The sequence below is a fragment of the Mercurialis annua genome, linkage group LG2 (genome assembly GCF_937616625.2).
Source record: "Mercurialis annua linkage group LG2, ddMerAnnu1.2, whole genome shotgun sequence".
Taxonomy (NCBI): domain Eukaryota; kingdom Viridiplantae; phylum Streptophyta; class Magnoliopsida; order Malpighiales; family Euphorbiaceae; genus Mercurialis; species Mercurialis annua.
Window position 1 is genome coordinate 35,126,797 of NC_065571.1, and position 72,089 is coordinate 35,198,885.

A 72,089-nucleotide genomic window follows, 5' to 3' on the forward strand; every position below is an offset into this window, starting at 1 on the left:
ACTAACAAGATCAGTTCATAAACATAAAATCCATCAAAAATATCATACATATTAGTAACCTTAGCATAGAATCTCAATTTCATAGATTCAAACCACCAAATCGATTAGAATACAACAATTTCTAGAAAAATTCTAACATTGATGAATCATGCCAAATGCTTTCCAAAACATGTAACATCAATTTATATATGTACAAACCATCATTTTATCCATATTAACTCAGTAGCATAAGCATGGCATATTAATAGCAACAATTCACTTTATTAAAATTCTATATTATGCATTTATAGGCAAAATCACACAACAATGAATTCATGAATCAAAAGGATACGAAAACAATACCTAAGGATGATGAACAATAATGTAAATGATGTATTAACCCAAGGTTCAAGGGGCTGGACCGAATTCAATTTAATCCACAAGCTTCCAACGAAGAACGCAACGTAGAAATATCGTAGATCTTGCGAGTAGGATGTAAAATCATATTCTAAGCGGAATGAATCGCATTCAGACTTTTTAGAAAGACGAAATAAAGTTCTTTGGGTGAAGAAATTCGTTTTTAGGGTTTGGAGTTGAATGGGGGCTAGGGTTTGCAACTTAAGGAGTCTATTTATAGACTCCTGCGGGCTTTACTTGGGCTGCAATTAAAGCCCACAGTTTAATAGGTATTTTTAGAGTTAGAAACCTCCAAATAATAATCCAAGCGACCAGATTCTAGCAAACCCTCTTAGGAACAACATATCCAAAGATGAGCCCGATCCGACCGTTCAATTGTGAGATATCAACGCTTTATTAACACATGGCAGTTTTTGAAAACATGGGAAAACAACTTCAATATATACCCGAAAATGAATCGAATCAATATCTACTAACCACACGATACATATGACACATACAAGATACAAAAAAAGACTCAATCAAGGTGTCACAATGCTCAAACCATTCTGAAACCATGTCGAAAACATAACAAAAAAATAAGGGGTATTACACACCTTTTTAGCAGTTTAAGCCAAACGTTTACAAAAGTTACGAAACAAATCCAAACGTTTCACCTTTTTATCGATTTAAGCCAAACATTTGCAAAGGTTATGAAACAAATCCAAATGTTTTACATTTTTAGCAATTTAAGCCAAACCTCAACAAAAGTTCCAAATCAAATCCAAACGTTTCACCTTTTTAGAAATTTAAGCCAAACGTTTACAAACGTTACGAAACAAATCCAAATGTTTCACTTTTTTAACAATTTATGCCAAACGTTTACAAACGTTACGAAACGAATCCATACGTTTCACCCTTTTAGCGATTTATGCCAAACGTTTAAAAACGTTACAAATCAAATCCAAACGTTTCACCTTTTTAGCGATTTATGCCAAACGTTTACAAACATTACGAAATAAATCCAAACGTTTCACCTTTTTATCTATTTGAGCCAAACTTTTACAAAAGTTACGAAACAAAACTAAGCGTTTCACCTTTTTAGCAGTTTAAGCCAAACGTTTACAAACGTTACGAAACAAATCCAAACGTTTCACCTTTTTAGCTATTTAATCCAAATGTTTACAAACATTACGAAATAAATCCAAACGTTTCACCTTTTTAGCTATTTAAGCCAAACTTTTACAAAGGTTAGGAAACAAAACCAAGCGTTTCACCTTTTTTACAGTTTAAACCAAACGTTTACAAAAGTCACGAAACAAATCCAAACGTTTCACCCTTTTATTGATTTAAGCCAAACATTTACAAAGGTTATGAAACAAATTCAAATGTTTTACCTTTTTAGCAATTTAAGCCAAACCTTAACAAACGTTCCAAATCAAATCCAAACGTTTCCCCTTTTTAGCAATTTAAGCCAAACGTTTACAAACGTTACGAAACAAATCCAAATGTTTCACCTTTTTAGCAATTTATGCCAAACGTTTACAAACGTTACGAAACGAATCCATACGTTTCACTTTTTTAGCGATTTATGTCAAACGTTAACAAACGTTACGAATCAAATCCAAACGTTTCACCTTTTTAGCGATTTAAGCCAAACGTTTACAAACACTACAAAATAAATCCAAACGTTTCACCTCTTTAGCTATTTGAGCCAAACTTTTACAAACGTTACGAAACAAAAACAAGCGTTTCACCTTTTTATAAGTTTAAGCCAAACGTTATGAAACAAATCCAAACGTTTCACCTTTTTATCGATTTAAGCCAAACATTTACAAAGGTTATGAAACAAATCCAAATGTTTTACGTTTTAAGCAATTTAAGCCAAACGTTAATAAACGTTCCAAATCAAATCCAAACGTTTCACCTTTTTAGCAATTTAAGCCAAAGGTTTACAAACGTTATGAAACAAATCCAAATGTTTCACCTTTTTAGCAATTTATGCCAAACGTATACAAACGTTACGAAACGAATCCATGTGTTTCACCCTTTTAGCGATTTATGCCAAACATTTACAAACGTTACGAAACAAATCCAAACGTTTCCCCTTTTTAGCGATTTAAGCCAAACGTTTACAAACATTACGAAATAAATCCAAACGTTTCACCTTTTTAGCTATTTGAGCCAAACCTTTGCTAACGTTACGAAACAAAACCAAGCGTTTCACCTTTTTAGCAGTTTAAGACAAACGTTTACAAACTTTACGAAACAAATCCAAACGTTTCACCTTTTTAGCTATTTAATCCAAATATATACAAACATTACGAAATAAATCCAAACGTTTCACCTTTTTAGCTATTTGAGCCAAACTTTTACAAACGTTATGAAACAAAACCAAGCGTTTCACCTTTTTAGCAGTATAAGCCAAACGTTTACAAACGTTACGAAATAAATCAAAACGTTTCACCTTTTTAGCTATTTGAGCGAAAGGTTAACAAACATTACGAAACAAATCCAATCGTTACAGCTTTTTAGCAATTTAAGCCAAACGTTTAAAAACGTAACGAAACAAGTCCAAGCGTTTCACCTTTTTAGCAGTTTAAGCCGAACGTTTACAAACATTACGAAACAAATCTAAGCTACCTTTTTAGCAATTTAGGCCAAACGTTTACAAACGTTACACCTTTTTAGCGATATAAGCCCAACGTTTTCAAACGTTACGAAACAAAACCCAATGTTTCACCTTTTTAGCGATTTTCACCGAACTTTTACAAACGTTACGAAACAAATTCAAACGTTTCCCCATTTTAGCGATTTAAGCCAAACGTTTAAAATGGTACGAAACAAATTAAAACATTTTACCTTTTTAGCGATTTAAGCCAAATGTATACAAACGTTACGAACCAAATCCAAACGTTTCACCCTTTTAGCGATTGAAGCCAAACGTTTACAAACATTGCAAAACAAATCCAAATGTTTCACCTTTTTAGCTATTTGAGCCAAACTTTTACAAACGTTACGAAAGAAAACCAAGCGTTTCACCTTTTTAGCAGTCTAAGCCAAACGTGTACAAACGTTACGAAACAAATCCAAACGTTTAACCTTTTTATCGATTTAAGCCAAACATTTACAAAGGCTATGAAACAAATCCAAATGTTTTACCGTTTTAGCAATTTAACCCAAATGTTAACAAACGTTCCAAATAAAATCCAAACGTTTCACCTTTGTAGCAATTTATGCCAAACGTTTACAAATGTTACGAAACAAATCCAAGTGTTTCACCTTTTTAGCAATTTATACCTAACGTTTACAAACGCTACGAAACGAATTCATACGTTTCACAATTTTAGCACTTTATGCGAAACATTTACAAACATTACGAAATAAATCCAAACGTTTCACCTTTTTAGCTATTTGAGCCAAACTTTTACAAAAGTTACGAAACAAAACCAAGTGTTTCAACTTTTTGGCAGTTTAAGCCAAAGGTTTACAAACGTTACGAAACAAATTCAAACGTTTCACATTTTTAGCGATTCAAGCCAAACGTTTACTAACGTTACTAAACAAATCCAAAAGTTTCACCTTTTTAGCTATTTAAGCCAAACGTTTACAAACGTTACGAAAGAAATCCAAACGTTTCACCTTTTTAGCAATTTAAGCCAAGTGTTTACAAAGGTTATGAAACAAATCCAAATATTTCAACTTTTTAGCAATTTAAGCCAAACGTCTACAAACGTTATAAAACAAATCCAAGTGTTTCACCTTTTTAGAAATTTAAGCCAAACGTTTACAAACGTTATAAAAAAAATCCAAACGTTTCCCCCTTTTAGCAATTTATGCCAAACGTTTACAATCGTTACGAAATAAATCCAAAAATTTCACCTTTTTAGCGATTTAAGCCAAACGTTAACAATATTGCAAAGCAAATCCAAACGTTTCCCCTCTTTAGCGATTTAAGCCAAACGTTTATAAATTTAACGAAACAAATCCAAACGCTTCACCTTTTTAGCGATATAAGCCAAACTGTTACAAAAATTACGAAACAAATCCAAACGTTTCGCCTTTTTTACGATTTTAGCGATTTAATGCAAACGTTTACAAACGTTACAAAACAAATCCAAACATTTTACCTTTTTAGTGATTTAAGCCAAACGTTTACATACGGTACGAAATAAGACCAATCGTTTAAAACGTTACGAAACAAATCCAAACGTTTCACATTTTTAGCGATTTAAGCCAAACCTTTACAAATGTTACGAAACAAAACCAAGTGTTCACCTTTTTAGCAATTTAAGCCGCACGTTTACAACCGTTACGAAATAAATCCAAGCGTTTCACCTTTTTAGCAATTTAAGCGAAACGTTTACAAACCTTACGAAACAAATCCAAGCGTTTCAGTTTTTAATAATTTAAGCCAAACATTTACAAACCTTACGAAACAAATCCAAGCGTTTCAACTTTTTAGCAATTTAACCCAAACGTTACGAAACAAATCCAAACGTTTCACCTTTTTAGCAATATAAGTCGATCGTTTACAAACGTTACGAAACAAAACCACTACAAAAAAATCTTCTTATTATGAGGGTATTTTCCATCATTATAAGTTAGTATTCTGTCATTAATATGATTTAATGACAACAATTTGCCGTCATGGTCCCCTCATTATTGCCTCCGTGGATAAAAGTAACTATGACGGGAAATGATTTCCCCTCATTAATACTATAATGACGATATATTTATTCTCACTATTTGTAAATTTCGGCCACACCATTTCCATCACTATATCCTTATTATCCCGTCATTAATATCAATTTTAGTTATAATATTTTTCCTCATTAAAACAATTTGTGCCCTCATTAATATTCATTAAAAAATTAACTTAATGATTAATTTCTCCTCATTAAATCATTATCATCCCTTCATTATTTCTATTTTAACAATATATATTTGTTTTCATTCACCAAAATAATTTTATTATTTGATAAATAGTTATAGTTATTATATTATACTATATTTAAGTACAGCAATACTAATTAAGATGAAATTTTCATTATAATAAGAGAATTCAGTAACCATAACTATATTTTCATGTAGAAGAACAAACAGCTACGTATATGATCTGTTATCATCCAAAATATATGATCTGTTATCATCCAAAATATGTTTCTAAAATATGAAAATTCAATTATCTATACATTAATCAGAGTTTATATGCTTAAACGCGTGATCCCCGGCAAAATAATGTGATATTGATTCTTCGATCTTCATAAAACCTTCGTATAAAAAGAATCCTACAAAAAACAAACAGAAGACATAAAAACCAAAAATTTAACTTCAAATCTTATAGTAAATATTATATACATAATAAAATTACTTACATAGTATGAAAAATGCTCAATATTTGCTATACTCTGCATTAAAACTCGACTTGGTATATGAAAACGAAATGTTAGCTAGCCTATAGAAATGAGGGGAAATCATACAAGCAGTAAGTATTCCATAAATCTATAAATCTATACTCAAATTGAATTGTTTTAGTGCTGAGCGAACCCGTTAAAACTTAAATCATATAAGCAGTAAGTATAAGGACAAATAATACTAGTATCAAAACTCAAATTAATAAGTCACAAAGCAACATGCAAAATTATGAGAACAAACTAACGTGGGAGTACAAATTCAATGGCCACCAATTTAAACGTAACCGCAAAAGTAGTACGAGAGAAACCCCACAATGCTAGAGGTTATAGTGTTAATTGACCTTTTGACTATAATTTAATTAAACAAGTTAAAATTATGTAATCTCCCTCTTCAATTATAATAAAAAGAAATCAACTTTTCAAAAGCGTAAACAAATCAGGTAAAGGATATGCAAACTAGATCTATATCAAAAAATTACCCTATTCTTACAGGCACATATGAGCTATACAACGATTGAAATTGTATTACGAAATTATTAAAAGAAAAAGTAAGAACAACTAACCTGATTGTTTGGTGTTGATGTAGATTGGTGTATATGGTTATTTTCCATCTTATCTAATCTACTTTCAAAACTTTCCATGCGCCTTTTAAGAATGCAATTTTCTTCTTCCTTATCACGAAGTCTAGCCTCAAGCTCTTCAACATACGCTGACTTTGATGATCCATGAAATTTTTTTCGCTTCATCCCCCCACCATAAGCAAAAACATGACTGTGACGTTGTCGTCCAAAGCATTTTTCAAGCAGTTCAATTTCTTTTATAGATGGCTCAGATAGCATAATTTTGATAATTTCATCCTATAAATGAACATGACAAGTATACACAAATATTAAAACAAAAAAATTGACAATCATCTTTCTGAATTAGAAAGTTGAACATACATACATATTTGTTTGCTACTTCTGGTTCAACTAATTTTCCACCTCTATTTCGAGTTTCAAAGTACAAAGTTGCCAAGTCCGGGGGTTTACCATCTTTACCTCCCTATAAAACGACACAAACATGCTAAAAATTATCAAATTAAAGCAATAAATAACATTAGAAGATGATAGTGTTTGAAAATTCATTACCATCTCATATATAATTTCTCTATGTGGTTTACTTCCACAACGGTGAGCGTGAGGGATGATTGCTTTACTTCTATTGATAGTGTTTCGAGAACTAATATCCTGTATAAGACATAAAATTAAAATTATCATAAAGCTGAATAATACATAAGTATAACTATTCGTATGTTATAGTAATGTTTTGTGCATAATTATACCTGAAATTCATCACTTAAAAATTTATTATCTACAAGCCACTCCCAATCAGCAGATTCCATCCCTTCAGGCACATTCTTTACAGCCTCAACTTTAGTTTTGCATGGTTTCACATATTTTACATTCAAACTTGATCTCCAACTTGTCCACAAAGAACACATATGCTCCAATGTTTGTTCATAATACGCCTCAATGTCAGGATTATAAAAACATTCCTATAATATTTTGGCAACAAAAAAGCTTTAGTCTAGATTTAATATTATGCACACCTGAAATAGAAAACAAATATCATATACCTTGACGGAAGTCCACATGTGCTTCTTGTCATTTTCTTTAATTTCCTTCCATGTTTGCACTCGTACAGGAGTGATGTTGGGGTCGCGTATAATTTTTCCCAAATGTCTTGACCAAAATGCTTGATTCATTCCCATACCACGATTATTATAAAACAATATTTCAAGTTTCTCTCCTGATTTAAGACCTGCTACTTTCTTATTCTTGTTTCTTCCTCGAACTTTCTTTTTCTCTTGAGGTATTGAACCTAAGTAAAATAAATAATTAATAATTAATTTAAAATAATCATACTGCAGTTTAAAAGAAAAAAAAGATTAAAATTTAAACTCTAACTTAATGGAAGTTACTTACTCTTAACAAATGTTTCCGATATAGCGTACACGGGTTCACCTGATTTTCCATTTTCAGTCATGGGTGTGTATTTTGCAACTAAGAAATGACCGACTGCTTCTAAAGGTACAGTAAACTCCTAAAAGGTAAAAAATTTCATTAGTGAATATTGATTATAGAAAATCAATCAAACTTTAATTATAAATGCATGCGATAAAGTACTTACTTTGTCAACTAGAGGGCTGCTTATTGGTGCAAGTCCATTATCAACATCATAATTCTTAGAAATTGTTGTAAACAATTGAACTATACTAACTCTTTCCGTCTCTTCAATAACATCACCATGTATTCTCACAATCTCGTTTGTCTTGAGCTCACCAAATATTTTGACATTTATCACTTTCGGAATGGGTTGCGTATTATTGGTCTGGTTATTCAAATAATGTAATTGGCTGCCTGACAAATATACATATATAAGACAAGATTCAATCAAATTGTAGGCAAAAATGATACATAAGATATTTATAGATAATAATTAAATATATAAGAAGCCTACCTTGATTGGAGTTATCTTCTGGAATTCTATATGAAAAAGGCTTGACTGCATTATCTTTGTCCAAATAAACATGTATAACTTGCACATCCTTATGTTCTTCAATCATAGCGAAGACATCTGCATCAGACCTTAATTCCTTCCTATGTCTATCAGTGAGAGTTATACCAGTAGAATTGACATCGACAAACTGTTTACATATAGCTAGAAGATCCAATAAAGAAAATTCATCTCCGAAATTCTTATCTACGTATTTTTCCTCACCATAGTGCATGACAAGACCGTGACAAGCAAAATTACCTTCAACCAATAATATAAACAAAGTTTATTAGAATTCAATTACATATAACTGAATAATGCATATCATTTATTTAAATCAGAATGAAAATGCAATTCATTGTTTATAATCCCATGGGAGAATTGATGATGTGTGGGGTTGCAACACCTATACTCTCTAAATTTAAATCATAATTTTCAGAATTATAAAAGAGATAGCAACTGAACACTAATGAAAATTGATATTTAAATCTCAAACTAAAGTATTATTATTAGGATAAAGAAAAATTCAACACAATACAAATATGATTGCCTAAAGAAAATTTATCAAACACTTTATTTACATATAGCTAGAAGATCCAATAAAGAAAATTTATCAAACACTTTAAGTAATATAAATTATTTACAAATATGATTGCCTAAACAAAGAATCCCATAAAATATGATTGCCTAAAGAAAATTAATCAAACACTGAGGGATACATTACAGTAGCTATGAAATTAACAAAGATCTTAAAGTAACATAACTACTTTCTTAGTGGCTGTGTTCAGCAGCTTTTAATTTTTTCTAATTAGCAAGGCATTTGTATTTTGTTTCGCACTTTATTGAGGACATATATGTTTGATTCTGTTCTTTGATTTTTTGTTCTGCATTTTCCTTTATTTACTTTTAATTTCCATCGTCACTTTTACTTATGGTCAGCATAAAGACATTCTAGTTGAGGCTTTCTTACCTAATTTGAAAACTCACCATAAAAACACCCAATCAAAGCGAGTCATACACACACCACAAAAAATCAAAATGAAAAAACATTTCAGGGGTAAGAAGGTAAAATTTAAACATATCAAACAAGACAAAAAGATCATATATATGAAAAAGTACTTTTTTCTTTCTCATTTTTGAAGCTTTCTCTGAACAAAATTGAGGACTAGTACTTTAATATTAAAAAAGCCTAAATAATAAGAATCCATAAGCAAACCAACCAACCTAAAAGTGCCAACTAGATGGTTTTTTCTACGGTTATATTATTTTTAATCTACACCCAAGTGGATGGTGAGTAACCAAGCCTGAAACACACACTAATTTTCGAGGAAAAGAAAATGACAATTATCCAAAATTCTAACAAAAATTCAGTACTGCATTTATGAAAACTAAAATTGGAAAAAGCTTAAACCTTTCATAAGTAAGCATATGAAAGACACACCTAAGTATAAAATTCCATACAATTTATACTCACTGCTCTACTTGTCAACATATAAATTATTTTTTCTATTTGTAACAAAAGGCAACAACTTAGGTTAGAACTTTAGACATACCATTGCTACCGTCTTTGGATGTCTTTTTAGAAATTTTTTCTTTAGATATTTGTTGATATGATTTCAGCACACGCTTTCTTTGTTTATCCAACAAACCAGGAGCTATGACTTTCCTTATATTATTAGGGCCATTCTTTTGTAATACCCCGTAATTTTAAGTAATTAGAATATGCCACGAAGTCAAATTGAAGTAATCAAAATATTAAAAATAATATTTTGCCGGTTCGAATATTAAGAAAAATATTCGGAAAGACTAAATTTAATAGTTAAAGGATAATAGTTAGGTTTGACTATTTAAGATTATTAAATCACGGGAAGTGATTTAATAAATTCAAAATACGTATTTAAATTTAAACGTAAATTTAATTTATACGAATTCGGAAAAAAGAGTATCGTAATAATATGAGTTTAAAATTTAAATCGGAAATTTAAATTTTAATAAACGAGTGTGAACGGGAGTAATAAATTTGAGAATACTCTTTAGCGTCGTATGAATTGATATATTGATAATTAATATATTAAAGTACCACTCTAAATGGAGAGTTTAAGATTTCGGACAAAACCCCGAAATTAAAATGTCGAAACTCGTAAAGCTCGACGAATTATGGACGAATATAAGTTAAGATATATATATATAAATATATATATTAAATAAAAGAAAAAAGAAAAAGAAAAAAAAAGAGAGGCGGTGCTGTTTAGGCGGCAATTATGGAAAATTGTCCATTTTAGTCCCTGAACTTTTACTTCAATTAGTTTTTAATTATTAACTAATTAAATATTATTTGTTAGTCTAAATTAAAATAAAATAATTTATAAGTCCCGAGCGAATAATCTTGACGTTAATATTCGCGAAATAATTTGACGAAGCTACCGTCAAATTTTTATGGAATTTGGACATAGTAATTTTAATTAAGCGGGACTGATTTGGACCTAATAAATCTTTGGAGATTTATTAAAAATAAAATATAAGTCGGATGCGAATAAAATTATATTTTTATTCGTTTTATATTTTATTGGATTTTTGGGTAAAGTTTCGTAAAATTTGGAATTAGTCTCCGTTTGGACTACGGACGACTAATTAAAATCAGAGTTAAAGTGCATGATTGAGCTAGTATCAAATGGTACTTAAGCCAATCCAATTTCTCTATAAATAGGAGCAGAGGGTCACCTCATTTCTGCTGCGTCAAATGGATTTGACGTGCTTGCTAGTTATAGCAAGCCGAGACCGGCGCGGCGCGATCCATTTCGCGATTCCGACTTCGATTCTTCAACGAATCAAGTAGTAATCGAGGTATTAATCTCGTATACGATATTTATTTCGATATATATTAATTATATATCCGATATTAAACGGTAAACGTATCGAATCGATCGCGTACGTATCGATTCGACGTTTTAATTATAGAACTATATTGTTTAGGTTGTGATTAAATGTTCGGAGCGGGAAAAATCAATCAAGCACGTCGGAAAGTGGCTCGGGAATGAAATCCCGGTGCCTGCACGTGTGCACGACCGTGCACAGGCAGTGCACGAACGTGCACAGGCCGTGCACGAACGTGCACTGGCCAAGGCTGTGCAAGACAGTGCACGAACGTGCACAGGCCCTGCACGGACGTGTAGTCCGACTCCGACGGGATCTTTTCAGGCGGCGAATCCGAGGGGACTTCGCCTAGTAGGACGGTGTGTTTACCGTCAGTTAGTAAATGTTTAAAGGTGAACGTTTTAAAATGATATAAGTCTATACGTTAAAGCGATACGACGTTTTAACTAGGCTCTACATTAATCAATGTGATTAATGTTAAAAGGACTATAAGTCTATACCAAGAGTGGTATTATATATTGAACGAGAAGTTCAATATTGAGATTAGTTCATGTGTTTGTTTATAGAGTCGTCTATAAACAATAGTTATTTGAGTCTATCGTTTATACGATAGGACTAGAGTTAAAATTCAATGTCTAATGTGTTTTGACATTTGAATTTTATTAGATCCGACGAGTGGTCGATCTAGCGAGCCAAACACCAACGTGTTTGACTGACAAGCTTGTTTGGAGGTTACGTTTTTGAAAATGGGGACGACAGTACTGTGAGTTTTACTTTGTGATTTTTACTTTTGAATATTTATATTTAAACTGTTTTTAAATCACAAATCGCACTAGTATAACTTAACCATGAAAGATCCATTGGAACAAGCTTCCTATTGGTTGTCAATAGGACTGTGTGATCACCAGTAGTGTTTCTCGATACGAGCCTGTGTCTGACATAGAGGTCAGTTAATGTCATTGGGCGTTGGAAGTGGTAGCGACCCTGACTTAACAGTCTGAGACGGCAGTAACGGTTACGGTCACAGGCAGTACTATGATGGCAGTTTCACGGTTACGGTCCAGACACTCGGCTTAGACGGCAGTGATTCAGTTCACGGTCTAAGGCCTATATTGTGTAGGTTGAGACCCATACAATAGTCTGTCTTGTAGGGTTTCATCTGGATCGACTAATTGGTAATATTTTTGATATGTACAAATGTTTTACATATATGCGATTTAAATATTCAATTGTAAATATGTGAACTCACTCAGAAATATTTATATTTCTGACCCTCCCCAATGTTTACCTTTCAGGTAATCAAGTACGAGGTCTGACTTCCACAATAATTCCGGAAGTCAATGTCAGCCATACCTCTAGAGCTGCAAGTAGTTGGGTATGGGAAGTCTGTCTTTCTGTTTACAGTAGTTCAAACTATTTTGATAAACTCTGATTGAACTACTGTATATAATATATGTTTGAAAAGCTGCGTATTTTCTAAAATGCTATGACCATTTGTTTGAGAGATACACTGGTTTTATGTATTTAGCATTTTAGTATTGTATTGGAAACAGAGCAGGTGTGTCAACTGAGATTGATGTTTGCGCTCTAGTTTCTTTAAATACAATCAGGGTCTTAAGACCCGGTTTTCAGAAATGTGTTTACGTTAAACGAGAGAAAGGTTTTAACGATATTTTCTGAAAACAGATCATATGTGATATATGATCTTGAATTGCGATCGCGTTTTTAATAAAGGTGTTAAAGTGTTTCCGCAACGAGGTTGCAAACCTTTTTATGTTTTAAAACACGAAAAATTTATAAAGGTTTTTAGGCTTGCTACGGGTTTCGGAGCAACCACTCCCATTCCCTAGCGCCGGTCGCGATCCATGAATTTGGGTCGTGACAAAGTTGGTATCAGAGCAATAGTTCTCGGACTCGATAATTTAAAAACATTGCTGATACATGGAAAATAAAGTATGGGGTAGATGTCATAGGTACTCATAGGAACTACTGCAGCACATAGGATTCGAGTCATGTCTCCTACATATATTCTTATGTTTCATAGGTTCTCAGCCTTCCCTTTTGGGATATAAGACTGCGATATACGCGTGCGAGTCGTCTAGACAATTCGATAACGATGCTTGAATATCAAGCATGGAAATAACGTGAAGACACTGTCGAAGTCATTCGATAGTGGTACAAGGAGATGATTGACACAAGAAGTACGAATTCAGAGAAGTGGAGTAGTTGTGGAGAAATCTTACTAGTTACAGAGTTTAGGGTCAGGAGGAAACTTACAAAAACCAAATGATATAACCTACTATGGTTATTCATTTAAATGATTTTAAAAGCATAATTATGCCTAAAGATGAGACGTCATCACCTTAGTGCACAATTATGCAGATGTTTTAAAAGTGAATTTTAAACAAATTGTTTTGAAAAAGGGTACCCAAGATGATTGAACCATTTTAAACCAATTTGTTTTTATTGTAAGTATACCTAGACCAGAACTCTGTAACAAAAGTAAATACTCGAGATCAGGTAGTAAGCGATTCTCGAGGGGGTAACAGAAGCATATAAGAGTGGAAGTTGGAGAATACATTTGTGACTAGGAAAGCACAAAACTAGTTGTAGTTAAACGAATTACAACTTGTATCGGATAGATATATATATCCGAGTTACTACAAGTTAAGGATAAGAATATCCTTAAACAAGGTGCTAAGGGCATTGTACCCTGAGACACTAGGAGTAAGAAATGAGAGAGAGAACCTACTAATCGAGCAGTGATTAAGACGTTAGAGATACATGATTTCTAACTAGCGATTAGTATAACTTGAGTTTGGGAAGACTCAAGGTAAGTGGAAGAACACGATTCAAAGTGTAGTTAATAGAGAAAGTGTATTGATGAAGCGAGTTTCAGATGATGTCTGAAAATCGACAGGGTGTAGTAAAACCCTGATAACTTTTAATTGAACCGTTGGATTGGTTTAATTTTGGAACATGATATTCCTAAGACGGTTACCTAGAGATTAACTGTTGCGATCGTCGAACGGAGAGGTAGACGATAGTTGTTTTTGAAAGTAACGATAGGAAACTTGCGTGAATTCTGGCAGTGAGCCAAAAGTGCAAGTGATGAGATTATGAATTATAAAGTTTAATTAACTTAGGATTATCAATGTAAGCTCCATAGATATGTAAATAAATTTGAAAACTGTTGTCAAACAGTGGTTTCAAATTGTGAAAATTCCGATAACCGGGCCTAGTGATTGTGAAGTCTTGGCTGGCTGGTGCGGAATATACATGTAGAGTACATGTAATTTGAATGTCGGACCAGAAATGTGTAAAGTATGGCCGACCAAAAGTGGAAAATGTGATATAGATGTTTTATTTTTAATGTTTTAAAAACGGAGCGAGAAGTTGATAATCAGTTAATTAAATGTAGTAGGGGCTATAGAGCATTGAGAATGACTCTTAGCTGCGAGTAAGACAGCTATATATGTATAAAGTTAAGAGGTGAAAAATAGCGATAGTCAGATCAGTGATGTAAGATCTGAGAATTTTATGCATCAGAATGAATGAAAGATTCTGAGTAAGCTATAGTTTGAGGTAAATAACATGTTAAGAGTAGAAATATCCGGATATTAAGATAGGAGTTCCGCGATAATAAAAGGAAAAAGACTGTTGACCCGTGAAGGGACACAGTATATAGTAAAGATATATGAGGAGATAAGAAAGTGATATAGAAAGTAACGTCGTATTGAAACGAGTTACGATGAAATAGGCGTACGAGTGAAAGATAAATCGCTTATTACATTAAGAGAGAAAGTATATGGGAAAGAAGTACAAAGTCTAAGAGCTTATATTAAAGAATTAGATAAGCTATAAATGCATAATAAGAAGAGAGAACATAAGTTGTGACTGATATGTATCGATATTGTGAGTAACATGGAAATATTTTATCGATATGTATGATTGTTAATTTGACTTTACCTAGCTATAATGTAAGTAAAGTCACAAATTTAAACTCAATTGAAATTGAGATAAGGTACACTGACAGTGAAAGTGTTAGTAGTAGACACAACTATAAGTGTGCAAACGAGTATTGCACGAAGGGGGATAGAGAAGTATAATAGGAATATGTCTCACACGTCTATAGAATGTAGACGAGAAAGAAGTTAAGATACAACCTATCGTGAGGATAGCATAAATCAGATCCGATAAATGGATTTGCAGAACATAGTATGAGTAATACTAGTTCTGATGTATGAATATGGAATGAGTGAATATTTCTACTGTCATTATGAGATATATAAGAACAATGAGTCAAACTATTTCTGGATTATTTCTAGCAGTGGTATTAATGGACAATTGGTCCATGTGAATAATAAAGGAAGGAGAAGCACAATGTGTGCGGCCATTGTTATAAATTTTGTGAGAATGTCAGAATCAAGTTAAAATTTCCAAATGTAAGTGACAATTTGGAAACACTAGAAATCTTAGATGATATCTAGTTGATCTGAGAAAGATCAATGAGATTAATGAGTGGAAGTAACCAGCATGGTTAAAGAAATTAGTAATTTCTTGAATTTCGCAAAGGACTGCGAACACTGCTTGCAAGATTTTTCAAAATCTTTACATTAGTTATGGAATTCAAACAAGAAAGTGCGAAAGTTGAATAGGCAAATCAACGTGAGATAGGATGTGGAGATTGATAAAGAAATGACTAGCAATAGTGCAAGTGTTAGCACTATTCATAAGATACATAAGACGTATTAAAGAATCAAGAAAAGATATGTTATGATATATAACATAATCGAGTTATAGAAAATGTTTCTCGATGGTTGAAAAAGCGCGAGGAAAATTGTCAATTTATGAGTTGGAACTGACAAAGTGATAGTCGTACTAAAGGTCGAAAGACTATAGTTATGTGATACGAAGTACGAACTATTTATGAGAATAAGAGTTATTGTAATAGGAGTCAAGAGGCACTGCTTGTATTATACAAGAAGTAAGTTGCCTACGAATCAAAAGTCAATGGATGTATATTTTTAGACAGGAAAATATGCTTGGTAAATAAAAACCAAAAGATTATGATATAAGAAGAATGTTATATAGAGATCCTACAACCTAACTGGAAAGAGAACAGTTAGTGGATTGTGAATCAGAGTAGCGCAGTGAAAGTGTGGAGGTTTGCAAAAATAAATGCATACTACACTACTGTGCTAGTGATTATTAAACAAGACATTCATACCTTGAATTGTCAAGTATGATCAGGTATTAGACGTAAGGTCTTAAACTTTGGAATTCTATTGGCTCAACGAAGTATGAGACCAATATGAAGTGATTACTTTAGTGAGAGTATAAATTAGAAATACACAATTAGAGTATGTGATAAGTATTGATACGCAAAGAAAAGTTTGCGAATTCAGTATTGTTGATGAAATACTGAAACGGGACAATAAATTGTGTGAACCAGACATGTATAGTCTGAGTGTCACTATAAAGTGTTTTGTGTTAGTACCACAAAGAGGTACTATGATATAATAGAAATGTATCGAGGGAACGATACATAGAAAGAGGTGACAAGAATAATAGTAAAGTGTCCAAAGGACCAGTAAGTCAATTTGGAATGCCAATCACTATATTGATTTTGGCAAATATTTCCAAACTAGAATGGAAATGAGAAGAGATGACAAAGGATTTGTAGTCAAAATACCTAAGTATTAGGAAAGTTTTGACTCAATGTAAATGGTGGTGGACAGTATGATGAAGATCATACGTTTCATACTCTCAAAACTTTGCAAATAGCAGCAAGTTGATGAGAGTTAAAACGATAAAGGTGAAGTCTACGGGCGACTAAAACTTGTGAAAAGTTTTAGATCAGTAAATAGACAGTAGTGTTTTTTGTTGCCCATAAGTAACAAACTACTTAAAGAGGTAAACCCAGTAGTAAGAATATACACATCCCAAGTGTATAAAAGAATATGGAGTTAGGTTAACCTAACCGATAATGAGAAGATCATAGAATAATGCTAAGAGGCAGCATTATGAGATCAAAGTAATTGATCTCCTTTGTATTAAGAGAAGTAAAAGAAAGAGAGGCTATAGAGTACACAAGTTGTGTAAATATACACGATGGAATAGTGTGAGAAAACACACTTTACCGATGGATGAAATGTATAAATCCAAATAGAAAGAAAAGTGAAAAAGGATAAAGATCGTGTAAGTATATATAATTGAACAGTGTAAAGATTTACGCTTCGTTGACAGACGAAGAACATTCAGTGAAAGACACTGATCCAAAGAGTAAGAGTAATTAAGAAGTTGAGAGGAATACGATAAAGAATATAACCTAAGTAATAATGAAGTGTGGAGTGTTAACTCCAAGTCGCGATAAATCGTGACATATAAAGAAATTGCATAAAAATGCAACCGACGAGCTAGCGTCGTGATAAGTATTTCGTGTATCGTACACGAAGAGTGTAAGGATGGATTTTAGAATCTACCTCTAGTAGAAGTAAGTTTATGCTACATAAGGCATAAGGATCGAGGTAGAAAGATGTTAAGGTTTAATAGAGTTGTTTAATAAGTGGCATTAGATTTTAAATTCGAGGACGAATTTTTATAAGGAGGGGAGAATGTAATACCCCGTAATTTTAAGTAATTAGAATATGCCACGAAGTCAAATTGAAGTAATCAAAATATTAAAAATAATATTTTGCCGGTTCGAATATTAAGAAAAATATTCGGAAAGACTAAATTTAATAGTTAAAGGATAATAGTTAGGTTTGACTATTTAAGATTATTAAATCACGGGAAGTGATTTAATAAATTCAAAATACGTATTTAAATTTAAACGTAAATTTAATTTATACGAATTCGGAAAAAAGAGTATCGTAATAATATGAGTTTAAAATTTAAATCGGAAATTTAAATTTTAATAAACGAGTGTGAACGGGAGTAATAAATTTGAGAATACTCTTTAGCGTCGTATGAATTGATATATTGATAATTAATATATCAAAGTACCACTCTAAATGGAGAGTTTAAGATTTCGGACAAAACCCCGAAATTAAAATGTCGAAACTCGTAAAGCTCGACGAATTATGGACGAATATAAGTTAAGATATATATATAAATATATATATTAAATAAAAGAAAAAAGAAAAAGAAAAAAAAAGAGAGGCGGTGCTGTTTAGGCGGCAATTATGGAAAATTGTCCATTTTAGTCCCTGAACTTTTACTTCAATTAGTTTTTAATTATTAACTAATTAAATATTATTTGTTAGTCTAAATTAAAATAAAATAATTTATAAGTCCCGAGCGAATAATCTTGATGTTAATATTCGCGAAATAATTTGACGAAGCTACCGTCAAATTTTTATGGAATTTGGACATAGTAATTTTAATTAAGCGGGACTGATTTGGACCTAATAAATCTTTGGAGATTTATTAAAAATAAAATATAAGTCGGATGCGAATAAAAATTATATTTTTATTCGTTTTATATTTTATTGGATTTTTGGGTAAAGTTTCGTAAAATTTGGAATTAGTCTCCGTTTGGACTACGGACGACTAATTAAAATCAGAGTTAAAGTGCATGATTGAGCTAGTATCAAATGGTACTTAAGCCAATCCAATTTCTCTATAAATAGGAGCAGAGGGTCACCTCATTTCTGCTGCGTCAAATGGATTTGACGTGCTTGCTAGTTATAGCAAGCCGAGACCGGCGCGGCGCGATCCATTTCGCGATTCCGACTTCGATTCTTCAACGAATCAAGTAGTAATCGAGGTATTAATCTCGTATACGATATTTATTTCGATATATATTAATTATATATCCGATATTAAACGGTAAACGTATCGAATCGATCGCGTACGTATCGATTCGACGTTTTAATTATAGAACTATATTGTTTAGGTTGTGATTAAATGTTCGGAGCGGGAAAAATCAATCAAGCACGTCGGAAAGTGGCTCGGGAATGAAATCTCGGTGCCTGCACGTGTGCACGACCGTGCACAGGCAGTGCACGAACGTGCACAGGCCGTGCACGAACGTGCACTGGCCAAGGCTGTGCAAGACAGTGCACGAACGTGCACAGGCCCTGCACGGACGTGTAGTCCGACTCCGACGGGATCTTTTCAGGCGGCGAATCTGAGGGGACTTCGCCTAGTAGGACGGTGTGTTTACCGTCAGTTAGTAAATGTTTAAAGGTGAACGTTTTAAAATGATATAAGTCTATACGTTAAAACGATACGACGTTTTAACTAGGCTCTACATTAATCAATGTGATTAATGTTAAAAGGACTATAAGTCTATACCAAGAGTGGTATTATATATTGAACGAGAAGTTCAATATTGAGATTAGTTCATGTGTTTGTTTATAGAGTCGTCTATAAACAATAGTTATTTGAGTCTATCGTTTATACGATAGGACTAGAGTTAAAATTCAATGTCTAATGTGTTTTGACATTTGAATTTTAATTAGATCCGACGAGTGGTCGATCTAGCGAGCCAAACACCAACGTGTTTGACTGACAAGCTTGTTTGGAGGTTACGTTTTTGAAAATGGGGACGACAGTACTGTGAGTTTTACTTTGTGATTTTTACTTTTGAATATTTATATTTAAACTGTTTTTAAATCATAAATCGCACTAGTATAACTTAACCATGAAAGATCCATTGGAACAAGCTTCCTATTGGTTGTCAATAGGACTGTGTGATCACCAGTAGTGTTTCTCGATACGAGCCTGTGTCTGACATAGAGGTCAGTTAATGTCATTGGGCGTTGGAAGTGGTAGCGACCCTGACTTAACAGTCTGAGACGGCAGTAACGGTTACGGTCACAGGCAGTACTGTGATGGCAGTTTCACGGTTACGGTCCAGACATCCGGCTTAGACGGCAATGATTCAGTTCACGGTGTAAGGCCTATATTGTGTAGGTTGAGACCCATACAATAGTCTGTCTTGTAGGGTTTCATCTGGATCGACTAATTGGTAATATTTTTGATATGTACAAATGTTTTACATATATGCGATTTAAATATTCAATTGTAAATATGTGAACTCACTCAGAAATATTTATATTTCTGACCCTCCCCAATGTTTACCTTTCAGGTAATCAAGTACGAGGTCTGACTTCCACAATAATTCCGGAAGTCAATGTCAGCCATACCTCTAGAGCTGCAAGTAGTTGGGTATGGGAAGTCTGTCTTTCTGTTTACAGTAGTTCAAACTATTTTGATAAACTCTGATTGAACTACTGTATATAATATATGTTTGAAAAGCTGCGTATTTTCTAAAATGCTATGACCATTTGTTTGAGAGATACACTGGTTTTATGTATTTAGCATTTTAGTATTGTATTGGAAACAGAGCAGGTGTGTCAACTGAGATTGATGTTTGCGCTCTAGTTTCTTTAAATACAATCAGGGTCTTAAGACCCGGTTTTCAGAAATGTGTTTACGTTAAACGAGAGAAAGGTTTTAACGATATTTTCTGAAAACAGATCATATGTGATATATGATCTTGAATTGCGATCGCGTTTTTAATAAAGGTGTTAAAGTGTTTCCGCAACGAGGTTGCAAACCTTTTTATGTTTTAAAACACGAAAAATTTATAAAGGTTTTTAGGCTTGCTACGGGTTTCGGAGCAACCACTCCCATTCCCTAGCGCCGGTCGCGATCCATGAATTTGGGTCGTGACATCTTTGTAGTCTTTGTCTTGTTCAATAACATTCTTTAAAGTGGTTGTAAAAACAGAAGGCATATGAATTAGATCATAAAAAAATATTATAAACAAAAAAACACATCAGTTTAAAATAGAAAAAACATAAAAAGAGCTGAGCTAATAAGTCTTACATAATGCTATACAATCTTCTGTTTCCTAGTTACTTTAGTAAGAGGGACTTCAACAACCGTTGGCTCTAAATCAGCACGTGCCCAATTATTTTCAGTAACATCTAAAGAAGCAGGAACAACAGACTCAAAATTGAATGATTCAATATTTTAATATGCTTCGGCTAAATCATCCACTTTGTTGCCCTCAACATCTTCATCAATTTGAGTCTCAAATAAATCACGAGGTCGTGTTTTGATAACAACATTCCAACCCTTATTAATGTTATCAATTGCATAAAACACTTGCGATGCTTGATTAGCTAAAACAAAGGGTTCATTTGTTTTTAAAAGACGACGAGGATTAACACTTATACACCCATATTCATCTATTTTAGCTCCTTTTTCATTATCATGCATATCAAACCATTTGCACCGAAACAACACAACACGTTTCCCACCTAGATACTTCAGTTCAAGAATTTCATTCAATACTCCGTAATAATCAACATATTCTGTTTCATTACCAATATCACTAGTTACACAAACCCCACAATTTTGTGTCTTATGCCTCTTATCACTCTTCTCTACTCGAAACCTATACCTATTTACAACATAACCATTAAAGTGTGTTACATATTTGGAAGGTCCACGAGATAATGACAAGAGTTCATTCATTTTTGTGTCATTTTGTTGGACTTGCAACTCGGCAACCTACAAACAAACTCTAATGTCAATGCTTAAATTTTAATATTCAATCTTGGTATATGCACTAGAGAAAAGGCTAACTCACCTTATTTTTGAACCAACTAATAAATTTGTTATTAGTCACATCATTTGACATTTGATGCATATTTATTGCATGATTTTGAGAATATTCTCTGCATGAGAACATTAAAATGTTAAACAAGATTTTATAAAATATATAAAAAAAAATTATTACGTACTCGAGGAAAGGTTGAACTTCATCACAATTCTTTAAGACATAGATATGAGCTTGACTCCACACATTATTAGAGATGTTGCGAGAAACACAAGCTCCAAGGGCTCGTCCGGAATGTGAAAATATGGATATTTCACTATTAAATTGAGAGAAACCGTCATAATTTCTTGTCTGCCTATTAAATTTTGTTTCAATTCCACTTAGGTACCTTGAACAAAGAGTCATGCACTCTCTTGCAATATAGCCTTCGGCAATAGAACCTTCAGGATGGGCCATATTGCGAACCAGTTTCTTCAATCCATATAATGATTGTTCAATAGGGTACATCCATCTAAATTGGACAGGACCACCAATCCTAGCCTCATATGCCAAATGAACGGGCAAAGGTACCATTACATCAAAAAATGAAGGCAGAAAAACTTGTTCTAACTTACACAAAGTTATTGGAATTTGAGATTCAATTTGCTCCAACTCATCCACTCTCAATTGTTTAGCACCCAAACTTGAAAAGAATAAAGATAGCTCAATAAGAGGTTCAACTACCTTTTTGGGAGAAGACCCATTTGAACCCTAATTTTGAGTTTGACAATCAATTTAAAGAGCCTAATCATGTTTATTAGTGTGTAGGAACATATAGAAACCATCCCGGGTCGAATCGGAGCTTTCTAGCGAGAATCGAAAATTCCATATTTCGACTAGTTCCAGTAGCATATCGCGCCCGAGATCCCTTTTCCATCACGGGCGTGATACATGAATCTCGGGCGTGATACATCACATCACGGGCGCGATACACCACTCATCAAAAGCTTTGGTTTTTCAAATGTATCGCGGGCGCTACACCTTCATCGCGGGCGCGATGAATATGAACGTTGAAGGTCCAACGGCTATATCAGAGCCCTCCATCAGTTGCTTGACAAGTGGCCGTCAACCATTGGTTGAATTCCTAACATTTAAATATCGCGGGCGCGACGTAGGGCATCACGGGCGCGACGGGCTGCTTTTCAGCACAAACTTGAGTTTTCTTCTAGAAGATTCAAGGGTTTGTTGTTGGGGTTATAAATACCCCTTGTCTACCTCATTTATGAGGTTAGACACTCCAGCAACAAAACATATACTCAAGCATTCAATTTATTCTCTCTACATTTATTGTGCATCAATTAATTGATTGCTTATCTCTTTTGTTGATTGATTAATCATTGTGATTCAATTATTAGTGTTGTAGGTTTTTGTTTATCCTTAGAAAAACATTTTGTGAGTTTGAGATTATCTCTTGGAAATCTCTTTTGTAAAGTTTGTGTTTAGCTTTAAAGCACAATCCATTAGTGAATTCTAAAATCTCAATCCTTGATTGAGTAGTGGAGTAGGATTGGTTTGTAATCCGAACCACTCTAAATTGCTTGTGTCAATTTCTCTTCTCTTAAACTCCTACTAAATTTTAATTACTCACTAAACCTTATTCACCCCCTCTAAGGTAGCTATTTAGGGATTTCAATTGGTATCAAAGCTAAGTTACTCATCTCATTGCTTAATTGCGAGTTCTTCGATTCAAATGGCTACCGAAAACTTTACTCACACTCTTCGTCCCTTCTTTGATGGAACGGATTATCCAAATTGGAAATTTCGTATGGAAAACTATCTCGATATGGATGGTGTGAACTTATGGCATATGGTTCTTGATGGTTATGTGGCTCCTACTCAAGAGTTGAATGGTGCTATTATACCTTGGCCAAGAAAAGATTGGACCAAGGATCAAGTTCTAGCTAATGCTCTCAACCGGAAGGCTATTTGTGTGATCATTTCATCTTTGTGTAGAGAAAAGCAAGGAAGGGTTCAACATTGCACAACGGCTCATGATATGTGGAAGATTCTTGAGAACTACCATGAAGGAACGGTTCAAGTAAAGAACAAGAAGGTTGAGCTTCTCATTGGAGAATATGAAGGGTTCAAGAACAAGCCAAATGAGACCGTCACCGAGACTACCAATAGACTTTTTGGCATTACCACCAATCTCAAGAAGCTTGGTAAGCACTATACTCTTGGTGAAATCAATGGCAAAATTCTTCGTTCATTGCCTCTCCTTGATTGGCAACCGAAGATAACCGCTATTGAGGAATCACATGACATAAGGAATTTGAGAACCGATGAGCTTATCGGAAACCTACTTCTTCATGAGATGACCTACACGAAGGAAATTCAAGAGTTGAAGAAGTCTCAAGAAGAGAAAACTAAGGGAATTGCTTTGAAGGCTAAAGCAATTGAAAGTAAGGTTGAAGAGGAGCTTAATGCAAGTGATGAAGAAGATGATGAAGAGATGGTGCTATTGTCTAAGAAAGTAAGGGAATGGAGAACAAGGAAGAAGTCTCAAGTTCAAAAATATGAGCAAAAGGGTGAGTCCTCAAACTTCAAGAGATCATCCAACTCCAAACAAGAGACTCCTACTCCTAGAAGAGATGTCACTTGTCATGGGTGTGGCAAACCGGGTCATATTAGACCGGAATGTCGACAAGGGCAAAGGAAACCCTTTCAAAAGGATAAGAAAGGGTTCATCACCACTTGGGATGATGAAAGTGACTATCAATCCGATGAAGATTGCCAAGAAGAGGCAAGAGCAAATCTTTGCTTCATGGCTCTAGTTGATGAGTCCCCATCCGAGGTAAGTACTCTACCTTTTATTTCTTGGGATGGTGTAGGGATAGAACCTCATGATAGCTCTAGTGATATTGTTGTTGTGAAAAATAACCCTAGTGCCTCTTGTGTTGTAAATGTTGAGAATGTGTTGGTTGATGATTCTTTGGTGTATGAGATTGATGATGAATGTCATGACATGATAAATGAACTAACTAACAAATGTAGTGACTATCATGCCAAAATAAAACTTTTCAAAAGGGAAGCCTCTATGGCTAAACTTGAGATGCTCAATTTGAAGAAAGAAATTCAAGACTTAAAGTATTCTTTAGAATCTATCCCTAAGCAAGATGTAAATATTTTGCTAAAGGAAAATGAAACACTAAAGAGTGAAATTCTTTCTCTAAATAGCTCTATCTCAAGATTTCACAAAGGGAAGGAATCTTTGGACAATCTTATTGATTCCCAAAGAAACCCAACCATAAAATTTGGACTTGGCTATAGTCACAACTCCTCTTCCTCAAGTGTGACTACTTTTGTGAAGGCCTCTTCACCTCAAACTTCTTCTATAGAAGTTCCTCCTTCTTTGGTCAAACCAAAAGAGGTGAATAAGAGGTATGCTCAAGCTCCCAAGACTAAGTCATTTGTGGCTTCTAAGTCTAAGAGCAAAGTGGGTACAAGACCCCCTAGACATACCCATGCCTCTCAATATAGTCACAAATGGGAGAAGAGAAGTATGAAAAAGAATCATGTTCATTCATATCCCTATGCTCATTCTCACAACAATGCTCATGCATATACTTATGATCACTCTTGTGCACATTGCTATGCTCACTCATGTGAGGCTCCTAGAGCCAAGACCTATCCATCTTATGCTCACATATCCCCTAGACTTCAATGTGTTTATTGCATGAGATATGGTCATAAGAATGTTGATTGTTATGTTAGAAAGGTCCAATTGAGGTTAATTCCCTTGGACTATTCTAGTGCTAACTTCCAAGGACCCAATGTGATTTGGGTACCTAAAGGTTGAGCTTGTTTATTCTAGGTGCCAAAAGAAACCGTGTTGAATAAAACCAAATGGTACGTCGATAGCGGCTCTTCTAGGCACATGACGGGCCACATCTCCAACTTCACCCAATTGGAACATAAAAAGTTGGGAAATGTCACCTTCGGTGATGATGCCAAAGGTCAAGTTGTGGGGATAGGCAAGATAGGTAACTCTTCTTCTCCTTCTATAGAAAATGTGTGGCTTGTTAATGGTCTAAAACATAATCTTTTAAGTGTAAGTCAATTGTGTGATAAGGGCTATAATGTCAACTTCGATTCCAAGGCTTGCTATGTTATCCAACCAATGGACAACACGGTTATCTTCAAAGGAAATCGAAGACAAAACACTTACATAATTGACTTGGATACGCTTGAAAACCGAGATGGCAAGTGCTTACTATCACTTAGCGACGAATCTTGGTTGTGGCACCGTAGACTTGGTCATGCTAGCTTAGACCTCTTAAATGAGGTTAGCAAGGATGAAATTGTTAAAGGTTTGCCTAAGCTAAATTTTTCAAAAGACAAAGTGTGTGGACCTTGTCAAATGGGAAAACAACACAAGTCTTCTTTTAAAGCTAAAAATGTTGTTTCTACCTCTAGACCATTACAATTGATTCACATGGACTTGTGTGGACCTATGAGAGTTGCTAGTTTGCGTGGCATGCATTATGCATTTGTGTTAGTTGATGACTATTCTAGATTCACTTGGGTTATATTCTTGGCTCATAAGAATGAAGCTTTTAGCGGTTTTAAAAGTTTTGCAAAGCGAGTTCAAAAAGAAAAAGATTTATCTATTTCAAGTATTCGAAGTGATCATGGAACCGAATTTCAAAATGAATCTTCCAAATCCTTTTGTGAAGAAAATGGCATTTTTCATAATTTTTCTTCTCCTAGAACGCCTCAACAAAATGGGGTTGTTGAAAGGAAAAACCGAACCTTGGTTGAAATGGCTCGATCTATGCTCAATGAGTATGACTTACCTCATTACTTGTGGGCCGAAGCTATGAACACCGCTTGCTATGTTTCAAATCGCATTTTTAAAAGACCAATTTTAAACAAAACTTCTTATGAGCTTTGGGTAGGAAGAAAACCCAAGATATCCTACTTTAGAGTATTTGGATGCAAATGCTTCATATTAAATACCAAGGATAACCTTGGAAAATTTGATTCCAAAACGGATGAAGGTGTCTTTTTGGGTTATGCCTCTAATAGCAAGTCTTTTAGAGTCTTCAACAAGCGCACCTTAGTTGTTGAGGAATCTATGCATGTGGTATTTGATGAGTCCTCCAAGGATTTTCCGGAAAAGGACTCGTTTGTTCATGACTTTTTAGGTACTTTTGAGGATCTCTCTTTGGTTGAAAATCAAGGAGCTACTACAAGTCAAGTGGAGGAAACTCAAACACCTCTAGAGGAGTCCAAGGTGGAATCCGAATCTCCTCCTTCGGCTCAACTCATTCATGATCTACCTAAAGATTGGGCTTTTAACAAAAGTCATCCTCAAGAGTTGATTATCGGTGAAACTTCAAGGGGAGTAAGCACTCGCTCTCAATTTCGTTCTTTTGCAAATGTTGCATTCCTATCTCAATTCGAGCCCACTAAAGTTAGTGAAGCCCTAGTTGATGAACATTGGGTGATTGCTATGCAAGATGAACTCAATGAATTCACAAGGAATAAAGTTTGGGAGTTAGTCCCTCCTCCTAATGGTCATACCATTATTGGAACAAAATGGGTCTATCAGAATAAGTTGGATGAAAGCGGAGCAATAACTCGAAACAAGGCCCGATTGGTTGCCCAAGGCTATAACCAAGAGGAAGGCATTGATTATGAGGAGACATTTGCTCCGGTTGCTAGATTAGAAGCAATTCGTATGTTGTTAGCCTATGCATCATGCATGAATTTCAAACTTTTTCAAATGGATGTCAAAAGTGCTTTTTTAAATGGTTTTATAGAAGAGGAAGTTTATGTTAAACAACCTCCCGGTTTTGAAGATTTTCGGCATCCACAATATGTCTTCAAACTCAACAAGGCTTTGTATGGTTTAAAACAAGCTCCTAGAGCTTGGTATGATAGGTTGAGTAATTTTTTGCTTTCAAATGGTTTTTCCAAAGGAAAAGTTGATACAACTCTTTTCACAAAAACTCATAAGCATGATATTCTTTTTGTCCAAATCTATGTTGATGATATCATATTCGGTGCTACTAATGAGTCTCTTTGTGGAGATTTTTCTATGTGTATGACTAGGGAATTTGAGATGAGTCTCATGGGGGAACTCAAGTTCTTCCTTGGACTACAAATCAAACAAAATGCGGATGGCATTTTCATAAATCAATCCAAGTACACCAAGGAAATGCTCAAGAAATTTGGCATGGAAACTTCCTCAAGTAGCAAGACACCTATGAGTACCACCACGAAGTTGGACAAGGATGAATCGGGTAAATGCATTGATATTACAATGTATAGAGGTATGATCGGTTCACTTCTTTATCTTACCGCTAGTAGACCCGATATTATGTTTAGTGTGTGCCTATGTGCTCGTTTTCAAGCTTGTCCTAAGGAATCCCACTTGCATGCCGTTAAGCGTATTTTCAAGTATTTGCATGGCACTTTAAACCTAGGAATTTGGTACCCTAGAAATGTAGACCCTAGGTTGCTTGGCTACTCCGATGCCGACTATGCGGGTTGTCTTTTAGACCGTAAAAGTACCTCCGGGACTTGCCAATTTTTGGGTCATAGCTTGATCTCATGGAGTAGTAAGAAACAAGTATCCGTGGCTTTGTCAACCGCGGAAGCCGAATATGTAGCGGCCGGTTGTTGTTGTGCTCAAATCCTTTGGATTAAGCAACAACTTTTGGATTATGGTGTTACACTTAGTCATATTCCCATCAAATGTGACAACACTAGTGCAATTAACCTATCCAAGAACCCTATTCAACACTCTAGGAGTAAACACATAGATATCCGTCATCATTTTATACGTGATCATGTGCAAAAGGGAGACGTTGTAGTCGAATTCATCGATACAACTAACCAATTTGCGGATATTTTTACCAAGCCTCTAAATGAGGAGCGTATGAATTTTATCATTCGAGAGCTTGGTATGCTTGATGGGAGCACTTTGAATTGAATTGCATGATTGGTTTGCCTATTTGATGTTTTACTTTACTTATCTTACCGATTTCATTGCTTGGACCAATACGTATATGTATCCCATTTTATGATATTCATATATTTTGGTGTTTCCTGCTCATTAATTATCCATATGTGTTGGAATTAAGGCTTGACATTGTGAAAAATTGTGTTTTTTGCATTAAAATTGCATTTTTTTAAAATATCATGTATCACGACCGGGATGTATAAATCACGACCGAGATGTTCAACCAGAAAGCAAGAATTTTGCTACTGCTTGAATCTCGGGCGTGATATGTATATCACGGGCGCGATATTCAAACAGTAAGCAAATCTTTTTGCCACTGCTTGAATCTCGGGCGTGATTGGTGTTTCGCGGGCGTGATATAGGCAGCTTTTGAAAATAACGGCTATTTTCCTATATCACGGGCGTTACACATGTATCACGGGCGTGATACGTTGATTTTTTTCAAATTTTTGCCCGTTTTTAACACTTGTCAAAACGGCTAGATTTTCAAAAACTAGCCGTTTATGACCGTTTTAAGGGTTTTAAAGGCCTATAAAAAGCCATTTTGAGGGCTACATTCATTTACAACCTTTCTCCCATCTTTCCATCTTTTTCTTCAACAAAATTCTTCACTTTTAATCCTTACACTTCAAAATTTTGCTTTTTCTCATTCTCATATCATATCACTCATATCATGGCTCCCAAGAAAGTCATTCCTTCAAAAGGCAAACGCCCTATGGGGCAAACTTCTTCGGCATCTCCACTTCCGACTTTAGACATGGAAGAAATTGCTTCTCGCCGTGCAAATTTGGAAATTGCCGAAGTAGAAGGCACTCGGTTTCCCGATTTATCCAACATGACCTTTGATGGGCTTGCGGATCAAGTCTATGCCTACATTGATGCCTTGGGTTGGCGAAAATTTGTGTGCGGAAACCGTGAAGACACTATAGAGGATTTGATGAAAGAGGTACTATCTACTCTCCATATCATTACTAACGAAAATCATCGTTCCGGGTTTTATGGGGTCACTTTTCAAGTTAAAGGTACTACCTACAAGTTAACCCCCAAAGACATTGATGATTGCTTCGGTTTTGAAGAAGGTTTCGCCACTAATTATCTCCGGGTTGAGGAATTTCACATTCACGAGTTTTGGGCGGAAATTAGTGCCGATGTGAAGCATGAACCGAGAACCGCAATTGCTAAGTCTATCACCTCTCTTCCGCTCTTTGTGTTTCATCGCATTATCACTTACTCCATCAACGGGCGGCATGAGGGAAACGAAAAAGTCCCCATCAAGGACCTTTTCTTCTTATGGTGTGCGGTTAAAGGCGAGAAATTTTCATGTGCTCGCTACTTTATGGAGCATCTCGTCTCCCTTGGCAAGAAAAAGGGAACTCTTCGAGTTGGTTCGTATGTCACCGCCATGGTCAAGAAGGCAAGGGCCTACACTCCCGCTCTTCGCCAAGCTCCGGGTGTTGTATTCCCTTGGAAGGACTCTCCTCTCGATCTTGACTATTTCGTCAATAGGGTCAATGCCTTTCAAGTTACAAATGACCAACATTATATTTATCTCTTTGGGGAAAGGTGGATTCAACAAGAAGTTCATAGGCTTGCTAGGAAGAGGCAAAGGCAACTACAAGAACCGGCTCCTCCGGAAGTGTTTCAAGCTCAAGTTGAGGAAGAAGCGTTTGGCGGCTTTCAAGAACCGGAAATTCCGGCACCGGCAATGGATCCCACTTGGCTCCCACCTCCCGGCTCTAGCACAAATCAAATGCTCTCGCTCATTTATAGTCAAAATGAGCGGATGTTTGGACGTATGAACTTGTTGGAAACAAATGTGGATTCCCGTTTCAACAATTTGGAAAATCGCTTTGGGAGAATGGAAACGGAGTTTGGTGGTTTACGGTCCGATTTTGGCATTTTGCGGAACCGCTTCGATGCTCAATTTCCGCCTTCTCCGGTTCATACTCCGGTGCTTGAGGAAGAAGATTTCAATGACATTGAAGAGGAGGATTGATCATTTGCATTTCATCCATTTCATGCATTTTTTTTGCTTTAATATTTTTTTTTTGCATTTTTCACCTTGTCAACAATGCCTTGTAAATCCTACCTAGTTGTGGATTACATGCCTATATATGGTTAATGTCTTTTGTGTAAGCCTTGTCCTTATTTCCTAATTTCAATGTGGTTTTTATCTTGGTTATCTATGAATCCTTGTTTATAATTTAGTTTATTTCTATTTCTTGCACTTCCGTTTTTTTTTATATATGCCATTACTTCTTTTTGATCTTGACAAAGGGGGAGAGATATTTGCCTTTCTAAAGTTTTTTTTCATATCTCTCAAAAAGTGCAACTTTTATTCAAATGACTAAGCTTTTAAAATCGTATCTACTTTATGCTTGTCTAGATTTATTTAAAAATTCTTGTGCATAAAGTGAGGGGGAGCCAAAACTCATTTGAACTCCCACAAACTTAGCCATTTCCGTAAATTGATTGTCAAAATCAAAAAGGGGGAGATTGTTGGACCAAGTCCCATTTGAACCCTAATTTTGAGTTTGACAATCAATTTAAAGAGCCTAATCATGTTTATTAGTGTGTAGGAACATATAGAAACCATCCCGGGTCGAATCGGAGCTTTCTAGCGAGAATCGAAAATTCCATATTCCGACTAGTTCCAGTAGCATATCGCGCCCGAGATCCCTTTTCCATCACGGGCGTGATACATGAATCTCGGGCGTGATACATCACATCACGGGCGCGATACACCACTCATCAAAAGCTTTGGTTTTTCAAATGTATCGCGGGCGCTACACCTTCATCGCGGGCGCGATGAATATGAACGTTGAAGGTCCAACGGCTATATCAGAGCCCTCCATCAGTTGCTTGACAAGTGGCCGTCAACCATTGGTTGAATTCCTAACATTTAAATATCGCGGGCGCGACGTAGGGCATCACGGGCGCGACGGGCTGCTTTTCAGCACAAACTTGAGTTTTCTTCTAGAAGATTCAAGGGTTTGTTGTTGGGGTTATAAATACCCCTTGTCTACCTCATTTATGAGGTTAGACACTCCAGCAACAAAACATATACTCAAGCATTCAATTTATTCTCTCTACATTTATTGTGCATCAATTAATTGATTGCTTATCTCTTTTGTTGATTGATTAATCATTGTGATTCAATTATTAGTGTTGTAGGTTTTTGTTTATCCTTAGAAAAACATTTTGTGAGTTTGAGATTATCTCTTGGAAATCTCTTTTGTAAAGTTTGTGTTTAGCTTTAAAGCACAATCCATTAGTGAATTCTAAAATCTCAATCCTTGATTGAGTAGTGGAGTAGGATTGGTTTGTAATCCGAACCACTCTAAATTGCTTGTGTCAATTTCTCTTCTCTTAAACTCCTACTAAATTTTAATTACTCACTAAACCTTATTCACCCCCTCTAAGGTAGCTATTTAGGGATTTCAGACCCCGTATTGCAAGAGGTAGTAGATGTTGTAAAAGAATATGGTGGTCATGACTCTTTAAACCAGAAAGTTTGTGTTCTTTGATATTAACACTTTGCGAAATATTAGATGAAAATCCATCTGGAACTTTTAATTGCTTCAAAAATAAACAAAAAAAGTGCTTCTCTTCTTTAGATAATGTGTAGGATGCTGTAGGTAACTCAATTGTATCCCCGTTGCGAATTGGATGCAAGTCTTGCCTTATATTCATCAATTCAAATCAAGTCGAGCTTGAAATGTGTCCTTACTCATTCCCTTCACACTCATAATTGTTCCTAGCACATTCTCACATATATTCTTTTCAATGTGCATTACATCTAAATTATGGCGCAATAGAAGGCTACTCCAATAAGGAAGTTCAAAAAATATACTCCACTTATTCCAATTATCACCCCTTTTGTCATGTGATATTTTCACTTTTTTATTAATGTCCTTAGTCAAAGCCAATTCTGTAAGATCTTTGACTTGATCGAGGACATCAAAACCAGTGACTAATTTTGGTGGTGATCTCAACTCCTTCTCTCCATCAAAGTTACTTCTATCATTTCTCCATTTGTGGTTATGTGGAAGATAACGACGATGACCCATGTAACATTTCTTCTTGCAATTAGTTAACCGCAATGAACTAGTTTCTTTATTACAACAAGGACAAGCTAGCTTACCCTTTGTACTCCAGCCAGACAAATTTGCATATGCCGGAAAATCGTTGATCGTCCACAACAAAGATGCATGCAATCTAAAATTTTGACGAGTTGAGGCATCAAAAGTCTCCACACCGACTTCCCAAAGTTCCTTCAACTCTTCTATTAAAGGTTTGAGATAAACATCAATTGTATCTCCAGGACTCTCGGGGCCTTGTATGATCATTGAAAGAATAAAATTAGATTCTTTCATGCACATCTGTGGGGGAAAATTGTAAGGAATTAGAATTACTGGCCATATACTGTACGGAGTTTTAGAGTGACTAAACGGCTGGAACCCATCACTAGAGAGACCTAATCTTACATTACGAGGCTCAGATGAAAATTCTTTATGAAGCTCATTAAATGATTTCCATTCTATAGAATCGGTAGGATGCCTCATTACTCCATCATCCTTTCTACCATGATGCCATCTCATTAAAGAAGTCGTCTTTTTAGACATGAACAACCTCTGAAGCCTAGGCTTCAGAGGAAAATAACGTAGTATTTTTCTGGGTACTTTCTTACCATTACTTTTCACTTTAACTTCTCCATCATTATTATTTTCCTTCCATCTAGAACTGCCACAAATATTGCACAAATCAGAATTTTCTTCTTCTTTCCAATAGAGCATGCAATTATTTATACAGGCATCCATTTTCTTATCAGAGAGACCTAAATCCTTCACAATCTGCTTTGCCTCATAATATGATTTTGGCAAAGTACATCCATTTGGGAGTATCTCAAAAAGCCATTCTAGTAACATATCAAATGATCTATTAGTCCACTGACCAAGACTCTTAATGTGTAATAGTTTGATAACTGCAGCTAACTTTGAGGTCTTGCAACCAGGATATACCTCTTCGTCTAAATCTTTTAAGAGCCTATAGAATTTCTCTGCTTCTAGATTAGGATTCTCTCCGCGCATTTCATAATTCGAGGTATCTTTGTCAAATTCACTTTCATTTATACTAGGATATAAGTCTCTTATGATTTCTTTAATTTCCTCACCACTTTCAACATCTTCTGATTCTCCTTCATCTGTCCCAGATTCAGCAACCCTTTCACCATGATGATACCAAAAAGTATAACTTTCCATTATTCCATGAACTATTAAATGAGATCGAATCATTTTACGATTTGCAGAAAGTGTATTGTTGCACCTAACACATGGGCATCGTACTTTATGCTCGTCATTTGTATTCCTAAAAGCATAGCTAATGAATTGTTCAACCCCAGTTTCGTAAGCTTTATCTAATCTATCAACTTTGGTAAGATTCATCCATTGCTTATTAGGTGCCATTTTCCTAAAAAGTGACACAATATAGCAAATCACAATGGTAGCAAAACAATTAAGCAACTTGAGCAAATCTATATTTAAGAAATAAAAGTAGAAGAAAGTAGCAGCATGATACCATATACTAGAACAAAACGTACCTTGGTCACAAAAAATGACTATCTTTTGAAGTAATTTCAGGATGTTATTGCTGCAATTGAAAAAGTAAAAGAACCTGTTTGTAAACCGAAAAACATATATTATGTTGCAGAACTTTTTAAGCTTAAGAATCACTAAGTTGTAAAAAAATTACGAAAGTGGAGTCACACTTAATCACGCAATTCCAAAAGTCATTTAAAAAATCAACCATATGATATGGAAATGAACATTAAATAATTAAATCCATACTTAGTATTTTTAAAACATCAACTATATGATACCAAAACTAGCTTAATAAACATAATTTATTAGCAAATATACAATTCCAAAGAAAGATATGTAAAATCCACAAGAGTAATTATATTATTTTTAAAATTCATTCATATTTACTGATTGAAATTCCATAATGATCATTCAATTTTTTTGCACTAATTAAAGTAGTTACCATTCATGTAAAAATAGAAAATTATGGTTTTTAATTGAAAGCTATAGCTAATTCTCTTATAATTTTCTAGCTTTATAAAAAGCAATATCCAGATATTGTGGAAGAGTAGTCCAAAATAGTCATTTAGTATAGTCTGACAATTTTTTTGTTAAAAAGTGGTTTGTTGGAACCAAATTAAAAGCTTCTGATCTTTTTCTATTTAAGAGAAAAGAGGAGAATAATATCCCACCCTTCCACATTTTGATCAACCAAAATATTTTCAAGTTCATGTAAGATATTATTTTCTGTTTAAAATTTTAATTTTTAACTCAACCAATGATATATAATGAAATTTCCATTATTGTTACTAATCTATCACTAATCTGAATCGGTAAATCAATAACTACTGAAATCAAAACTTCACAATTATTAATCAAGAATATTTATTTTTAATAGATTGATATTGTCATTTATCAATTTCATAAGACTATACTTGCAAAATTTAAACTTAAACAGTAAAAATTAATAACAGTAAGATCCATTAACAACATTATACATAATCAAACACCAAACTAATAGATATACAATCCAATTAAGTGAAAAAAAAAGGAAAAACAACTTTCAAAGAAACATATAAAAACACACAAAAAAATTAAAAAAAATCAAATTTTAATAAACAACAAAATAAATGAATGACAAATTGATAAAATGTCTTGTCTTATTTTTAACATTTCTACTTTTAGAATTATGAAATTTGATAAACAAACAAAAAGCGAAAGAAACACAGATTTATATCAACAATCTAAAGATGCCAATACTTCTTTTTGGCAATTTATTAATTATATTTATCTTTAATTATAATTTTTTTTTTTAGTTGAACTGAATACAAATAAAAAAAAAAGTTTACTCATAGTTTGATGAAAATATCATTAATTGTATGTATATGAATATGTATATAAATATATAATTAGATTCCACCTAACTCAGCAGTGCAGCAAAAAACAGGAAAACAATACAACTCTGCAATGTGACGGGTTCTTGTTTAAACCAACTCTAGATATACATAATATTAATTATATACATGGAATTAATAATAGAATTTTTAAATATGGTTAATTATGCCGATTCACCAAGAGAAATCAAATCCAAAACCTAATAAAATAACATACAAGAGAAACCAAATCCAAAACCATTATATAAAAAACATCAATTACTGTTGTAATTTGTATGCTAATTGCAAACAAATTGGCTATTGTATTGATTGTAAAAATGCTAACCTGACTAATGTAGAAAACCTGAACCGATGAAGACCTTAACTGATGAATAAACTAATGATGACGAACAGTTCTGAACAGATGATTAACAGCGACAACGAGCAGATACAATTTTGCTGGAAATATTCTTGTGTTCACCCGAGTAAATCAATATCAATTTTCTTAGTTTAATTAGACGAGAGACAAGCACAATTAAAAATTAGATAGCAATTATTGTAGGGATTTGAAAGTGGCTAGCCATTGAATTTATGTTTGAAATGTTACTCTGCATACGGCGCTACTAGTGTTAGAGAAAAGGAAATTAGTGTTTTATTAGGTCAAAAGAAGTTGAGAATATCTTTTCAAAAAAAAAGAAGTTGAGAATATCTTTTCAGAAAAAAAAGAAGTTGAGAAATTTCGGCGGAAAATATTCCATTTAGCGCCAAATATCTTTATGAAAGTCAGAAATATTGAAATAATGAGGGGCACTATATGTTAATTATGACTATTTAAAAAGCCCTTCATTATTAATATCATTATTAATGGGATATTAAACTCTCTGGGTCACTGAATTATTCCAATATTACAAGAAGGATACTAAATTTCAAATCGTTAAAAACTGGTCACTAAGTTATCGAATTATTTCTCAAGGAAGTCACCGTCTTAAAAGAATGTCATTAAATTTATCGCAAATTACAAAACGGGTACTGAATTATACCATTTTGTTAAAAAATGATACTGAATCATACATCTTTTTGTAATTATGGCATGGCACATAGGATAAAATGCAAAAAGTTTGGTGTGTTTTGCCTCGAGTGACATCCCGTGAAATATTTGATAACTTAGTGACCATTTTTTAACGATTTGAAACTTAGTGCCCTTTCTGTAATATTGGAATAACTCAGTAACCTAGGGAGTTTAATATCCTTATTAATGATAAAAAAAAATATACACTCATTATTTATATATAAATTACACTTTTAATGACGATTTTTCAATACCATCATTATATTTTTGTCATTAAAAGTTACTTTTTTTGTAGTGAACCAAACGTTTCCCTTTTTTAGCAATTTAAGCCAAACGTTTACAAACGTTAAGAAAAAAATCCTAATGTTTCCCCATTTTAGCGATTTAAGCCAAACGTTTAAAACGTTACAAAACAAATTCAAACATTTCACCGTTTTTGCAATTTATGCCAAACGTTTACAAACTTTACATAACAAATCCAAACGTTTCACCTTTTTAGCGATTGAAGCCAAATATTTACAAATGTTACGAAACAAATCCAAACGTTTCACCTTTTTAGTGATTTAAGCCAAACATTTACAAACGTTATGAAACAAATCCAAACGTTTAACCTTTTTATCGATTTAAGCCAAACATTTACAAAGGTTATGAAACAAATCCAAATGTTTCCCCTTTTTAGCAATTTATGCCAAACGTTAACAAACGTTCCGAAACAAATCCAAGTGTTTCAGCTTTTTAGCAATTTATGCCAAACGTTTACAAAGGTTACGAAACGAATCCATACGTTTCACCCTTTTAGCGATTTATGCCAAACGTTTACAAACGTTACGAAACAAATTTAAACATTTCACCTTATTAGCGATTTAATCCAAACATTTACAAAGGTTATGAAACAAATCCAAATGTTTCACCTTTTTACCAATTTAAGCCAAACGTTAACAAATGTTCCAAATCAAATCCAAACGTTTCACCTTTTTAGCAATTTAAGCCAAACGTTTACAAACGTTACGAAACAAATCCAAGCGTTTCACATTTTTAGCAGTTTAAGCCAAAAGTTTAAACGTTACGAAACAAATCCAAACGTTTCACCTTTTTAGCTCTTTAATCCAAACGTTTACAAACATTACGAAATAAATCCAAACGTTTCACCTTTTTTGCTATTTGAGCCACACGTTTACAAATGTTACGAAACAAATCCAATAGTTACACCTTTTTAGCAATTTAAGCAAAACGTTTAGAAACGTAACGAAACAAGTCCAAGCGTTTCACCTTTTTAGCAGTTTAAACCAAATGTTTACAAACATTACGAAACAAATCCAAGCGTTTCCCCTTTTTAGCAATTTAGGCCAAACGTTTACAAACGTTACGAAACAAATCCAAACGTTTCTCCTTTTTAGCTATTTGAGCCAAACTCTTACAAACGTTACGAAACAAAACCAAGCATTTCACCTTTTAAGCAGTTTAAGCCAAACGTTTACAAACGTTATGAAACAAATCCAAACGTTGCACCTCTTTAGCTATTTAATCCAAACGTTTATAAACATTATGAAATTAATCCAAACGTTTCACCTTTTTAGCTATTTGAGCCAAACTTTTACAAACGTTACGAAACAAAACCAAGCGTTTCACCTTTTTAGAAGTTTAAGCTAAACGTTTACATACGTTATGAAATAAATCCAAATGTTTCCCCTTTTTAGCTATTTTAGCCAAACGTTTACAAACGTTACGAAACAAATCCAATAGTTACACATTTTTAGCAACTTAAGCCAAACGTTTACAAACGTAACAAAACAAGTCCAAGCGTTTCACCTTTTTAGCAGTTTAAGCCAAACATTTACAAACATTATGAAAAAAATCCAAGTGTTTCACCTTTTTAGCAATTTAGGCCAAACGTTTACAAACGTTACGAAACAAATCCAAACGTTTCACCTTTTTAGCGATTTAAGCCGAACGTTTTCAAACGTTACGAAACATAACACAACGTTTCACCTTTTTACCGATTTTCGCCGAACGTTTACAAACGTTACGAAACAAATTCAAACGTTTCCCCATTTTAGTGATTTAAGCCAAACGTTTAAAATGGTACGAAACAAATTCAAACATTTTACCTTTTTAGCGATTTAAGCCAAATGTTTACAAATGTTACGAAACAAATCCAGACGTTTCCCCTTTTTACCGATTAATGTAACCTCCTTATCGAAAAATATAAAAATAATAATAATAAAATCATAACTCAAAATAAACTCAAAAATCTCTTTATTCGATAATTTATTAACAACCTCAAAATATTATAATTTCATTAAGTTTGCAAATATCGATTTTAAAACAGAAACAAGATGCTAATTCCGAAAATTTTATTTTATTGTTCATAAAAGAATAAAAGTTTATAGTTAAACAAAATCTAAACTCAGATGACACTGTTGACCCACCTAATCAAATAAATTGACTGATTGCACGAACCTAGATGGATGAGTCACTGCGGTCTATCTCCTGATAAATAGGTGGCAAGGGATGAGCTGCCTACTCAATAGAATATAGCTAATTATATTTATATATATATGACCAACAACAAACAAAACAAACAACAGAATATCATTTAATCAAACCATACACCTGTTAACTCTTATACACCAACCTACATGTAAAATCAGACAAATTAAATCATAATTTTATTTTATTTCTTTAATTAGGGCCCCGCTTAACCTATCTGAATCATATCCAATGATTTTCCGGCCATCACAGTCACATTAATAATATATATCGCACAAGATACCAAACATATTAGTATCCAGACACCACCCCAGTGTCTAGCAAAACGCACAGGATATTCTATGCTTCCGAGAATATCCCGGCACCGAAGTGCCTAGCAAAACTTTGATCACATCCTTTATCTCTTCATTTCACAATTTAACCGTCACATCTCTAAACCATTGGATATAATCAGTCTTAGGTAAGCAAACTGTCAACTTCCTTAATTATTAAAATTTATTTATAAACGGTCTTTATCAAACATACCCAATTACTTAACAAACACGTATCCAACAAAATCATACTTCTCAACTTTTACAATCATATAACATAAATATAATGCAACCAAAAACAACAGATAATCCTACTCATTCAGACCTCTAGCATATAATAATAATGTACCACAATAAATGACAACCACTTAATAAAATAACTCACAATTAGTAATTAATTAATATATATAAATATAATTAACTATACTTACCTCAATTGAGCAATAATTTAACTATCAGATGGTGCTATCCAACACTCTACTTTATCTGCAGTTCCTTCAAATATTTATAACACATATCCATTAATTTTATGTCTAAAATATTATAATACTAAAATTATTATTTGTAAAATCATTTATGTCATCTGATTTAATTATCAACTTTCGGTCAAAGTGGATATAATTAATATAAGTATAATTTTTGGATACTAGAATGCCAATTACTAAACTTTAAGAATTTAAAGTGCATTTGCAAACAGTTTATTTGAGTAATAAAGAATAACTCCCTATTCTTCATCTGTACTTTTGCCTATCAAATTGCAAGTGACATCATCATTGTAAATTATGAAATTAGAAGATTCATTGTTAGATTGTTAAATTACAACAGCGGGTACTTCTATATTTTTTTTTGTCAAAATCAATTCCACTAACAATTTTCTCACTAAAGTAAATTTCTCGATTTAAAATAATATTCAAATTTTACAATTATTTTTCGAAATACTTAAACAAAAGTAAATTCAGTATTGAAATCATACCTTCAAAGTGAAAATTTTGAGTGAAATCCATCTATTATGACTCAATCTCCATACGACGGCTATTTTATTTTTATTTGTTTGTTTGTTACTCTCCCTAATATTAGTCTCCTCTAAATATACTAAAACAGGTTTAGGGTTTAGGCACTTTCACAAAAAAGTGAATTTCCAACTTTATCCTTTATTGTTATTGTTATATTATTTGACTTTAGTTGTTTATTATTATTATTTATTATTATTTTTCGGACGTTACAATTGAAGCCAAACGTTTACAAACATTGCAAAATAAATCCAAACGTTTCCCCTTTTTAGCTATTTGAACCAAACTTTTACAAACATTACGAAAGAAAACCAAGTGTTTCACCTTTTTAGCAGTTTAAGCCAAACATTTACAAACTTTACGAAACAAATCCAAACGTTTCACCTTTTTATCGATTTAAGCCAAACATTTACAAAGGTTATGAAACAAATCCAAATGTTTCACCATTTTAGCAATTTAAGCCAAACGTTAACAAACGTTCCAAATAAAATCCAAACATTTCACCTTTTTAGCAATTTAAGCCAAACGTTTACAAACGTTACGAAACAAAGCCAAGTGTTTCACCTTTTTAGCAATTTATGCCAAACGTTGGTAAACGTTACGAAAGGAATCCATATGTTTCACCATTTTAGCGATTTATGCTAAACATTTACAAACGTTACGAAACAAATCCAAACGTTTCCCCTTTTTAGCGATTTAAGCCAAACGTTTACAAACATTACGAAATAAATCCAAACGTTTCACCTTTTTAGCTATTTGAGCCAAACTTTTACAAACGTTACGAAACAAAACCAAGCGTTTCACCTTTTTAGCAATTTAAGCCAAACGTTTACAAACGTTACGAAACAAATCCAAACGTTTCACCTTTTTAGCGATTGAAGCCAAACGTTTACTAACATTACTAAACAAATCCAAAAATTTCACCTTTTTAGCGATTTAAGCCAAACGTTTACAAACGTTTCACCTTTTTAGCGATTTAAGCCAAGCGTTTACAGAGGTTATGAAACAAATCCAAATGTTTCAATTTTTTAGCAATTTAAGCCAAACGTTTACAAACGTTACAAAACAAATCCAAGTGTTTCACCTTTATTAGCAATTTAAGCCAAACGTTTACAAACGTTATGAAACAAATCCAAACGTTTCCCCCTTTAAGCGATTTATGTCAAACGTTTACAAACGTTACGAAACAAATCCAAACATTTCACCTTTTTAGCGATTTAAACCAAACGTTTACAAACGTTATAAAGCAAATCCAAACGTTTTCCCTCTTTTGCGATTTAAGCCAAACGTTTACAAACGTTACGAAACAAATCCAAACGCTTCACCTTTTTAGCGATATAAGCCAAACTGTTACAACAATTACGAAACAAATCCAAACGTTTCGCCTTTTTTACGATTTTAGCGATTTAAACCAAACGTTTACAAAACAAATCCAAACATTTTACCTTTTTAGCGATTTAAGCCAAACATTTACAAACGGTACGAAATAAGACCAATCGTTTAAAACGTTACGAAACAAATCCTAACGTTTCACATTTTTAGCGATTTAAGCCAAACCTTTACAAATGTTACGAAACAAAACCAAGCGTTCAACTTTTTAGCAATTTAAGCCGCACGTTTACAAACGTCACGAAACAAATCTAAGCGCTTAAACTTTTTAGCAATTTAAGCCAAACGTTTACAAACGTTCCAAAACAAATCCAAGTGTTTCACCTTTTTAGTAATTTAAGCCAAAAATTTACAAACGTTACGAAACAAATACAAGCGTTTCACCTTTTTAGCAATTTAACCCAAACATTTACAAACGTTACGAAACAAATCCAAACGTTTCACCTTTTTAGCAATATAAGTCGAACGTTTATAAATATTACGAAACAAAACCAAACGTTTCCCTTTTATAGCAATTTAAGCCAAATGTTTACAAACGTTAAGAAACAAATCTTAATGTTTCCTCATTTTAGCGATTTAAGCCAAACATTACAAATGTTACGAAACAAATCCAAATGTTTAACCTTTTTATCGATTTAAGCCAAACATTCATAAAGGTTATGAAACAAATCCAAATGTTTCACCTTTTTAGCGATTGAAGCCAAACATTTACAAACGTTACGAAAAAAATCCAAACGTTTCACCTTTTTAGCGATTTAAGCCAAAAATTTACAAATGTTACGAAACAAATCCTAACGTTTAACCTTTTTATCGATTTAAGCCAAACATTTACAAAGGTTATGAAACAAATCCAAATGTTTCCCCTTATTAGAAATTTAAGCCAAACGTTAACAAACGTTCCAAATCAAATCCAAACGTTTCACCTTTTTAGCAATTTAAGCCAAATGTTTAGAAACGTTACGAAACAAATCCAAGTGTTTCACCTTTTTAGCAATTTATGCCAAACGTTTACAAACGTTACGAAACGAATCCATACGTTTCACCCTTTTAGCGATTTATGCCAAATGTTTACAAATGTCACGAAATAAATCCAAACGTTTCACCTTATTAGCGATATAAGCCAAACGTTTACAAACGTTACAAAGCAAAACCAAACGTTTCACCTTTTTAGCGATTTAAGCCAATGTTTACAAATGTTACGAAACAAATCCAAATGTTTCACCTTTTTAGCGATTTAATCCAAACGGTTACAAAAATTACGAAACAAATCCAAACATTTCTCCTTTTTAACGATTTAAGCCAAACGTTTAGAAACGTTACGAAACAAAACCAAACATTTAAAACGTTACGAAAAAAAATCCAAACATTTCAGATGTTTAGCGAATTAAGCCAAACCTTTACAAACGTTACGAAACAAAACCAAGCGTTTTAAATTTTTAGCAATTTAAGCCAAACGTTTACAAACGTTACGAAACAAATCCAGACGTTTCCCCTTTTTAGCGAATTAAGCCAAAACGGTTACAAAAATTATGAAACAAATCCAAATGTTTTGCCTTTTTAGCAATTTAACCCTAGCGTTTACAAACGTTACGAAACAAATCCAAACATTTCACCTTTGTAACGATTTAAGCCAAACGTTTAGAAACGTTACGAAACTAAACCAAACGTTTAACACGTTACTAAATAAATCCAAACGTTTCACATTTTTAGCGATTTAAGCCAAACCTTTACAAACGTTACGAAACAAAACCAAGCGTTTCAAATTTTTAGAAATTGTAATACCCCGTAAATTTTCAGCGTTTTTCCGACAAATTTTCTGATCATTTTGAAGTAAAAATCGAAGTTAATGGTCTGGTTCATGTTGGTTCATGATTGGGTTGATTTGGTGGTTCAACCATTTAATTTTTATAAAACAAAAAGAAAAAAAAATGAAAATAAGGTGAGTCTCGTACGAGACTACAAGGTCTCGTAGGAGACCCATGTTTTACCCAGCCTGGTCTCGTACGAGACCAGGATTCCCGAACGGGACTCAGCCTTAAAAGGCTGAGTCTCTTTCGAAAATAATCAGCTCTTAATGAGCTTAGTGATCGACCCTCTTCGCACTCGTTTTTGACCTAATTCCTTTAGATATTTAAGGATGTTTTCTAAATAGAAAATCTTCTCCATACTACAAACAAGCCCTAGCCTCCATTCTCTTGTTCATTCGCTGAGAAACGAAGCCGTAATCATCCCTCAAACTCTGTTGTCCGGTAAGTTTTCTTATTCCTTTGATTTCAGTTTTGGCTTTAGACGACACTTCCGTATTCTTAATCGTTCTCTCTCGTTTCTAGATTGAAATTGATTCCGTTCAATCTCAGACGTTGTGGACTCAATTCTCTACGTTCCCCTATCTTGTTTTTTCAAAACGGTATGTAAACGACCTCGTTTCAATCGCCGTACGGTTTTCGCTTTTGGAATTGCTTAATCTGTCCTTAATATTTTTGTTTACAGCCGATGGTTACTTCCTTTCATTGGTGTTAAATTCATTGTTATTCATGATCTTATACCTCCAAGGATGTTAGAAATCATAAATAAGTTAATTAGCTTGTTTGAATTTTCGTTTGGTTCCGTCATTGTCAATGAAAGGTTTGCGCCGTTCCTCCATATTTCGTTACTGTTACGTGTTTATGCTTTTGATTTGATTCATGGATGTCATTAGCATTAGGTAGCATTTGGTTAAGTTTTGGTGTTGAATCATTAAGGGTATATGGAGTTAGGTTGAGAGAAATGGTGGCGGGGATAGCTCTTTTGAATTGAGGAAGATAATGGCTAATTAGTCACTTTGATCATTACATTGTTTTGTTTGAATTATTTAGGTTCTTTAAGTTATTTCCATTTTGTTTCGATAATAACTTTGATTTTAAATAGACAATTTGTATACGTTAAATTTTTATAACTTAAATTAATATAAATACTCGGGTAATTATATGTAATTTTAATTGTATTGTCAATTTGGCTAAATTGCGGTTTAGCCCCTAAAATTTCTAAAAGACTTGTTTAAGTTAAATTTTATCTATTGGATAACTTTTGGATTTTTGATTAAATTATGAATTAGTAAATTGAGATCGAATAATTAATTTGATTTCAGATATCTAATTGGCTAAAGTACAGTTTAGTCCCTAATTGTCTAAAGTACAGTTTAGTCCCTAAATTTTTATAAACTGAAAATGGTTAGATTTTTGGGTTGTAAATTGGGTTTCCTGCAATTGGAGTTATTGAGTTCTGCTTTTAACATGGATTATTATTTTATCAAATTATTTTATAAATATAAACTCGGGTTTATATTTGATAAGCGTTTTGAGTCGGGTTAGACTTGGGTCACTCTCGGCTAATCCACTATTAGAAATTTATTATTATTTAAAAATTATTAAGTAATATTTGTTAATCGGATTTTAAGCGAGAACTCAATAGACTTATATTAATTGGGCTTTATTACCTAATGGGTATTTTTGTGTTGTTCTGGATTGTTTATTCCGACGTGTTATATTGTGATAGTCCTATGATGTGTCTAGTACTCTCTAGAGTTAAGGTCTGTTTGAATAATTATTTTATTTTTCTAGACCCGTCTATTGTTCGTGCTCCAGAGGCGAACCAGGATTAGTTGCTTGCCGGTTATCACGTGGATAAGCAAGCAGTGAGTTTGTACTTACTATTTACCGCTTTATTAAGTAAATTGTTATTTTAATAATAAATATATATACTGTACGTATATTTCGAACTGTTTTTATATTATGGTTCTTAGTTGGAACATGCTACCTAATGGGCATCATTAGGACTGCGTGCGCACCGATATTGATCTGGGTAAGGTATATATGGAAATGTGGTAACTCGGTGTGAGCATAGCTCTCGGGACCAGGTAGAGTAACTCGGTGTAGCTCAGCTCTCGGGACTCTGGTATAAGTGTGGTCAGTGGTAACTCGGTATAGCTCAGCTCTCGGGACCAGACCTATTGGATTATATTTATATTTATAATTGTGGATTAGGGTTCCAACTATTATTCGTAATATCGTTATTAAATTTTTTAAACGGTTTAAAAGGTTTCCACTTAATAAATGTAGATAGTGGTATAAACTCATCTCAGTATATCTGACCCCGTTGTTTTCCCAATTTTTCCCAGGGTTATGATCTGAGAGAGTCTGGTGATCTCCGCATTTACTTTTCTTCGGAGGTTCCATTTATTTTTTGATAAACTGTAAAATTGTTTTATTCTTAGACCGCAGTAGTAACTAGACGTCTTTATTATTATTATAGTTTTTGTCGGATTGTTTCGACTAGTTATATTGCATTGGCATGTTACCTTATTTACATTGGTTTATGTTAAATCTATTTTAGACTCGGAATTGGATAAGCATGTTATATTAACTGTCGAATATTATAACTGCTAGATTTAGGCTGAAGTCTCGGTTGCCCCCGAGCATTGGTTTTCTGCAGGTTTATGTGTTTGTATATTAAATGAAAGGCTAGGTACGGGTTTTGGTACTACATTACCCATACCCTAGCGCCGGTTGCGATTCATGAAAATGGGTCGTGACAAACTTGGTATCAGAGCTTTGGTTTCAAACCAAGGACATTTGCTTGCTATGTGTTTACTCTGTTAAGTATGGTTGTGTCTTAGGAACTACTGCGGATATAGGTTTCTGTCATGTCTTTAAAAACGCCATCTTTTGATTTTTAAAATATTCTGCCTACATTAATGGGATTGCGTCGAGTCAGTCATTATATGTTGATTTGATGCTGTTAAATGTTAATTTTATTTTACTTGGGTGAATACTTTATTGCTGTTGATTTCTCGGGAAATCCTAATCGTTACTTGTTTGTTTCATACTTGGGTCTGAATTATGTGTTATTTAAATTGTTTTTTTTTTCAATCCTTAGGATATGGACAACGTTGTTCGTACTCGTGCTCGTGCTGCGGTAGAGCAAGAAGCTGAGGCTGATGATGCGATTTCCATGGAAGTCGATCAGAACGTACCACTGGTTCAGGCAAATACTGGACATGGTAGAGGTAGAGGTGCTGGCAGAGGTGGAGGTAGAGGCAGAGGAGCTGGTGCTGGTAGAGGTGGAGTTAGAGGACGTGGTGCAGCAGGCAGTAGCGGATCCAGGAATTGTTTTCAGCCTGGGCTAAAAAATAAGCAATTAATCAAACTCAATCATCTTTTTTGTCCTAAAATTTTGTTTGAATTGTCTTTTTATCTCAAAAAAAAATTGGAATTTATCAATTATCAATAAAATTAAATTAATTATCAACAAGATAGAATAAAATAACAATAATTAAAATTAATGAGTCTAAATCTAAATAAGGCAATTAACATAAAAAGAAATTGCGGAATATCATATAAAATATAGTAAAATTATACCAATATTAGATCTATAATTTAGTATAGTCTATAGTATACAAACATTAAATTGATAATATATGAAAATATATTTTAAAAAAAAGAAACAAAAAATATACACATTAAAATAAACAAAAGTATATTGAAAATAAAGCACATCATATACTAAAATTAAACTAACAATATACATATAATATGTCAAAAATTTATTATTGGTAATTGTAATGAAATTGAAATTATACAAATAATAAATTAAGAATCAATGAAAATAGTATACAATTCATTATGCTTTTGGATAGTTGTATCATTGTATGTTATATATTTTTGATAAAATTTTGGACTTTTTTATTTCATAAGTCTTTTTAATAATCAGAGTCCAATATTTAAAAGTAATGAGCACCAAATACAAAACTCAAATTTTATCTAGCATAATTCAATTAACAGTGCTTAATTAGTCATACCCTTATTTGAAAAGCCAAGTTAAAACGTCATTTGGGTCTTTTGGGCCTTTATTTGAAAGGCCATTTCAACAGTCCTTTTTAAACCTAAAACAAAACAAGTTCTTTTCTTTTTCCTTTCTTCTACAGCGAGTCATCCACCTGCGGCAGCCATGGCTGACCAGCCAGAGCTTGCAATTTTACCACGCCATTGTACATCTTCGACTTTCAGTTTTTCGATTTCAGCCCGGCTCTAGCCTACCCCAGCCTGAACGTGGATCCGCCTCTGGCAGCAGGTGTTCAGGCACCGAATGTGCAGCAGGCACCGAATGTGCAGCAGGCACCAGGGGTGCAACAGGCACCGAATATGCAGGCGTTCGACTTCACTACTTTCTTGGCTGGGATTGTCGAGAAGCAGAACAACCAGGCTCTTCAGAAGAATCAGTGTACTGTACTGGGTCAGTTAGCGCAGCAACAGCAACCTCAGGCTGGTGCTGTAGCTGGTATGGGTGGACTTGCTGGTGTCAATCACATTCCGACAGACAGAGAGATGGTGATGACCTACATGAAGTTGACTCCGACTTCATTTGATGGCACAGGGGATGCTCTTGACTTTTTGGACGAGTTTGAGTACAACAGTCAGAGGATTCAAGCTACTGATCGTCAATCAGTGTTGCTTGTGGAGATGTCGCTGAAGGGTCCAGCTAAGGACTGGTTCCGTGATAACATCAGGCCAGAGATGGCTACATTGTCTTGGGCTAATTTTATGAACAGGTTCAGAGGTTACTATCTACCCTTCTCTGTTACTGAGAATTTCAGAGAAAAGCTGCTAAATTTGAAGAAAGGGGATAGATCAGTGACAGACTATACTACAGAGCTTGTCCGTTTGGGGCGGTTTGCTACAAATCTACAGGGTGATCGAGGGCGAGTGAACGACCGCTATATTAGGGGTTTAGGCTCGGAATTTTTCCTTTGCTGATAGGGGCAGACATGGAGTTCGCTCGAGTAGTAGATAGTGCTCGTCGGATGGAGAATTCGTTGATTCAGTTTGGGACGATCTCTGACCCTTTCCAGAATCAGAAGGGAAAGAGTGATCTTCCTAATGGGGGGCAACAGGCCCCAGCGCAACATGGTAGTGGAAACTACTGCAGTGGCTCTTCTCAGGCCAATAGCGGGAGTCGCCGTACGCACAACAAGGGGAGGCATAGTACTAGGAGTTTTCCGTACAGTTCTAGTAGCAGTGGGAGTAACCGTGGTTCAGGACATGGGTACAGTGGTGGATCGAACATTCTGTTCTGCCAGAATTGCAGACACAGGCACTATGGTTAGTGTCAGTTAGCTCCTGGAGGTTGTTTTTCTTGTGGCCAGCCGGGTCATTTTTCCAGGGAGTGTCCGACATCTGGGCAGCAGATGTCTAACTCCAGTGTTGCGCAGTCGTCTTACCAGCAGCAGAGACCTGTGTTTACATAGTCTGTATGGTATTCTCAACCTGCAGCCTCTTTTGGTGGCCAGCGGGGCCGTGGTTCTGGTGGCAGAGGTTTTGGTGGCCGTGGTAACGGCGGCAGGGGTTCCAACAGTTATGATACTGGGCAGAGTTCGTAGCAGCAGCCAGAGGGTCAGGCTAGAGTGTTCGCACTTACTCCTCAGGATGCGCGTGCATCAAATGTTGTGGTGCAAGGTACCATTCCGATTTCTTTTACTGGTGCTTTGGTGTTATTTGATGCGGGTGCAACCCATTCGTTTGTTTCTACTTGTTTTGCAGGAAAATTAGGTATTGCACCATATGTTTTGAGTGAACCTCTAGATGTGTCTACACTTATGTCTGAAGGTGTAGTAGTGGACGTTCTTTATCCTTCTTGTCCAGTGGTTATTCAGGGTAGAGAATTATGTGCTTATTTGATTGTGCTTGACGTTCTTTCTTTTGATGTAATCTTGGGGATGGATTGGCTGTCACGCCACTTTGCTTCTATTGACTGTCGAGGGAAGTCAGTCGAGTTTCGGATTCCAGGTGATCTACTTTTTTCCTTTCAGGGAGAGAAGGCGGAGACACCTATGAATCTGATTTCCGCCATCAAGGTGAAGCGGATGTTAGGCAAGGGTTGCCAGGGTTTTCTTGTTGTGGTTCGTGATTTGGAGGCTGATAGAGGCGATATGCATAGTGTTCCGATAGTGAATGAGTTTACTGATGTGTTTCCAGAGGAATTGCCTGGATTACCACCTGACCGTGAGATTGAGTTTTGCATTGATGTGGTTTCTGGTACAACTCCGATTTCGATACCGCCGTATCGGATGGCTCCTGCAGAGATGAAGGAGTTCAAGGACCAGTTACAAGAGTTGTTGGATAGCGGGTTGATCAGACCGAGTACTTCTCCATGGGGTGCTCCAGTTCTATTTGTGAAGAAGAAAGACGGTTCCTTTCGATTGTGTATCGACTACAGACAATTGAACAAGGCTACTGTCAAGAACATATATCCTTGTCCTCGCATCGATGATTTATTTGACCAGTTGCAGGGTGCGAAGTGTTTTTCCAAGATTGATTTGAGGTCTGGGTATCATCAACTTTGGATCCGTGATGTAAATATGCCTAAGACTGCTTTTCGGACACGGTATGGACATTTTGAGTTTCTGGTTATGTCCTTTGGTATGACGAACGCACCAACAGCGTTTATGGATATGATGAACAGAGTGTTCAAGCCGTTTTTAGATCAATTCGTTATCGTTTTCATTAATGACATTTTGATCTATTCTCGGAGTGAGGAGGAGCATGCTTACCATTTGAGGACTATACTACAGACGTTGCGTGAGCATCAGTTGTACGCTAAGTTCTGGAATGTGAGATCTGGTTGGATCAGGTTACCTTTCTATGACACGTGGTGTCGAAATATGGGATCAAGGTTGATCCGAAGAAGATTGAGGCAGTTATGGATTGGTAAAGGCCGGGGTCAGTTACCAAGATTAGGAGTTTTCTGGGTTTAGCTGGCTACTATCGTCGGTTCGTGCAAGATTTCTCTAGAATATCTGCATCGTTGACTAAACTGACACAGAAGGGTGTTAAGTTTGAGTGGACTGATAAGTGTGAGGCGAGCTTTGAGAAGCTCAAGGAGATTGTGACTACAGCTCCGGTTTTGGCATTGCCTTCTGGCATTGACGGTTTCACAGTGTATTGTGATGCGTTTCGGATTGGTTTGGGTTGCGTTCTAATGCAACATGGGCAGGTGATTGCCTATGCTTCCAGACAGTTCAAGAAGTATGAGGTAAATTACCCTACTCATGATTTAGATTTGGCAGCTGTGGTTTTTGCGCTGAAAATTTGGAGGCATTATTTGTATGGTGCTACTTGTGAGAGTATCACTTATCATAAAGAGTCTGAAGTATATCTTTGATCAGAGAGAGTTGAACCTGAGACAGAGGAGGTGGCTAGAATTGCTGAAAGACTACGACTGTACTATTCAGTATCATCCTGGTAAGGCTAATGTAGTAGACGATGCGTTGAGTCGCAAGTCTTCGGGCAGTTTGGCTCATATTTCTGAGATTGGGCGTAGACCCATGGTTAGAGAGTGGCACAGTTTGATAGCTACAGGCTATGGTTTTCAGGTTTCGCAGGCTGGTGGTTTGTTAGCACAGTTGCAAGTGCAACCTGTTTTGATTGATCGGATCAAAGCTTTACAAGCTGAGGATCCACAGTTGAAATGGATTATTGAGGAGGTTCAGCAGGATGGAAATTCTGAGTTTACTTTTGTGGATGGTGTTCTGAGACATGGTTCGAGATTGTGTGTTCCGGATTCAGATGGTTTGAGGGACCATATTCTGGAAGAAGCGCACAAGTCTGCTTATTGTGTTCATCCGGGTTATACTAAGATGTACCATGATCTTAAGGGTACCTACTGGTGGAGCGGGATGAAGAAGGATGTCGCTGAGTATGTTTTTAAGTGTCTGACTTGCAAGCAGGTAAAGCTGGAGCATCAGAGACCTTTTGGCTATCTGCAGCCACTACCTATTCCAGAGTGGAAGTGTGAGCGGATTGCCATGGATTTTGTGGTTGGTTTACCACGTACTCGATAGGGCTACGATTCCATCTGGGTTATAGTTGACCGTATGACCAAGTCAGCTCATTTCCTTCCGATCAAGGTTTTGTATACTGCTTTGAGGTTGGCTCAATTGTACATCGACAGGATTGTCAGTTTGCATGGTGTACCAGTTTCTATTATTTCAGACAGAGGTTCTGTGTTTACTTCGAGGTTCTGGAAAGCGTTATAGGAATCCTTGGGTTCTCGGTTGGATTTCAGTACAGCTTTTCATCCTCAGACTGACGGTCAGTCTGAGAGGACTATTCAGACATTGGAGGATATGCTCAGGATGTGTGTTCTCGATTTTCAGGGTAGCTGGGATACTCATCTGCCGTTGATTGAGTTTTCTTACAACAACAGTTACCACGCGAGTATCGCGATGGCGCCGTATGAGGCTTTGTACGGGCGCAAGTGTAGATCTCCTATCTGTTGGGAGGAGGTGGGAGAGCGTAAACTCTCGGGAGCAGAGATTATCCAGATTACCTCAGAGAAGGTACCGTTGATCAAGCGGAGATTAGAGACTACTTTTAGTCGGCATAAGAGTTATGCTGATCCGAAGAGAAAAGATATTGAGTTTCATGTTGGTGATTTTGTGTTTCTTCGGGTTTCGCCTATGAAAGGCGTGGTTCGTTTTTGTGTCAAGGGAAAGTTGGCACCGAGGTATAATGGTCCTTACGAAATTTCAGAGAAGATTGGAGCTGTGGCTTATCGTCTGGTACTGCCGCCAGACATGTCTTTAGTGCATCCTGTATTTCATGTGTTTATGTTGAGAAAGTGCATTTCTGATCCTTCGCACGTGATTGTGCCTCAAAGTGTCGAGATTGACCAAGAGCTGTCCTATGAGGAACAACCAGTTGAGATTGTTGATACGCAAGTGCGTAAATTGCGGAACAAGGAGATTCCGATGGTCAAAGTTGTCTGGCACAATCATTCTGTAGAGGAGTGCACTTGGGAGACTGAGTCGGATATGCGGAATCGCTATCCTTTTCTTTTTCCGTGAGGTGCGATATTCCGATTTTATGTGATTTTTATGAGTTTTATTGGGTTACGTGTTTTACTGCTATTAATTGCTTATCGTGTTAAATTCGAGGACGAATTTTTAATTAGTTGGGGAGAATGTAATACCCCGTAAATTTTCAGCGTTTTTCCGACAAATTTTCCGATCGTTTTGAAGTAAAAATCGAAGTTAATGGTTTGGTTCATGTTGGTTCGTGATTGGGTTGATTTGGTGGTTCAACCATTTAATTTTTATAAAACAAAAAGAAAAAAATGAAAATAAGGCGAGTCTCGTACGAGACTACAAGGTCCCGTACGAGACCCATGTTTTACCCAGCCTGGTCTCGTACGAGACCAGGATTCCGGAACGGGCTCAGTCTTAAAAGGCTGAGTCTCGTTCGAAAATAATCAGCTATTAATGAGCTTAGTGACCGGCCCTCTTTGCACTCATTTTTGACCTAATTCCTTTCGATATTTAAGGACATTTTCTAAACAGAAAATCTTCTCCATACTACAAACAAACCCTAGCCTCCATTCCCTTGTTCATTCGGTGAGAAACGAAGCCGTAATCATCCCTCAAACTCTGCTGTCCGGTAAGTTTTCTTATTCCTTTGATTTCAGTTTTGGCTTTAGACGGCACTTCCGTATTCTTAATCGTTCTCTCTCGTTTCTAGATCGAAATTGATTCCGTTCGATCTCAGACGTTGTGGACTCAATTCTCTATGTTCCCCTATCTCGTTTTTGCAAAACGGTACGTAATCGACCTCGTTTCAATCGCCGTACGGTTTTCGTTTTTGGAATTGCTTAATCTGTTCTTAATATTTTTGTTTACTGCCGATGGTTACTTCCTTTCATTGGTGTTAAATTCATTGTTATTCATGATCTTAGACCTCCAAGGATGTTAGAAATCGTAAATAAGTTAATTGGCTTGTTTGAATTTTCGTTTGGTTCCGTCACCGTCAATGAATGGTTTGCGCCGTTCCTCCATATTTCGTTACTGTTACGTGTTTAAGCTTTTGATTTGATTCATGGATGTCATTAGCATTAGGTAGCATTTGGTTAAGTTTTAGTGTTGAATTATTAAGGGTATATGGAGTTAGGTTGAGAAAAATGGTGGCGGGGATAGCTCTTTTGAATTGAGGAAGATGATGGCTAATTAGTCACTTTGATCATTACATTGTTTTGTTTGAATTATTTAGGTCCTTTAAGTTATTTCCATTTTGTTTCGATAATAACTTTGATTTTAAATAGACAATTTGTATACGTTAAATTTTTGTAACTTAAATTAATATAAATACTCGGGTAATTATATGTAATTTTAATTGTATTGTCAATTTGGCTAAATTGCGGTTTAGCCTCTAAAGTTTCTAAAATACTTGTTTAAGTTAAATTTTATCTTTTGGATAAATTTTGGATTTTTGGTTAAATTATGAATTAGTAAATTGAGATCGAATAATTAATTTGATTTCGGATATCTAATTGGTTAAAGTATAGTTTAGTCCCTAATTGTCTAAAGTACAGTTTAGTCCCTAAATTTTTATAAACTTAAAATGGTTAGATTTTTGGGTTGTAACTTGGGTTACCTGCAATTGGAGTTATTGAGTTCTGCTTTTAACATGGATTATTATTTTATCAAATTATTTTATAAATATAAACTCGGGTTTATATTTGATAAGCGGTTTGAGTCGGGTTAGACTTGGGTCACTCGACAAGTGAGACTAGCTTGGTAGTTATTAGTAACTCGGCTAATCCACTATTTGAAATTTATTATTATTTAAAAATTATTAAGTAATATTTGTTAATCGGATTTTAAGCGAGAACTCAATAGACTTATATTAATTAGGCTTTCTTACCTAATGGGTATTTTTGTGTTGTTCTGGATTGTTTATTCCGACGTGTTATATTGTGCTAGTCCTATGTGGTGTCTAGTACTCTCTATAGTTAGGGTCTGTTTTAATAATTATTTTATTTGTGTAGACCCGTCTATTGTTCGTGCTCCAGAGGCAAACCAGGATTAGTTGCTTGCCGGTTATCACGTGGATTAGCAAGCAGTGAGTTTGTACTTACTATTTACCGCTTTATTAAGTAAATTGTTATTTTAATAATAAATATATATACTGTACGTATATTTCGAACTGTTTTTATATTATGGCTCTTAGTTGGAACATGCTACCGAATGGGCATCATTAGGAATGCGTGTGCACCGATAATGATCTGGGTAATGTATATATGGAAATGTGGTAACTTGGTGTGAGCATAGCTCTTGGGACCAGGTAGAGTAACTCGGTATAGCTCAGCTGTCGGGACTCTGGTATAAGTGTGGTGAGTGGTAACTCGGTGTAGCTCAGCTCTCTGGACCATACTTATTGGATTATATTTATATTTATAATTGTGGATTAGGGTTCCAACTATTATTCGTAATATCGTTATTAAATGTTTTAAACGGTTTTAAAGGTTTCCACTTAATAAATGTAGATAGTGGTATAAACTCATCTCAGTATATCTGACCCCGTTGTTTTCCCAATTTTTCCCAGGGTTATGATCTGAGAGAGTCTGGTGATCTCCGCATTTACTTTTCTTCAGAGGTTCCATTTATTTTTTGATAAACTGTAAAACTGTTTTATTCTTAGACCGTAGTAGTAACTAGACGTCATTATTATAATTATAGTTTTTGTCGGATTGGTTCGACTAGTTATATTGCTTTGGCATGTTACCTTATTTACATTGGTTTATGTTAAATCTATTTTAGACTCAGAATTGGATAAGCATATTATATTAACTGTCGAATATTATACCTGCTAGATTTAGGCTGAAGTCTCGGTTGCCCCCGAGCATTGGTTTTCTGCAGGTTTATGTGTTTGTATATTAAATGAAAGGCTAGCTACGGGTTTTGGTACTACATTACCCATACCCTACCGACGGTTGCGATTCATGAAAATGGGTCGTGACAAACTTAAGCCAAACGTTTACAAACGTTAGAAAACAAATCCAAGCGTTTCGCCTTTTTAGCAATTTAAGCAAAACGTTTACAAACGTTCCGAAACAAATCCAAGCGTTTCATATTTTTAGGAATTTTGGCCAAACGTTTACAATGTTACAAAAGAAATCCAAGCGTTTCACCTTTTTGGCAATTTAAGCCAAACGTTTACAAATTTAGGAAACAAATCCAAACGTTTCACAATTTTAGCGATTTAAGCCGAACGTTTACAAACGTTAGGAAACAAAACCAAACGTTTTACCTTTTTAGCAAGTTAAGCCAAACGTTTACAAATGTTAGGAAATAAATCCAAACGTTTCCCCTTTTAATGGATTCAAGCCAAACGTTTAAAACGTTACGAACCAAATCCAAAAGTTTCCCCTTTTTAGCAATTTATGCCAAACGTTTACAAACGTTACGAAACAAATCTAAACGTTTCACCTTTTTATCGATTGAACCCAAATATTTACAAAAGTTACGAAACAAATCCAAACATTTCCCATTTTTAGCAATTTAAGCTAAGCGTTTACAAACGTTACCAAACAAAAACCAAGCCTTTCCCCTTTTTAGCAATTTTGGCAAAACGTTTACAAACGTAACGAAACAAGTCCAAGCGTTTCACATTTTTAGCAGTTTAAGCCAAACGTTTAAAAATGTTACGAAACAAATCCAAGCGTTTCACCTTTTTAGCAATTCAAGCCAAACGTTTACAAACGTTATGAAACAAATCCAAACATTTCCCCTTTTTAGCGACTTAAGCCAAACGTTTACAAATGGTACGAAACAAATCCAAACGTTTCACCTTTTTAGCAATTTACACTAAACGTTTACAAACGGTACGAAACAAATCCAAATGTTTCGCCTTTTTAGCTATGTAAGCCAAACGTTTACAAACGTTACGAACAAATCCAAACGTTTCCCCTTTTTAGCAATGTAAGCCAAACGTTTACAAACGTAACGAAACGAATCCATACGTTTCACCCTTTTAGCGATTTATGCCAAACGTTTACAAACGTTAGGAAACAAATCCAAACGTTTCACCTTTTTAGCGATTGAAGCCAAACGTTTACAAACATTACGAAGTAAATCCAAACGTTTCCCCTTTTTAGCTATTTGAGCCAAACGTTTACAAACGTTACGAAACAAAACCAAGCGTTTCACCTTTTTAGCAGCTTAAGCCAAACGTTAACAAACATTACGAAACAAATCCAAGAGTTTCACCTTTTTATCGATTTAAGCCAAACATTTACAAACGTTATGAAAAATCCAAAAGTTTTACCTTTTTAGCTTAAGCCAAACGTTAACAAACGTTCCAAATCAAATCCAAACGTTTCACCTTTTTAGCAATTTAAGCCAAACGTTTACAAACGTTATGAAACAAATCCAAATGTTTCACTTTTTTAGCAATTTATGCCAAACGTTTACAAACGTTATGACACGAATCCATACGTTTCATCCTTTTAGCGATTTATGCCAAACGTTTACAAACGAAACAAATCCAAACGTTTTACCTTTTTAGCGATTTAAGCCAAACGTTTACAAACATTACGAAATAAATCCAAACGTTTCACCTTTTTAGCTATTTGAGCCAAACTTTTACAAACATTACGAAACAAAACCAAGCGTTTCACCTTTTTAGCAGTTTAAGCCAAACGTTCACAAATGTTACGAAACAAATCCAAACGTTTTACCTATTTAGCTATTTGAGCCAAATGTTTACAAGAGTTACGAAACAAATTCAAACATTTTACCTTTTTAGCGATTTATGCCAAACGTTTACAAACGTAACGAAACAAGTCCAAACGTTTCACCTTTTTAGCGATTTAAGCAAAACATTTACAAACATTTCGAAATAAATTCAAACGTTTCACCTTTTTAGCTATTTGAGCCAAACTTTTAAAAACGTTACGAAACAAAACCAAGTGTTTCACCTTTTTAGCAGTTTAAGCCAAACGTTTACAAACCTTACGAAACAAATCCAAACTTTTCACCTTTTTATCGATTTAAGCCAAACATTTACAAAGGTTATGAAACAAATCTAAATGTTTCACCTTTTTAGCAATTTAAGTCAAACGTTAACAGACGTTCCAAATCAAATCCAAACGTTTCACCTAATTAGCAATTTAACCCAAACGTTTACAAACGTTACGAAACAAAGCCAAGTGTTTCACCTTTTTAGCAATTTGAGCCAAACGTTTACAAACATTACGAAAAAAATTCAAGCGTTACACCTTTTTAGAAATTTAAGCCAAACGTTTACAAACGTAATGAAACAAGTCTAAGCGTTTCACCTTTTTAGCAGTTTAAGCCAAACGTTTACAAACACTACGAAACAAATCCAAGCGTTTCACCTTTTTAGCAATTTAGGCCAAACGTTTACAAACGTTACGAAACAAATCCAAACGTTTCACCTTTTTAGTGATTTAAGCCGAACGTTTACAAACGTTACGAAACAAAACACAACGTTTCACCTTTTTAGCTATTTTCTCCGAATGTTTACAAACGTTACGAAACATATTCAAACGTTTCCCCATTTTAACGATTTAAGCCAAACGTTTATAATGGTACGGACCAAATTCAAACATTTTACCTTTTTATCGATTTAAGCCAAATATTTACAAACGTTACGAAACAAATCCAAACGTTTCACCTTTTTATCGATTGAAACCAAACGTTTACAAACATTATGAAATAAATCCAAAGGTTTCACCTTTTTAGCTAGTTGAGCCAAACTTTTACAAATGTTATGAAACAAAACCAAGCGTTTCACCTTTTTAGCAGTTTAAGCCTAACGTTTAAAAACGTTACGAAACAAATCCAAACGTTTTCCCTTTTTATCGATTTAAGCCAAACATTTACAAAGGTTCTGAAACAAATCCAAATATTTCACCTTTTTGGCAATTTAAGCCAAACGTTAACAAACGTTCCAAATCAAATCCAAACGTTTCACCTTTTTAGAAATTTAAGCCAAACATTTACAAACGTTACGAAAAAAATACAAGTGTTTCACCTTTTTAGCAATTTATGCCAAACGTTTACAAACATTACGAAACGAATCCATACGATTCACCCTTTTAGCGATTTATGCCAAACATTTACAAACGTTACGAAACGAATCCAAACGTTTCACCTTTTTAGCGATTTAAGCCAAACGTTTACAAACATTACGAAATAAATCTAAATGTTTCACCTCTTTAGCTATTTGAGCAAAACTTTTACAAACGTTACGAAACAAAACCAAGAGTTTTACCTTTTTAGCAGTTTAGCCAAACGTTTACAAACGTTACGAAACAAATCCAAACGTTTCACCTTTTTATCGATTTAAGCCAAACATTTACAAAGATTATGAAACAAATCCAAATGTTTCACCTTTTTAGCAATTTAAGCCAAACATTAACAGACGTTCCAAATCAAATCCAAACGTTTCACCTTTTTGGCAATTTAAGCCAAACGTTTACAAACTATACGAAACAAATCCAAGTGTTTCACCTTTTTAGTAATTTCTGACAAATGTTAACAAACATTACGAAACGAATCCATACGTTTCACCCTTTTAGCGATATATGCCAAACGTTTACAAACGTTACGAAACAAATCCAAAAGATTCCCCTTTTTAGCAATTTAAGCCTAGCGTTTACAAACGTTACGAAACAAATCCAAACATTTCACCTTTGAAACGATTTAAGCCAAACGTTTAGAAACGTTAAGAAATAAAACCTAACGTTTAAAACGTTACTAAAAAAAATCCAAACGTTTCACATTTTTAGCGATTTAAGCCAAACCTTTACAAACGTTACGAAACAAAACCAAGTGTTTCAAATTTTTAGCAATTTAAGTCAAACATTTACAAACATTATAAAACAAATCCAAGCGTTTCATCTTTTTTGCAATTTAAGCCAAACGTTTATAAACGTTCCGAAACAAATCCTAGCGTTTCATATTTTTAGGAATTTTGGCCAAAGGTTTACAAATGTTACAAAAGAAATAAAAGTGTTTCACCTTTTTGGCAATTTAAGCCAAACATTTACAAATGTTAGGAAACAAATCCAAACGTTTCACCATTTTAGCTATTTAAGCCGAACGTTTACTAACGTTACGAAACAAAACCAAACGTTTCACCTTTTTAGCAAGATAAGCCAAACGTTTACAAATGTTATGAAACAAATCCAAACGTTTCCCCTTTTAATGGATTCAAGCCAAACGTTTAAAACGGTACGAACAAAATCCAAACGTTTCCCCTTTTTAGCGATTTATGCCAAACGTTTACAAACGTTATGAAACAAATGCAAATGTTTCACCTTTTGAGCGATTGAACGTAAAAATTTACAAAAGTTACGAAACAAATCCAAACGTTTCACATTTTTAGCAATATAAGCCAAACTTTTACAAACGTTACCAAACAAAAACCAAGCGTTTCCCCTTTTTAGCAATTTAGGCCAAACGTTTACAAACGTAACGAAACAAGTCCAAGCGTTTCACCTTTTTAGCAGTTTACGCCAAACGTTTAAAAACGTTACGAAACAAATCCAAGCGTTTCACCTTTTTAGCAATTTAAGCCAAACGTTTACAAACGTTATGAAACAAATCCAAACATTTCACCTTTTTAGCGATTTAAGCCAAACGTTTACAAACGGTACGAAACAAATCCAAACGTTTCGCCTTTTTATCAATTTAAGCTAAACGTTTACAAACGGTACGAAACAAATCCAAACATTTCCCCTTTTAAGCTATGTAAGCAAAACATTTACAAACGTTACGAACAAATTCAAACGTTTCACCTTTTTAATAATGTAAACCAAATATTTACGAAACAAATCCAAGCATTTCACCTCTTTAGCAATTTAAACCAAACGTTTACAAACGTTACGAAATAAATCAAAGCGTTTCACCTTTTTAGCAATTTAAGCCAAACTTTTACAAACGTTACAAAAAGACCCAAATATTTCCCCTTTTTAGCGATTTATGTCAAACGTTTACAAAGGTTATGAAACAAATCCAAATGTTTCACCTTTTTAGCAATTTAAGCCAGATGTTTACAAATGTTACGAAATAAATCCAAGCGTTTCATGTTTTTAGCAATTTAAGCCAAACGTTTACAAACATTCTGAAACAAATCGAAACGTTTCACCTTTTTAGCGATTTAAGCCGAACGTTTACAAACGTTACGAAACAAAACACAACGTTTCACCTTTTTAGCGATTTTCGCCAAACGTTTACAAACGTTACGAAACAAATTCAAACGTTTCCCCATTTTAGCGATTTATGCCAAACGTTTCAAATGTTATGAAACAAACTCAAACATTTTACCTTTTTAGCGATTTAAGCCAAATGTTTACAAACGTTTCGAAACAAATCCAAACGTTTCACCTTTTTAGCGATTGAAGCCAAACGTTTACAAACATCACGAAATAAATCCAAACGTTTCACCTGTTAAGCTATTTGAGCCAAACTTTTACAAGCGTTACGAAACAAAACCAAGCGTTTAACCTTTTTAACAGTATAAGCCAAACGTTTACAAACTTTACGAAACAAATCCAAACGTTTCACCTTTTTAGCGATTGAAGCCAAACATTTACAAACTTTACGAAATATATCCAAACGTTTCACCTTTTTAGCTATTTGAGCCAAACTCTTAAAAACGTTTAGAAATAAATCGAAGCGTTTTATCTTTTTAGCAATTTAAGCCAAATGTTTACAAATGTTACAAAACAAATCCAAACGTTTCACCTTTTTAGCGATTTAAGCCAAATGTTTACAAACGTTACGAAACAAATCCAAACGCTTCACCCTTTTAGCGATTTATGTTTAACATTTACAAACGTTGAGAAATAAAAATAAACGTTTCACCTTTTTAGCGATTTAAGCCAAACGTTTGCAAACGCTATAAAGCAAATCCAAACGTTTCCCATCTTTAGCGAATTAAGCCAAACGTTTACAAACGATACGAAAAAAATCCAAACGTTTTACCTTTTTAGCGATATAATCCAAACGTTTCGCCTTATTAGCAATTTAAGACTAACGTTTACAAAGGTTATGAAACAAATCTAAATATTTCACCTTTTTACCGATTTAAGCCAAACGTTTAGAAACGTTATGAAACAAAACCAAACGTTTAAAACGTTACCAAACAAATCCAAACGTTTCACAGTTTTAGCGATTTAAGCCAAACCTTTACAAACTTTACGAAATAAATCCACGTGTTTCATCTTTTAGCAATTTAAGCCAAACGTTTACAAATGCTACGAAATAAATTCAAGCCTTTTAGTTTTTTTAGCAATTTAAGCCAAACGTTTACAAACTTTCCGAAAGAAATCCCAACGTTTCACCTTTATAGCGATTGAAGCCAAACATTTACAAACGTTACGAAACAAATCCAAACGTTTCACCTTTTTAGCGATTTAAGCCAAACGTTTACAAACGTTACGAAACAAATCCAAAGGTTTCACCTTTTTAGCGATTTAAGCGAAACGTTTACAAAGGTTATGAAAAAAATCCAAATGTTTCATTTTTTAAGCAATTTAAGCCAAACGTTTATAAACGTTACAAAAAATCCAAGCGTTTTATCTTTTTTGCAATTTAAGCCAAATGTTTACATACGTTTCGAAACAAATACAAGTGTTTCACCTTTTTTTGTAATTTAAGCCAAACGTTTACAAACGTTACGAAACAAATCCAAGCATTTCACCTTTTTAGCAATTTATGCCAAACGTTTACAAATGTTACGAAACGGATCCAAACGTTTCACCTTTTTAGCAATTTAAGCCGAACGTTTACAAACATAACGAAACAAAACCAAACGTTTCACCTTTTAAGCAATTTAAGCCAAACATTAACAAACGTTACGAAACTAATCCAAATGTTTCCCCATTTTTAAGCCAAACATTTAAAACATTAAAAAACAAATACAAACATTTCACTGTTTTAGCGATTTATGCCAAACGTTTACAAACGCTACGTATCAAATCCAAACGTTTCGCCTTTTTAGCGATTGAAGCCAAAAGTTTACAAAAGTCACGAAACAAATTCAAAGTTTTTACCTTTTTAGGGATTAATGTAAACGTTTACAAACGTTACGAAACAAATTCAAACGTTTCACCTTTTTAGCGATTTAAGCCAAACGTTTACAAAGGTTGTGAAACAAATCCAAATGTTTCACTTTTTTTAGCAAATTAAGCCAAACGTTTACAAACGTTACAAAACAAATCCAAGCGTTTCACCTTTTTAGCAATTTAAGCCAAAGTTTACAAATGTTACGAAATAAATCCAAGTGTTTCACCTATTTAGCAATTTAAGTGAATTGTTTACAAACGTTACGACACAAATCCAAACGTTTCTCCCTTTTAGCGATATATGCCAAACGTTTACAAACGTTACGAAATAAATCCAAACGTTTCACCTTTTTAGCGATTTAAGACAAACGTTTACAGACGTTACAAAGAAAATCCAAACGTTTCCTCTCTTTAGCGATTTAAGCCAAATGTTTACAGACGTTACAAAGAAAATCCAAACGTTTCCTCTCTTTAGCGATTTAAGCCAAACGTTACGAAACAAATCCAAACGTTTCACCTTTTTAGCGATATAAGCCAAACAGTTACAAAAATTACGAAACAAATCCAAACGTTTCCTCTTTTTAGCAATTTAAGCCTAACCTTTACAAACGTTACGAAACAAATTCAAACATTTCACCTTTTTAGTGATTTAAGCTAAACGTTTAGAAACGTTACGAAACAAAACCAAATGTTTAAAACGGTACGAAACAAATCCAAACGTTTCACATTTTTAGCGATTTAAGCCAACCCTTTACAAACGTTACGAAACAAATCCAAGCGTTTCATCTTTTAGCAATTTAAACCAAACGTTTACAAACGTTACGGAACAAATCCAAACGTTTCACCTTTTTAGCGATATAAGCCAAACGTTTACAAACGTTACGAAACAAATCCAAACGTTTCACCTTTTTAGCAATTCAAGCCAAACGTTTACAAACGTTTCAAAACAAATCCAAACGTTTTACCTTTTTAGCGATTGAAGCCAAACATTTACAAACGTTATGAAATAAGACCAAACGTTTAAAATGTTACGAAACAAATACTAACGTTTCATATTTTTAGTGATTTAAGCCAAACCTTTACAAATGTTACGAAACAAAACCAAGCGTTCACCTTTTTAGCAATTTAAGCTGCACGTGTACAAATGTTACTAAAGAAATCCAAGCGTTTCACCTTTTTAGCAATTTAAGCAAAACGTTTACAAACGTTCCGAAAAAATCCAAGTGTTTCACCTTTTTTGTGATTTAAGCAAAACATTTGCAAACGTTACGAAACAAATCCAAGCGTTTCACCTTTTTAGCAATTTAAGCCAAACGTTTCGAAACAAATCCAAATGTTTCACCTTTTTAGCAATATAAGTCGAACGTTTACAAACGTTACGAAACAAAACCAAACGTTTCGCCTTTTTAGCAATTTAGGCCAAACGTTTAAAACGTTACAAAACGAATCCAAACATTTCACCGATTTAGCGATTTATGCCAAACGTTTACAAACTTTACGTAACAAATCAAAACGTTTCACCTTTTTAACAATTGAAGCCAAATATTTACAAACGTTACGAAACAAATCTAAACGTTGCACCTTTTTAGCGATTTAAGCTAGATATTTACAAACGTTACGAATCAAATCCAAACGTTTCACCTTTTTATTGATTTAAGCCAAACATTTACAAAGGTTATGAAACAAATCCAAATGTTTCCCCTTTATAACAATTTAAGCCAAACGTTTACTAACGTTCCTAATCAAATCCAAACGTTTCACCTTTTTAGCAATTTAAGCCAAACATTACGAAACAAATCGAAACGTTTCACCTTTTTAGCGATTTAAGCCAAACTTTTACAAACGTTGCGAAACAAATCCAAAGGTTTTACCTTTTTAGCGATTTAGGAGAAACGTTTACAAAGGTTATGAAACAAATCTAAATGTTTCACTTTTTAAACAATTTAAGCCAAACGTTTAGAAAGGTTACAAAAAAATCCAAGCGTTTTATCTTTTTTGCAATTTAAGCCAAACGTTTACAAACGTTCCGAAACAAATCCAAGCGTTTCACCTTTTTTTGTAATTTAAGCCAAACGTTTACAAACGTTACGAAAGAAATCCAAGTGTTTCACCTTTTTAGCAATTTATGCCAAGCGTTTACAAATGTTACGAAACAAATCCAAACATTTCACCTTTTTAGCAATTTAAGCCGAACTTTTACAAACATAACGAAACAAAACCAAACGTTTCACCTTTTAAGCAATTTAAGCCAAATGTTTACAAAAGTTACGAAACTAATCCAAATGTTTCCCCATTTTAACGATTTAAGCCAAACTTTTAAAACATTAATAAACAAATACAAACTTTTCACTGTTTTAGTGATTTATGCCAAACGTTTACAAACGTTACGTATCAAATCCAAACGTTTCACCTTTTTAGCGATTGAAGCCAAACGTTTACAAAAGTCACAAAACAAATCCAAAGTTTTCACCTTTTTAGAGATTAAAGTAAACGTTTACAAACGTTACGAAACAAATTCAAAGGTTTCACCTTTTTAGCGATTTAAGCCAAAAGTTTTCAAAGGTTATTAAACAAATCCAAATGTTTCCCATTTTTAGCAATTTAAGCCAAACGTTTACAAACATTACAAAACAAATCAAAGCGTATCACCTTTTTAGCAATTTAAGCCAAAGTTTACAAACGTTACGAAAAAAATCCAAGTGTTTCACCTTTTTAGCAATTTAAGACAAACGTTTACAAACGTTACGAAACAAATCCAAACGTTTCTCCCTTTTAGCGATTTATGCCAAACGTTTACAAATGTTACGAAACAAATCCAACGTTTCACCTTTTTAGCGATTGAAGCCAAAAGTTTACAAAAGTCACGAAACAAATCCAAAGTTTTCACCTTTTTAGCGATAACGTTTACAAACGTTACGAAACAAATTCAAATGTTTCACCTTTTTAGCGATTTAAGCCAAACGTTTACAAAGGTTGTGAAACAAATCCAAATGTTTTGCTTTTTAGCAATTTAAGCCAAACGTTTACAAACGTTACAAAACAAATCCAAGCGTTTCACCTTTTTAGCAATTTAAGCCAAAGTTTACAAACGTTACGAAATAAATCCAAGTGTTTCACCTTTTTAGCAATATAGGACAAACGTTTACAAACGCTACGAAACAAATCCAAACGTTTCTCCCTTTTAGCGATTTATGCTAAACTTTTACAAACGTTACGAAACAAATCCAAACGTTTCACCTTTTCAGCGATTTAAGCCAAACGTTTACAAACGTTACGAAACAAATCCAAACGTTTCACCTTTTTAGCAATATAAGCTGAACGTTTACAAACGTTATGAAACAAAACCAAACGTTCCACCTTTTTAGCTATTTAAGCCAAACGTTTACGAACGTTATGAATCAAATCCAAATGTTTCCCCATTTTAGCGATTTAAGCCATACGTTTAAAACGTTACAAAACAAATCCAAACATTTCACCGTTTTAAAGATTTATGCCAAACGTTTACAAACTTTACGTAACAAATCCAAACGTTTCACCTTTTTAGCGATTGAAGCCAAATATTTACAAACGTTATGAAACAAATCCAAACGTTTCACCTTTTTAGCGATTTAAGCTAAACATTTACAAACGTTACGAATCAAATCCAAACGTTTCACCATTTTATCGATTTAAGCCAAACATTTACAAAAATTATGAAACAAATCCAAATGTTTCACCTTTATAGCAATTTAAGTCAAACGTTTACAAACGTTCCAAATCAAATCCAAACGTTTCACCTTTTTAGCAATTTAAGACAAACGTTACGAAACAAATCCAAGTGTTTCTCCGTTTTTGGCAATTTATGCCAAACGTTTACAAACATTACGAAACGAATCCATACGTTTCACCCTTTTAGCGATTTATGCCGAACGTTTACAAACGTTACGAAACAAATCCAAACGTTTCACCTTTTTAGCGATTTAAGCCAAACGTTTACAAACGTTACGAAACAAATCCAAACGTTTCACCTTTTTAGAAATATAAGCCGAACGTTTACAAACGTTACGAAACAAAACCAAACGTTTCACGTTTTTAGCAATTTAAGCTAAACGTTTACGAACGTTATGAATCAAATCCAAACGTTTTCCCATTTTAGCGATTTCAATATTGAGTTTCTTCTTCACATTCTTTCACGTATTTCGATATATAAGGCTTTATTCATATGTTCGATAAATTCGATGCTACATAATGCATCTAACTTTTCAAAGATTACTATTAATCTTTTATATCAATCGCACTATGCACTCTATTCCTTATTAGCCAAACTTGAAACTTAAGATCCCACGCTCTATATACATCCATCACGTTTATACTTGCCCTAATCCTTTCATTCGCGTCATAATCGTAAATTTGTAATGGAAGTTCTAACTTCTAACTTATTTATTGCAACACAAAGTTTGATTCATCTAACTCATAATCGTAAATTTGTAATGGAAGTTCTAATAAGTTGTAGTCCACTTCACCTGAATTCCTCGACGTGGTGTGTTCTCGATCGCATACGTATCGTCCTATTACATGCACTGACATCATGACTGTCGGTAATGTCGATCACCTACTCGTGTCATCTTTATCTCTCTTTATCTTTATGTATAACGACTACATAAAGTTTGATTCATCTAATCTTCTTGTCTACTCTTCACGTGACCTTCTCTTTTCTTTTCTTCGATCACTCTTATCGGATTCCTTGCGACATATGCGGATTATTCATACTTTCTTAATATGGCTCAATTTCAATATTGAGTTTCTTCTTCACATTCTTTCACGTATTTCGATATATAAGGCTTTATTCATATGTTCGATAAATTCGATGCTCCATAATGCATCTAACTTTTCAAAGATTACTATCAATCTTTTATATCAATCGCACTATGCACTCTATTCCTTATTAGCCAAACTTGAAACTTAAGATCCCACGCTCTACATACATCCATCACGTTTATACTTGCCCTAATCCTTTCATTCGCGTCATAATCGTAAATTTGTAATGGAAGTTCTAACTTCTAACTCATTTATTGCAACACTTATCGTTTATCTCTTGATCTTTCTTATCGTATACCTTCCCTATCCATTCTTATGCGAGATTGATGTTGGCTGTACTTAGTAAGCCCATTCTTACACTTTAAACTATTCAATCCCATGAGAAACTGACATTAACTATATTAATTAATCCAATTTTTATGCCTCATACTTCATATTCTTGCCACTCATTTACTTAGTTCGTCGCTTTTATTCATATACGTCCATCGTTGATAATCTTATTAAAACTAATTCAAGTCCTCGGTTTGACGATCGCAACGCTTAATACTTAGGTAACCGTCTTAGGAACATTGTTTTTCAGTGACTACCTGATCCAACGGCTCACTAAAGAGTTGTCACGGTCATATCAAACTGGACGACTTTCTAATATCACACAATATCCATATTATCTTATCCTAAGGGTAATCTTCTATCTTCAAGGTGCAAGCTATGAGTCGGTTCCTATACTCGACTATCCCCTTTTCATACTCCTATCGTGTTGTAAAAGGATGTCCTAATCACTTTATTTGAAGATAGGAACGTCTTAATTCATCGTTCAATCGATTACATTCCGTTATTCACGCACATTTGTTATTCACTTCTCGTATATAAACTTCATTCTTCATATATACTTCTTCTCTTATATCGTAGTTTAATATCTTTGACATCATGTCAAAGAGATACTTATTTTCCAGCTTACCACTAATCGGGTACATATCACTTTCCAACGCATTCACGATTTTAGCTATATTCTAGCTCGTTAACTCGAAACTAAGTTCGTATCCTAGAAGCATAACTCCTATGTTCTCGCAAATATACGTATTTATTCGCTTCATGGCCTTGATTGTATCTTGCTCGCGAGCATTTCACTTTCGTCACAGAGTTCTGGTCTAGGTATACTTACATAAAAAAAACAAAATTTCTTGAAACTCTTCCAAACAAAACTTCCCGTTTCAAAATTTAAATCAAAATTTCATTTAAATCTTAGAAAAATTGTGCACTAGGGTGATGACATCTCTCATCCCCAAAGAGTTGCCACATCTCACCTTTTCGTCTGAGCATAATGCATATGATGCATGTACTATTAATGCATGTACTCATTTATTGTTCTTTTCATTAGCAATGTATGTAGTGATGCACTTCTATCAATGTCGTGGCATTTATCAATGACTATCTCGGGTCTAGGCACAATTATGCTTTCAAAATCGTTTAAACAAAACAACTTTAGAAAGTTATAAAGTTTGAGTTTTGTAAGCTCTCTAGACCTTTAAACTCTGCACACGGCAATTTCTTACACTTCTGTAACTTCATGCTTCTTTCTCATACACATCTTGACGTCTCGATCGATCGATTTTTAATAGCATCTCTCGCATTCTTCGATGCTAAGCACATATGTTTTACTATTGTATCATAGTCGCATCAACTATAATCTACTCATAGGAGGTATTACATCTCCTATAGGTCTCATCTAGATATGCATATCACGTATGCACATCTTATCGAAAACGAATACGCATATGTATCTCATATATACGTGTCACAACACAACCAAGTACTTCACACATCAGTCAATCATACTTATCGCAAATAAACAAAGCAAACTACCTGGATCAGACAGAACTCAACTCTATAGCTACAGTAGTTCCTAGGTCACTTAACCGACAAAACACATATTAGCAGAGGTAACTGGACCAACTGCTCTGATACCACAATTGTCACGACCCAATTTATTGAGCCGAGACCGGCGCTAGGGAACGGGAGTGGTAGCTCCGGAACCCGTAGCAAGCCTAAAACCACTATAAATGCTTCGCGAATAAAACATATTATTATATATAATACGTTTTCAGAAATCTTTCTTAAGTAATATAATTCAAATATCTAAATATCGCATTCCTTTCCTGAAAACGTTCGCAGTACAATTCTTAGAAACCAGGGTCTTACCGAGCGATATCTCATATCCAGCACCGCCCTGTTTCTAGTCATAATCATAACCAATTCCTCTCAAGGCAATTGGTACAAAATTCAAACGGATAAAACGTCATCTTTATAAACAACTTATTTATAAAATTATATCAGAGTTTACTTTTCAAATACCGCTTGAAATTGAATCATAAACCTTATACTGACACCTACTGACTACTGCAGCTCTATACAAACTCGTACTTTGTGTAAGCCAAAAGGCTGCCGACACAAAGGAGATGGTCTGTCTGATCCGACTCCGGTAACCTGAAAACAACAATGGTGAGGGGTCAGTATTTGGGGAAATACTGAGTGAGCTTGCAAGTTACTAACGGTATTAATATAAAAATATAGCATCGCATTTTAAGAAGACAATAATATAAAACATATAAACAGGTATTTGATCCGTACGAAACTAATATCTTAGCATGCGAAACATCTCTCGAATAATCATATATCATTCAACCCAATCGTAAATATCAATTGCGAGTCCAACTCGCTGGTGGCCCAGCCACTAGATACGGGGACTCCAGACTACACCGTAGCCGAGTGCTCACTCGTATCAAAATCATATACCCAATCGTAAATTTCATAATCATCATCAGCTCCCAACTGTGTCACATCATTTCTCAAATGCAAACACACTAGACTGACTCAATACTGGTGATCACACAGCCTATTGACACCCAATAGGTAGATAGTTTCTTCGGATCGCATACTAGTTCTCGTATATAGAAATTAAGTAAACATATAACATTTCAATCAATTATATGTAATGCGATGCGTATAAACAGTATATATATATCTATATAAAATAACTTTAATATATAATACACGAAAGTAAAGTGCAACTCATAGTGACCGCTATCCAATCTATAATGCACTTGATATGCTGATCAAACACTGCTAATCCCAAAACATCTATCTCGTAGCTTGCCGGTACGTCTGGTACATATACAAACCAAATACACGTTTAGATTATAAACGTGAACCTCGTAAACCTAACGTCCTAGGTTATAGATTTAGGTTTTCCCAATTCATCCTTATCGATTTCCAATTACCCGTTATATTTATTACAAAACCCTAATCATATCCTCCATGTTCTATGTCCAAATTGCACATTTTCAGAGTCCGTAAGCTCTTATGGACTCAAGATATGATACGTCTAACTCCCATGCAGCAACTGGGCCGAAAACGACCAAGGAAGCCTTGTCTTGGTGTTGGCACGTCGTGCCAACCATTGGCGTGTCGTGCCAAGCTGCACGTCGTGCTAATTTTTGGCACGCCGTGCCAAATTTTGGCACGTCGTGCGGCCGTCGTGCTGACCACGACAGCAAGCCTAAATCTCCATAAAATCGATCAAAAACCCATTCCGACTTACTTGAGACATTCCCGCACATACCCAACATCATTTTTACGCAAAATCCATATTAAAAACCGTCAAAAACGTTAAATTTCAATCCAAATTCGATCCTATCCCGAAACAGCCAAATATATCAATTTTTGTAATACCCTGTAAGTTCAGGTGCCGTTTAGTGCAACGTGTCCGGCAGAGAAGGACCGAAGTTGCAGAGATAAAGATATTGGATATTAAAGAAAAGGATAATATGGAGTAAGACGTATATGTTTGAGGATTAGAATAAGAAAATAAGGAAAAATGCTAAGAAAAGTCACAAACTATAGATCAGGGACTAAAGTGGTAATTTAACCAGTTAAGTCCGAAAATGGAATTGTTTCGCCAAGGTCCGCGAAATGTTTTATAGTATTGGTGGTAAAAGTTTCAGGTCAATCGGAGACCTTTTAAAATTTGGACGCGGATTCATTTTGGGCTAAATTGTCAATTTTGAAGAATTCAAGGACCAAAGTGCAAATTAGCCAATTTAGCCTCGAGAATAGCAATCGGAAGATTATCGACGAGAATAGTTATATTTGGAGTAGTATTATTTATTTGGATATAAATAATACGTAGATATTCGAGTTTAAATGAATAAATAACCGTTTAGTTAAAATTGAAAGTTTAAAAGAGAAATGGTTTAAGTTAAAGAAATGAAGGATTAAAAGAGTACATTAACCAAGATATATATAAGAATTCCTTAAGCATAAGGAAATGAGGAAAGGATCAGAAGGAATGATCCAGAGAAGAGAGAAAATGACGATCACC

The 72,089-nt window shown here is 34.5% G+C and overlaps 2 protein-coding genes across 2 annotated transcripts; both read right to left on the reverse strand.

The window, feature by feature from the left end:
- Positions 1-5,824: 5,824 nt before the first annotated feature.
- LOC126668450 (uncharacterized) lies at positions 5,825-8,653 on the reverse strand. The gene is made up of 10 exons (XM_056104654.1): positions 8,635-8,653; positions 8,295-8,591; positions 7,965-8,194; positions 7,760-7,877; positions 7,411-7,655; positions 7,117-7,329; positions 6,923-7,021; positions 6,738-6,836; positions 6,356-6,649; positions 5,825-5,833 (listed from the first exon to the last, which is right to left on the reverse strand). Exons 1-10 carry the CDS (start codon positions 8,651-8,653, stop codon positions 5,825-5,827), a joined length of 1,623 nt encoding a protein of 540 aa, XP_055960629.1.
- Positions 8,654-32,484: 23,831 nt separating this feature from the next.
- Positions 32,485-34,053, reverse strand: LOC126668452 (uncharacterized). Its single transcript, XM_050361645.1, has one exon. It carries the CDS (start codon positions 34,051-34,053, stop codon positions 32,485-32,487), a length of 1,569 nt encoding a protein of 522 aa, XP_050217602.1.
- Positions 34,054-72,089: the final 38,036 nt, after the last annotated feature.

Excerpts from the sequence above, each read along its gene's own strand:
- LOC126668450 (XM_056104654.1), bottom strand. Across the intron at positions 8,195-8,294 it reads AGAAGATAACTCCAATCAAG|GCAGCCAATTACATTATTTG; the intron begins GTAGGCTTCTTA and ends TATATTTGTCAG. Across the intron at positions 6,650-6,737 it reads CAGAAGTAGCAAACAAATAT|GATGAAATTATCAAAATTAT; the intron begins GTATGTATGTTC and ends GTTCATTTATAG.
- LOC126668452 (XM_050361645.1), bottom strand. The coding sequence starts at position 34,053 with ATGGAAAGTTATACTTTTTGGTATCATCATGGTGAAAGGGTTGCTGAA.